Source organism: Apteryx mantelli, chromosome 3 (genome assembly GCF_036417845.1).
Source record: "Apteryx mantelli isolate bAptMan1 chromosome 3, bAptMan1.hap1, whole genome shotgun sequence".
Lineage (NCBI taxonomy): Eukaryota > Metazoa > Chordata > Aves > Apterygiformes > Apterygidae > Apteryx > Apteryx mantelli.
In genome coordinates this window covers 99,817,842-99,889,930 of record NC_089980.1, presented here as the reverse complement: position 1 = coordinate 99,889,930, position 72,089 = coordinate 99,817,842, and the positions used below count along the sequence as shown (strand labels likewise).

Here is a 72,089-nt window from a genome sequence, read left to right as displayed (position 1 = left end):
GGCCCCAGCAGCTAAGTGCGCTGCCTGCCATTCACGGGCCCGAAAAGCAGATCACAAATCATGCCAGTTGTTCACAGAGGCATCAGCAAATGTCAGCATGCTTCAAGTGCAACAGCCTGAGGTCCTGCTGAAGCTAGCACATAGCTGCAGTGGCAGAAAGCCTATGTCATAACCTTCTTCTGAACAGGATTTTTTTCTTTTTTGCTTATTTATTGGGTGGGAAGTGGAAGAGTCAACTGATCCTCAGAGTTATGGAGGACCACCAAACCAAGCAGACACCATCTAGGAGCATGTTCATGCCACTATTGTCTCACATTTGGGGACAAACCTATTACATATTATTGCCTGATGTTAATATGTGGCAAAAAAAGAGCTCTTCCAGAAGCCAGATGAGGTGCTTGCAAATAGTATATCAGATGCTATCTGGAGGGGGGAAAAAAGAAAAGAAAAAAAAAGATGCTTGTATCTTGCCAAGTCCAGCCTATCAGACAGGATATTGTGTTTTCTCTGATAGGTGAGGATCAGACTAGAAGCATTAACAGCTGAAGATATAAGAGTGCGCTTCAGGAGTGGAATTATTAGTGGAATAACAAAAAGCCTTTATGGCTAACAAGCTCAGGCTTGTTATTAATCCCATCCTGTCTCCCTGGTTATCTTATGGATATTCTGCAAGAAGGAGGATCAGAGCTCCAATTTCTTGTGACTTCAGGAAGTTCATCATTCCAGTTCTATCATGCTGATCTCTGGTTCTGCACAGAAGGTTGCCCTTGTCGTGAGGTCTGAAAAAGGGATGTCAGGCATTGTCAGAGTGGGCTGTTCTACCGGAACAGAAAAGGATCAGTATCAAGCCAGATATCCCTATTTTTAACCAGGCCCATTTGAAACTTAGGACTATTCAAGCCACCGCCACTGGCTTTTGAAAGTGTGGGCTTCAGAATGTTGTTGGCACTGCCTGAGAACCCTGAGCTCTCTAAGGTCCCTTCCCCAAGAGCCCATTTGATAGCTGAGTCTGCCAGGCAGGGTGCCAGTTCCCAGCCATGAGTGTCACTCGCTTCAGGTGCTCTACTTTTCTCTAGCTATAAAAGGATCACATTGCTTTTCAGGCCTTCTGTGACATAGGACCTTTCTGAATTAATTCCTGTTTCAAGTTCAAGGGCTTTCATTGAATCAAATGCATATTCTAAGGAAATACCTAACCCTGGTTTAAAACTTCCTGGGAAGGAAACTTTTACCCCATCAGTTATTTCAGTGGTTGGTTACCAGGTTTTTGTCTTTCAGTTTATTTATCTTGAGCTTCCAGTTGTTGGAGTATGCTGTATCTTTGTCTGTCTCCCCTTGATGACAGTGAAATTAGAAGCAGTGGAGCTTCATAACCTAGTGTTTACTGACAATTTTTTAAGAGTGTTTCTGTGATTGACAGCACAGTTAGCATAAACATGAAGCATTAGAAATGCCAGGAACAGATTTTGCTGCAGCAGGCAACTTAGGCTAGGAAAAGTGCAAGTGCAGACTTCACAGTGGCACAAGATTGTGTGTGTTACTTTTCAGAATTTCCTTCTCTGATGCTGGTTTCTGCCACATGATTTCTGTCTTTCACTCCTGTTTCTCATCACACTCTTCCTTTGCAGCCAGTTTGGCTCTGAGGCATCCCCAGACTTAAAGATGTTCTGCAGGGATGCTTTTTGTCTGCCTGCCAGCTGAGAACTCCTTATCATCACAGCCTGTCAAAAATCCCCTTGTGTCTAGCAACAGTTGCTCTTGCTGTTCTTCTTTCTGGTTGGTAGCATTGTTATCTCCTCTACAAGAGCAGTGTTCATGTCTGTCATTTCAACGACTCGGAATTTCTTATTTTTGTCAGGATTGATGGCCTTGCTGCTATTCCTGCTTATTGTACACACTCCAGGACTGACTCATTCCTGTGTGCTCTATGATTGCTAGGTCAAGTTCTTTTAATATAGGGGAGAGGCTTGTAGAAAGATTGGAGAGGGAATATTGCCTAACTAATGTCTTGATGTAACTTTCTGTGATGTGTCTAAGCAGTGTCTCAAACCACTTTGACATATAAGGCCATTTTATTTTCATAAAAAAACAGCAAAGAGAAAGAAACAAACTTTTTTATAGTGACCAGTGGAAGTATTCTTGTGATTTTCTCAGGAGCAGAATTAAAGATATTGAGGTGATTTTATGCAGAAGAGAAACATTAAGGTGAGTTCATTGAGCTTGGAAGTAGTGATTCATACTAGTTCTCTTCTTGTTTTTCCATGTGTAATTCAAATACTCAAAGAAATGTTTGTGACCATCAAAATATTTTCTGGTGATAAATCATTATTCAGCTAAACTCATACCAGAAATTTCTTTTCTCTTCTCTTCTCTTCTCTTCTCTTCTCTTCTCTTCTCTTCTCTTCTCTTCTCTTCAAGCTAAGACAGATGGTGAATTCAAGAATATAAATGTAGTCCTACTGGGCCACACTGAAGGTCCATCTAGCTGAGCATCCTGTCTCCAAGAGTGTCAGTAGCAGATGTTTATCAAAGGCAGTAAGAACAGGGAAAGTCTGCAGCACTGTTTCCCCAGAATACAATCTCAGTCCCCAGCTATTTGTAGTTCAGGGACTATCCTGTCCAGAACTGTTGTATTTACAGGCCCTCAATGTTTTTTTTTTTTAATTTCTTTGTCCAATAGCTTTTTGAACACAAGTAACTTTTAGCATCCAGATTATGCAGTCACAAGGTGTTCCATAGTTTACCAGTGATTTATGGGAGGAAGTTTCTCCTTTGTTTCTTTCAAACTTGCCACCTGTTAGTTTTATATGAGGTCTCATTCTTCCATTTTGCCTGGCTTTGTTTTGGAAGAGACAGTGGATATCTATTTCCTCTTTGCTTTCTATATGACAAGCATGGTTTTATAGACCAGTACCATATCCCTCATCCCTTGTCTCTCTCCTGGGCTGAGGATCCTGCTCCACTCAGTCACTCCTCACATAGAAGCTGTGCCCTGCTTTGGCCATCTTGCTGCCCTTCGCTAGGCCCTCCAGCTCTGTTACATCCTTGTGGAGACAGAGTGGCCAGAACCACACGCAGTTTTCAAGACTGACTGGGTCACCACAGATCGTGTGGTGGCATAATCACGCGTGTTTTTTGGTCTCTGTGTCCTACCAGTGCCTAACATCATCTGATTCATTTTCTTCACAGCTTCTGAGCATTGAGATGGTGTCTCCATGGAAGTGCATTGTAACCCCAAAATCTCTTTTGTGAAAAAGCAGTGAGCTCAGGGCTCACCACTGTATAGGTAATGTTAGATTTTTTTCTTATATGCATTATTTTACATTTACCTACACCAAATATCATCTGTCATTCACCCAGGTACTTTAATCTTATCAGGTCCTTCTTTGACCATGAAGAGGCACCATTGGCCCTTGTCCTTACCAGCCTAAATAACTTACTATCGTCAGTGTACCTTAGCACCTCATTATTCATCCCTTTTTCTGTATCACCTATGAACATGTTGAACAGCACAGACTACAGCACAGATCCTGCAGGATTTCACTTGTGACTTCCCTCCACTATGAACGCTGACCTTTTATTCCAAAGCTTTTCTTTCCTAGCTTTTAATCAGTTATTTAGTTATGTCAGAGTTTTGTTTCTCATCCCATGGCAGCTTAGCCTCCTGAAGAGGCATTGGTGAAGGAACCTTGTTGAAAGGTTTTTGGATATTGAAGTAGGACATAGCAGCTGAATCTCCCTCATCCATGTGCTTCAAAGAACTAATATGAAGGCACATGTCTGTAATCACTGAATATATTAAACAAAATATTGAGGCTTTTTTTTTTAAATAGAGTTCAGTTCACACATGATTCTCTTTCAAGCAATCAGCTCTGCTGTGCCAATTCAGCTGACAGAAGACAATAATACATATTAGGACTTGGCAATATCCTTTCTGCAAACCCGAACAGCATCATGAGGTTGCCTATTGTATTAGGCCTGACTTTTTTCACTCCAGAGCTTGATTTTGTGTAAGACAATTGACAGCACAACTGATTCAAGGCCAAGAAGTATGTGGTTTGGTTATTTGAATGATACCTCCTGGCAAATAGTCTTCTTTTCTGCTTGTTATTTTGGCCATAAAACACACCCTGCATAAAAATTCTCATTGAAGTCTGCTTTGAAAAATACATACCATTTTATAAACATGTACGAGGCTAAAACATTGTTGAAATGTATATCCACTTAGAAAGTTATTAAGTGAGATTCAGCCTGATATTATTTGAAATGAGGGAAACACTGATGTATGGATATCGGGAGTTTTAATCAAAATCTCATTGGGACTTCAATTTGGGATTGAAGCTGTACAAAATATTTGCATCTGAAGCAAAATTCACAAATATTTGGATTTTCATCAGTTCTGCTTGGATGCAAAACTGTCCAACACTGCAGTTTTGGCAATCAAAAATTGCTTTTCCTAAATGTTAACTGTGTTTCCCACCCATTGGAAAAATTGCAGAAGACCCAGGAGGCTTCTAGCTCATATAAAGTCAAGTGCCAAAGAAAAGAACTTCTCCAGGGGTTCCTTGTTTCTTCTCCAGGGTAGTCTGTCACCTCCAAACCTATGTTTCATTTTCTCAGAGGATTAATTCCTTCTGGCAGCTTTCCATGATCTTGCCTTGGAACAGGGATGTAAACTGCAATTCCCAGCAGCCACGGATGCTGCAGTCTTATAACTTTGTTTAAACAACTGCTTAGATTAAATATATATATATATATAAAAGTACAATATGAGGCACGATTGTCTTTCCATAAAAGGACTTTAAAATGTCTCTGCTCACAAAGCATTGTTTTCCCCAGAACACAGGGAAGGAACTGATGGCAGGCGTAAAATTTCAGTACATATATTTATTTTTCCAAAATCTTTGTGAGGAAAATGTCACAGATTTGACCATACTGTGTAATATTTCAAGAGATGCAAGAATCTAATTCCTAATATTGAATGTTTTGAATCCTAATTGCACGACAGATACTTACTCATTCTCCCCTCTTAACTTTTCTCACATGTAAGGTCTGTCAGCAAAGTCATCAACTTTTATGTAGTTTTATTAAGATATCTTTTTAAATAAAAACAAATTGTTTGTATGACACCAGTGAAGAGCACTAAGCTATTAGCAGGGGAAAAACTATTAATTTTTCCTCTTTCTTTTTTTCTTCTTTCTAAGACCTAGTTTATTTATACTTACTTTATGTTCCTAGATATCTATAAAGTGCAGTTTATAAATTAATTTGTTATTCAGAGCTGATCCCTTCAGCAAATGACCACATATATCAGTCATGAGATTTCCTCAAATTAACTGCGTGCTATGACTACTGTTACAAAACTTTTTACTCTTCATTCACACTTTGTGCCATGTGACTGACTAAAATACGAAGCATTCCTGTCTCCTCTCTGAGGAGATGATTCCTGAAACTACAAACTTATTTCCAAGATGCTTATTCAGGAACCTTGTGTAACTGTGTGTGTATTAACACCACTTCCTTTTCTGAAAAGCCTTCTCATTGGCACAAATGCACTCACATGAGAAAAGAGGAAGGGAGCCGAACCTAACAACACTGACACTTTTATTTAAAAAGTATTCCTGGCTCCTGTGTGTATGAACTATCTCAGTCCCACCTCTCCCCCACAATGATGCTGAAAGAATAAAGTGGTCAGACTGGGGAGCAGAGGAAACAACATGAAGACACAGACATAAAGATCCTTCCCATATACTGCAGATCAAGGCAAATCAGAAGTTGTTACACTGAATTTAGCCAGCTTACATTCTTGCCAATAAAAGGAAATTATTTCTTTTTTCTTTTTCATATTTCTGAGGAGTTACTAGAGTAATGTGAAGTATCTATAATGGAAATCAAACCTTACTCCCACAGCCTTGTGTTTTAACTATGGGACCATCATTCCTGCTAAAAATAAATTGACCCTGGCTTGAGCAAAGTATTGGACTGAGTTTTGTGTTAGTAATGAAATCTTATAGCCAGTCAGGTTTTAAGTTTCATTTTGAACCCTTCATTCTGTTCTAACTTCATAATTCTTTGAAAGCCTAATGCTGAAATATTTTTCCTTATCAGTTTATGTGTCCATGTACATATGTGTGTGTATATATATGTGTGCACATATAAAATAATAAAAAGTTATATGTGTAAACATAATATATATAATAGGAATTCAAGATTGTGTGGATATTGGTATGAAATAGAAATGACTACATTACTCATGACTGATAAAACCATGAATGCTTTTCTTGAATGAGTGCAAACATAACATTTCAGCCAAGTAAAGTTTGAATGAGATTAAGAACTTTATAATTAGATGTAAAAGTGGGAGTTGCAACTGGAAGTTTCCTTTCAGTCCTAACTATAACAGACACAACTGCTATAATGTGTTTACTTCAGTATAGATATGTAAATATATGGACAAAGCTCTTTTACTGTGAGTGAATTACATCAAGTGAGATTGCAACTTTACACTTTAACTACCATAATGTTGACAACACACAATTTTGTGTCAGTAGAGAGGGTGCATAGCTCAAAAAAAAAAAAAAAAGCAAGAAAGAGAGGGAGAGACTGATGCACCTAATTCTCAGTTATACTATGGCTCTTTGAGGTCTCTGACAAAGAAGGAGACCTTAACTTGGCTGAAATTATGGCCCTCTTCTGCTCTCAGGTCTGTGAAAAGCCTGAGTACCAGCAAGAGTCAAGGCCAGTTTTTAAGAACTAAAATAGTTAAATCATTTATCAGTATTATTTTCCATTGACATGCCTGAAGAATTAGTTCTCAGATGATGTACAAGAAACTAAGGTTTGAAATTTCTGAACAGACAGTAACGCAGGTCGAACATCAAGAGTGAAATCTTTCAGAGCGTCACTTCAGGAAGAGAAGCAGAAAGGGCTCATGTTCAGTTCAGCCAGGTGTAGAGGACCTGTTGTTCCAGGCACAGGTATAAATGTCACTCTATCTAATGGATACTACCTTGCAAAGCAGTGATAGAGAAGCACTTCTTATTATGAAGGAACCACCTGAGGGCTGAAAAGAGCAAAACTTGGAAAAATGATAAGTTGTTACAGTGAGCAAGTGCTCCCATGTGTAGAACGTGATGCTTATGCATATCCAAAGAGGTCCATAGGAAGTCAGAACAATTAGCACAGTGATTTTAGGTAAGATTCATCTCACCCAATTACAGGCTTCTACATGTTACATCTGAGCTAGGTCTCCTAGACTCCCTTTGTATTTCTTGGAGAGTTAGAGGTATCTGTAGAAAGTAATTCATCTGACCTAGTTTACATACCTTCTTTGAGACAAAATGAGGAATGGAAACCTAGAAGTTCCCATTTCCTGCCATGGAAAACTAATATAAAGCAATAACTAGGCAACAAGTTCATTTGTAGGCATCTATAAAGAACATGTATAAAGTTTGTGTATGGGCACAGATCCCAGCCTTTAACAAATGGAGGCTCTTCTATTCATGGTTCCCAGGCTGCCTTCTTGGTAGAAGTTCTGTCGGGCAAAATGACACGGCCCTGGCAGCTCCTGCAGCATGATAAATTCACATTTCACTCTGCCTTGACTTTGCTCCATTCCCATGTCTACCTCCCCCACCTGGCTTCTGCACTCAGGTACCCGAGGAGGTACCTGATACCACCACTACACTGGTAACAACACTGATGCAGCTGAGCCTTCACGTCAGTTGTTCAGAGGATCACTTTCCTGTGTCATTCCTATCACCAGTCTAGGGATCTCAGTTAACCAGAATGGGCATGAACAGGAGCAAAAGTGTTTTCTGCTTGAGTTTTACAGGAGAAAAATGTACTCTTCTACCTCTAACTACTTTTCACTCATGCTTGCCTTTTACTTTGATTCTTAATTACACATGGGATCCTGGATAAATGTTTTTGAATTTTGTATCTGAACCTTTTGCAAGTATCATGATAGACAATTACATCCTTATGAAAACTGCAACATGGGTCCAATTGATTTTTTATAAACATTATTATCTTGAGGTTTCAAATTATTTTCCTTTAGCAATGTTAATCTTCAAAATAAAAAATCTCTATGTTCACTGAAGCCTAATTGTTTGCAAATATTGTAAATCATCACTAGTTAGAAATCTTTCAGTAGTTTTAAAAAGTCTTTTGTTTCCTTTTTTGCCACTTTTTATTTGTGGGAGAAGGTGTATGGAAGTAATGAACAGCATTAAAAAAATAAAGCAGCAAGTCTGACAGTTTTTTGGGCAAGTTTCAGCTCAATAGTATTTCAAGTGGCCAAGATTTAGAAACCCTCCCAAATCATGGCTGACAGGGGAGAGTCAAAACAGTCAGTATCTGCTGAAATGCATTCATTTTCCCAAGACCTAAATGTTTCACATTGCAAAAGATTGCAAAGTGCAGAGCTATGCAAAAATTTTCCATTTCACCTCACTAGGTTAAGACAGCACTGCTGCCAGCTAGTTCGACTTTAATAATATACCACATCAAATATACTTTTTTAATATGAAACTCCTTTAACACAACTTGGTCTTAACACCTGATGCATAGAAACAGCAAAGCCGAGAACAACAAGATCTTAAGAACATGTGGACAAAATCTGCTCACGTGCTGGCATTTTAATTATGTTTGCCCTGACCCTTTTCCCATGTTCTATAAAACAGACCAACAGTATAGAGGGAAAAAAAAAAACCTCAGTAGCACCACCTTAGCTAAACCAGATGAGTGCAGTGCTCAGGATATTATTACCAAATAATAATAATAATAATAAAAATATATATATATACACACAAGAAATTAATAAGGAAGCTGAAGCTGATACTTATAATAATAGTGTAAAGAGCTGCCACATAGTTCCTCTTAATAGCTTCAAGGACACCTTCCTCTGGCTTTTAAGCTGAGTCACAGGCAGTGTTATGTGCTTTTATGGAGTTAGAACTTTTCTCATCCCATCCTCCATGGAGGAGGCGAGCGAGATGAAATGGATTACAGGGATTATAGATGCTTGTGATCGAACCCACCACTAAACTGGGAAAAGCAGCCTCTGAGGTGATGAATTCCAGCCCCAAAATTCAGAACTGAAAACAACCTGGGTGGAATTATTCCATGTAGAGCTTGAATAAGAAAGTGAACATCAGGCGTAGCCAGAGCCCTGCGGACCGCCAGGGCACCTCCCCTGGCATGAGCACTATGCTGGGAACCCTGCTAGCAACATGCCAAGGAGTGGTTGGCGTCACTTTTTTTTTAATGGGGAGCTTGCACTGCAGGCGAAATGGTATCGCATTGCAAATTCTCAGAGGGGCCAGCTGAAGTTGCCAAAATGAAGGTAGCTATTGCTTTTCCTTAGCGCTCTAGTACTTTAATTGTTAAAACTTAATGTTTTGATACCCATGCTGTCTTCTGTTGGCAATATTTATTTTCAAAAACTCATTAAGACAAGCGGTAGCAAGTCATGTGGACATACTATTCTCTCTCTTGTCCTATCATTTGACAGCTGAACAAGATTATACAGAGTGCATCTAGGAATATGAAAATCAATAACCAAGCAAACAGAAGAGGCACGGGGAAGGCTTATTTTCTGTGCTGCTAACACTTGAACTGGTCAGAATGAGATGCTTGATGGGTGATGGATTACCTGCTCTGAGCCTCCAAACAGCAAGCAAGGAAGAAGGTCAGCTGCGTGCCTGTGCTGGGACCCCCCTGACCCAGGACAAAATTGTCTGTAACACCTGGTTCCCACTGCTGGGAGGCAGTTTGGGGTTGGCTGTAGGCTACCCAGGGACAGCCTCAGCCTCTTCCACAATGACAGGCTATTGCAGACCACTGTAATGACAACTGGCTCCTGGACAGATTCTACTAAAATATCCAGGCTATCTCTGTTCCCTACCCTATGTCAGCAGAAGCAGGGCAACACCTCATGGCCCTGATTCTTCCGGACAGTGATTACCTACCGTTATCACTTCACTCACTCAGAGCGTGAATCACAGCTGCTCCATAATTAACATAAAAAACATAAGCCTGGGCGGAGGAAGGAAGCTGAAGTGGCAGGGACTATGACAGATGTTGCGAAATGTCGACTTATTCATAACAGAAAGGGCAAATCTTTTGAAAGCTTTTTTTCTTTTCTTTCCCCCCTCCCTCCCTTTTTTTTTAATGTGCAGACTTCAAAGCAATGAATTGTGGCATCTGTAACAGCTACCAAACTGTGCCAGTGGAAGCCAGTGGAGCACAGTCTACAGTGATAGAATGCAAGTCATGCAATTATTCGAGTTTGCAGTTCTGGTTTTTGAAACAACATATGGTCTGCAGCAAGGAAGCCAGGATATTTTAAAAGAGCTCCTACAGGGTTTCAAACTTTGATTTTACAGAGGTGTGGGAAAAGAAGCAGACTCCATTCAGGCTCTGATATTTAAATACATGTGTTGTCATTTTGCTTATTGAAGAGAGGTGTGCTGTGCTTTTACATATGTAGAGTGCATTCTGGGTTTCTAAACAGCAGACGGTAACATATAGATATTTTACACACTTCCTGCTTTTTGTTGACATTTGGGGGAAACAGTGCAGTACTGGACTCTTAGTGAAAGGAAAGTGGTCTGAACAGCTTTAAAAAAAGTCTAATGTATAAAGGTGAGAAAATTGCTGTTAATTTTAGCAATGAAACTGTTTAGCATCGTATTTTCAGTTACTGATTTTTTTATCCTGAAGTGCTGTTGTTAATGTAAAGTGAGGATCTGCCCATCAGGACCTATGGGCATAGAGCCCTCTGACAAAATGGTATGAAATACTGTGCTTGAAACATCTGCCTATCAGGTCAAAATGGGAGTCAAGGACCTGGGCTGTGTCCTTATCTGTGCACTCTACGCCGAGGGCTGCCAGACAAAGATGACACACAAGCCTAGCACAGTTGTGATACTGTGAGCTCTGATGTATGTGTACCCATGTAGCATACATGCAGATATCCCTTCAGTCTACTCATTCCCTCTTGACAGTGAAGGCTTCGTGTTCAGAGCAAACTCCATCTTTTAAAAGATCCAGGCCTCCAAATCAGTCTTTGGTGTCAGTGCCTGTCTCCAGGCCAACTGTCCTTCTCAAGTTTGACAGATATGGTCCCTTTAATGAAAATATATATACTAGCTGCTCCATTCCTTTTTCTTACAGCTAGCTACCTACATCCCTTCAAAATCCCTTATCGCTGTTGGATGTTGAAAAGCTAAACCTGAACATTTAGCAAGAGTTACAGAAAGCACAAAAAATCAGCTCCAGGCACAACTGCAGCCATGGTATAGGATGTTTATGGTTTCAGATGATTATTGGATGAAATTTGGTTTCCAATGTCATTTTTTATTGGCCATTTTTTAAATCTGTTTTCTTCAAGATATACCTCCTAGGGCTAAGCTCCCAGGAAGTGTGGGACATCTTCCCTAGCTTTCAGCACCAGAAAGCATCCCTGTCACAGCTGGTTTGAACCTACACCTGACACAAATCAGAGCTCTGACCAGTAATTCCTGCAGCAAGTCCAGATTATTTGGTTGAGCTGCGGCTGTAGTAAAGCCCTTTGACCTCAAATACAACAAAATATATTAAACCTATTCTGAAAAATTGAGTGGTTTAGCCTTGAAGTGCGAAATCATAAGTATATATTCTTCATGAAGAGAAAAGAAACATCAGTCAGTTCAGAATACTGGTTTTGTTCCCATCAACAACCATATGCTGATGCTTTATGGAACTGCCCATGCTCTTTATCCCAAGCTTGTGTAGGCTTTCACCAAATATCCCTACTTGCTACTCTACAGTCTCCAGGAGGAGACAGACCGTCTCCTGCTACAGGTGTCTAAACCCTCCCTTAAACACTTTCCAATTTAGCCAGAGTCATCTTCTATGAAGTGTCAGCAATCCTCTCCTCCATGCCCACGCTTTGAGTAACCCAGAAACAGAGCCACGCAGCTGTGGATGAGCAAGCAGAGCAGTTTTCTCCATAGCCCTTCTTTCGAGAGGCTGAGAGGGCCTGACCACTTTGCATTGTCATGTCCTCACTCAGAGATGTGGACATAGCCACAACTTTCCTTCTGGGCTCCCTGCAATCTTCCCACATGGGAAGGTTCAAGGAATTAAATGCACTTGACTTGGTTACAAGATTACTATGATAATGCTTTATAATATCAGAAGTATGTAAAATTCTAGGAAAAAGTGGAATTTTTAGGCTCATAGAAAATGTGTAACTAGCAATAATGGAATGGGAAATACCTAAGTACACAATGCAGGAGTGATTCCCAATGTGAAGATCTGCAGCTGGTGAAATCATCCCTAAAAGGAAAGTTCTCAGCAGTAAGGTCTCATCTGTAAAGTAGACAGAGCATGTTATTAGCTACATAGAAATGAGTTCAATTTAATTCTGCTTAGGCATCAAGGAACCTCTAATGCACACAAGGTTTGTACAGAATTGACAGGCATTTGCAAGGTCAATCTCCTATTCACACTGAATCACTGCATTTTAAATTGTGCCCCCATTCTAACTTCATATCTGCTTCTGCAATATTGAAGTCTTAACTCATACTCCTATGTAAGACGCCTTCTTACCTAAAACACTGGTATGTTAGATGTATTTGATACATCTCATTCTCTGCAAACTGCTGTAGAGAAGAAATGGAACATTACGCACTCAAAAGCTGTTTGAGTTAAAGTAAGTTTTAAACCATATATGACAACTGAATATGGTCTGAAGGCTGCTCTACTCATGCTTGTAGAATAGGAAATAAAGATTTCAATTTTTCAGCCCATGAGAAGATCTGCAGAGGATTAATTTATGATTGATTTGTTTTTATGCAGCTGACAGTGGTCAGAGTGGAACTTGCTTCACCAGTCATGATGTGCTTAAGGATTTTCATCTCACAGGAGCAGGATGTCACTTGAATAAGATGGCTCAATGAATGTTTTTAAAGGCATGTATGCAATGTTTAATGCATGATTTTTGCATAATGGAAATGAGCTATTTGCTCATGCATGCTCATGCAATCTATGTGTAGCAGATCTTTTGCTTATACACACTTGCAAGTAGTAAAAAAGCCAACAACTACAGCAAGAAAAAACAACTAAAACACAGTCCTTCCAGATGCAAATTTGGTGTGCAGAAGCACACATGTAGTAGTGGAAATCAACCCCTCATGGCTGCTTTCAACTTCCTTTGAAGTCAGTAGCAAAATTCCCATTGAATTCAATAAGAGCAAGAGGAGGCCCTTGATCTAGTAAAAAGTCCTTATGAGGTTTTATTAGCTCTTTATACAAAACTTTATGCCATTTGTTTATGAAATATATTCTGACTCTATACCCACCCACAAGACTTTGTAACTGATTGAGAATAATGTGACAACTCCACTCTGCCCAGCCAATTACTGTCATTCAAAGCACTGGTTATACAGACAGAGGAGGATTCCAGGATACTGGAATACGTTTTGTATGCTGCTTTTTCAAAGAGTCACTGAAGAGAGGATGACAGCTCAAGTAAGTTGCATCCAGCTATTCAGGAGCAGGTTAGGTCAAGGCCATTTCTGGTCCCTGATCCATCATCCCTCGTGACAATGGACAGGTGCCAAATGTCTCTGCTAATTCTGCTCAGTCTTGTGGTAGCCTTGGACACAGCTGATCACAAGGGATTAATACCAAGACTGGAGAACCTGGCATGAGGCGGTGGAATTGCATTAGAGCAGTTTTGTTTCACTCCTTTCTGTTCAAGGCCAGAGTGATGGGCAGCTATTCCCTCTGCTTGAGAGCGCTCAGCTGTGAATTCCCCAAGGGACTGCTCATGTTGCTTCAGCTGTTCTACATTTATATGAAGTCTCTGGAAATTTGTGAGACAATTTGGGAAAATTATTACACTCAGTACTTTGTCTCCTTTCCAACTGACTCACACACCATGGTCACTGAGCTTAACCAGTACTGACAGGAGTCATGTTTTAAGCAAGAGCCAGCTGGCTGAAAGTCTACCTAGAAAAATAGGGAAGATGGTGATCAGCAAATATAAAAAATGGCAGACCTGGCAGCGGCAGGAACTCTTCTATCTGCTGAGGCCATATGATAGACTGATGCCAAGGTGGCCCAGAACCATAGGAACTTACAGTACAAACCATTTGTTCAGATTGTATCTCAAGCCGGAAGAACCATTCAGCCATGACTAGCAGAGAAGCTATCTTCCTTTTCCTCAGATCTCAAGATGGTGATTTACATCTTTGTTATGTCTCAGCTTTATGGCATCCAGATCACACTTTGGGCCAATTAAGAGAAACTCCAAAACTTCCAGGCAGTTCCATAAAACTGCTGTTCACACCCTGGATAGCCTACCCTAGAGGAAGCATCCCTATTCTGCATAAGTACCAGGGGACTGAAAGATGCAATCCCAAATCAAGTCAATTCAGTCTGGTCTATGCAACCTGCACCTCAGACCTAAAAAACCCTAAAAGGGTTGATAATGATTCTTTAAAGTGAAACCACAGATCAAAGTTCATAGCTGCCAAAATATACAACTTTCAAAACAACCCTAAAAAGCCCTAAAACCCACTCTTATCCACAGTTCCTATTCACAGAATCACAGAATGACAGAACCGTTGAGGTTGGAAGGGACCTTTAGAGTTCATCTAGTCCAACTGCCCTGCTAAAGCAGGGTCATCTAGAGCAGGTTGCCCAGGACCCTATCCAGATGGCTTGTGAATATCTCCAAGGATGGGGACTCCACAACTTCTCTCGGCAACCTGTTCCATATTCTAGGCTTGAAAATATGAGCTTTATCCACCTGATGGGAATCTTGCCACGCAATGTACAGCAGGATAGAGACCAGTAAGGAATGTCTGGTTTAGGGTTGATTCAAGTACACAAAGTTGGATGTTTCATGGTTTAAAATATTTATAGGAAGACCAATTTTCTTGGATCTTTGAAAACCTTCCCATTAAATTGTACCCAAATACTGAACAATCTATTACTAGAACACAGATAATGTCTTGTTAGACATTGAAATCTTTTGACTATCTGGAACAAAGGCAAACTTTTTGTGGAAACTACACATTAGTAGGCTGGATTCATTAAATGCTAGTAATTTTAGCTCAGGTTAAAACATCTACACCCTTAATGGGATCAAGGGCACAGTATTAATCAACAAAGAAAGTTTCTAATCGAGTTTGGCCTTGGGAAATATATATATTCTTTCTGGGTGATGTTATTGTTTTTAGGAAGCTTATCTGCTATCTCGCTGGGAACAACTATCCACTTTATTAAAGTGCCTAAAATATTGTAATAAACACACAGTCTATATCAATAGCATCATATTTCCCCACATAGTATTTGTGTGTGGTTTAATTAGATGGAAGGATTACAGGAAAAGTTTGTGTCATAATGATTCTTTAAAGTGAAACCACAGATCAAAGTTCATAGCTGCCAAATATACAACTTTCAGAACAAGCTCAAGTGCTGCTATTAATCATGGCTGTTGGGGGATTTGATGACAAAGATTAAACTGCTGTAAAGGATACTGCTGTGCATCAGATTCTTGCAACTGTCATCAAATACTCTGCCAACTATTAACAGGTCAGAAGACTTGTCCAGCATTTACCATGGGTGGCTGTCACTGCAGTTGGTGAAGCAGTGTGCACCATGGTGACAACCAATGACACTCTCCCAGATAGACATTTGTGGGCTGTTATTTTTTACAGCATGGCTGAAATCTTAAGGTCTGTCTGCAGAATAAACAAGAGAGGGAAACTGCAGGACTCAGCCTCATGGCACTGTATCCTCCCAGGAATATCCGTTGTGCAAACTAGTTCACTCTGTTTGCAACATGGAGTACCTTCCCTCTTGCTTACTGCATGTTAAGAGTGCCCACCTGTGGAGCTGAGGTGTTGTAAATTCACTTCCTAGTTTATTTCACAGCAACCACTCTATATAGGTAAGCCCTCAGAGAGTGCCTCAAGGACCTGAGTTCATCCCATTTGCAGTTACACCAACTCTCTCTTCTTCTACACAGGATCATGTAATACCCCTGTGGGAAGCCTCAGCAATCACTTACAGAGAAACATAATATGAAGGAAGTATTTAAAGCACGTTTTGCAGCACCGGCGCCAACAACCTGTGACCCACCAGCCAGTGCTCTGTGGTGGGTCACCAATGGCCCTCAGATGCCGTGTAGAGAATTGTTAACCTGGAGACCTGCAATATGCTGCTGTCGCTGCTCATATGGAACAGTGTGCTTGAGAAACAGCCTTTCCGAGATTCAACTTTGTGGACTCTGAAACTGGTATCAGAGTTTTGCACTGAGCTGTCCGTGAAACAGATGTGAATGACAGTGTGATGCAACAAGCAACTGGAAATTCAAAACCACAGATTTGGCTATAGTCTTCAAAGTTTAGGGGAGTTACAGATCTGTATCCAAACTTCACAGCTGTGGCCAGCTATAAAACAAACTTATCTATATAACGGGTTGAAACCAAACTATATCTGAATATTCATCTCTGGGAAAGTTTGGAGACACATTTGGCTGGGAATTTTTGAGCATCATCTGATCTTTACTAATAGTATCTTTCAAAAAAAAAAAAAAAACCACAAAGAACAGAATGTTAAAGGCTTAAAAATGACACACTTTCAGCCCTGGATTATTGTAAGTAGTTCAGCCTTTTAACTTACCAAGCCAAGGCTTTCCTTCTATCCAACATGTCATAAGTTAAAGTTATCTACATGGTATACTTCTTAATGTTGTAATTCTGTTCTCTGCTGAATGCAAGGATGTGACACCAGATAGACCATTTTTTAGACATTTGTGGTGATATATTGTCAAGCCTAAAGCTTCTTTGTTTATACATCAACTTTTTTTTCAAGGGCTCCCCTCTTCCCACAAAATTAATTCCTACGGGGCTGAAAAATTGAATATTAAAGCTCACAGACATTCATTCCTCTTCCCTTCCTGAAATGCTTAGGAAATTAATGTATCCTTTTCAGTTACAGCAAAATGAAATGAAGGCTTGCTTAGATTAATCACTTTTATGTTCATTGTAAGATGTTACTTAATTACCACCAAAAGGATCACTGGATTGCACAGGCTTAACATAGCTTTGAGGTCTGTTTAACACTTGTGAAGCTACACTTGTGCTGTTATTAGGGCCACATAAATGGCATGTGCTCACACATCTTTGTGTGGCACTGACAATGCAGGTAATTCACACTATACATTGTTTAAACAAGCTGTTTATCATACACACCCACACACGCATGCACAAACCTACCAAATAGTTATCTACTTGATGATGTATCAAAGGGTTTTTGCAGATGTCTCTAGAAACATTTGTGTCTACATTGTACTTCAAAGAATACAAAGACTTTTGGGGAGCATTTCCATGAATTGGGACCCATTGTTCTGGCTTTCTGGTTTCTGCCGTCTTATATATAGAAGTGGCATCTGGTTTTCTACTTACTGAGAACTATATACTAAGCAGAGTAACCAGGAAAGGGTGGGGAGGTGTTTTCCTTTGGGTTAGTGAAAAATATTGCCCAAGGAATGGAAACACTGCTTTGATTGTGATATAGCCTCTATTTTTATTACTTTTCTCTGTAAAATACAATAAAAACATTGTGGGAAATATATAGTCAATTATCTGCAATAGAAATGAATGCACCATCCATCGGCAATGCTTTTGGCAGGGAGAGAGCCCTGAGTTCCATGTTTGTCTTACCTTTCCTGTGAGACAGCCTGTGGCTCAAAAACTGCAAGAGCACAAATTCAAAAACAAAATACGAGCATGTGAAATGCATAAAGCCTGTTATCCACCTGAAAAACACCTCAAAGGGCCAGAAGAATTTTCCTGCTGAAAACAGTATGACTACAGCTGTTGTGTGAGTAAAGCACTTAGCAACAGAAAGTGGGATAGCTTAGGGTTTGAAAATGTGGTACCCATAAAGCATAATGGGTGAAATCTCTCACAGGTCAGTGGCAACATGACCACTGGCCACTGTGGAGACCAGATTTCCTCCAACATGCTCTAAATTTACTATTGGCCCTATATTATAGCATTCAAATAAAACCCTGTGGTGTACAAATGAACATCAGGGCACAGCAAATTCAAATAGCTGTAGTGTTGACATATACTTAAGTTTGTGCTGTGGCTGCACTTAACGTTTGCTGCAATATCTTTATCCTTCTTGACCAGCCTTTTCTGTCAGTTCTTATTCTAGGCTTTGGATTCCTGTGAGAGGTGCAGTGAGATATATTTGGACTGACTTCTACACTGTGGGTGTTGTCACAGTACATGTCTTCCTTACATTAGAGGTAATATATTTTGAAAGCCTATGGTAAAACTGTAGGGTGCGTCTGTGCTACCCCCATTTTAGCTGCTATTCTCTGCTGCAAAACTGGAGCCCAGGTGCTTGCCTTGTAATCTGTGCATTATCTCCAACATTTAGAAATGCCAACAAAGGAGAAATTTGGTGAAGTGTTGAGCTCTTGGAGGTTCTGTGTTCATTCTGGTACAGTGGAGAATGTGAAGTATTAACTACTTATGGTCCTAAACTGCTCATCAGAAGGTGACAGGCAAATAAATTTTATGAGAATGTTTCTATTTGTAGAGTATTTACTGATATGAGTACCAATTTACTTTCCTCCTTAAAATGTGAGTGCTTATTTTCTGGACTTCAAATTCTAAAATTTAGACAAATTTACAGAACTGTAATCCTTCAAGTATTCTAAAAACATTGGCAGTTTGCTCACAGACTATTGCTTAGTTTCCTCAAGTACTGCTAGTGTTTGAAGCCAGACCATCATGGTTGACATTTAGTAAATTGCTTGCTTCACTGTTGGCCATGAGTCCTTACTGTAAAAGTACAATTTGGGGTAATAACTAATAAGTGGCGCAAGTATGGACGTCTTCACCTACAAACTTGATCTCATGCTTCTGCAAGCAGAGAGAGCCTAATGGAGGGGAGCGCCTGGAACAGGGACTACATTTAAAATAAGGACAGGCTTTTGGCCAGCCTGCAGCGGGTTGTGTTTGGCAAAGAAAGACCTAGAAAAAATCCTGCACAAAGCTTAGATGTCAGCTTTTTTAGATCAAGAGAGTTCAGTTTTAATATAAACAATGGACAGAAAATATCACTCACTCAGGTCCATGTATTTCTCCAAGCAGGTTCAGAAGATTCAATTTCTCATTTATTAGAGCCCATCTCTTTTGGGGTCTAGGGCACCAAAGTATCTGAGATGGTTTTATGGACAATTCAATACTGCTGTGCAAGAACAAGAGATGACTGCATAGGACTTTTCCCTTTTTGGTTAGCAAACACCTTTTTAGTGCATGAATATAACATTGATTAAAAGCCTTTAAAGCAAGTTGAGTCCTGTAGAGATTTTATTCCCTAATGAAGCATGACACTACATGTTAAAAGAGCATGTCATCTTGGCATGACAGTGTTTTGAATTAGCTGAGTAACCAAAGAATATGGTGGAAAATAAAGCAGAATATGAATGTTACTGTAGTTTGGCATAAATTAAATTCACATATCAACAACTTTGTGTTAAGCACAAAGAGAAATGTTGTGTCTGAGGATCACATTAACAAAGCACTCTGTAGACAAGTCAATATATTTGGTCAGTTGATGTGGACAGACAGCCTACAAACATCAGCAATTACCTCTTTATGATAAATTGTGGTTACTGATATTAAAAGTTGGACTTCAGAGTAAACTTGAACAATCATGCCATGAGAGTTTGAGAGCTTATTCAGAGGAATGCAGCAAAATAATAATTTCATATGTGAAGTTGGTACATAAGTCTCTAAAAGTAGCTACTCTGCAGCCTTTTTAAACACACTTCTGTATGGACTAATTAGGTCTACTATCTTAATACGAAAAATATGACCACAGAACCTGTGGGGTACTTCTCATGATGACTTAAGTTTCCATTGTTGAACTGCTCACAGTATAGACTTGCTAGCATTAATGCCAACACTGTCTGTGATCTTGAAGTTGCTCCTGTTCCTCTGTTCAAGCAGGGAATTTGACTTCTCAAGAGTCTGATTGTCCCATTACAAAAAAGAGGCTCTTCTCTTATTAAAACCAGTTTTCATTCTCTCTAGAGCAGAATCCAGCCTGATATTTAGGATCAAACATTTCATGCCCACTTCTCTTGTCCTAATTCTGGTCATTTGCAACAATGTTGGTGTTAAGTGACTATGAAACACTATTATTCTAAAGTAATCATATTTTCAGGCTCTGTGCCCGACATCACATGGAATCATTTATTTCAGTACAACGGGAAATAAGGCCACTATGGATAACAGTATTTCTGAGGGAAGAAATGTTGCTCATTGCTGAATGGAAGCATAGTATACCCAGCTGATTATATACTGTAAATTACTTCTTGAAAATCAATGGATTTTAGCATTTAGAATAAAAAGACCAGAGAGTGAATGAGCGAAGTAAGAGCACAGAGAGAAAATATGAAGGATATTGAAGCTTTTGCTGGAGCACCTGATCACATGTGAGTGTTAATTTCTCAGATCTGGCTAATGATGGACAGCTGAATTTGTCTTGCTCGCTGGGATGAGCTCAGGTAGGAAGCACCAGCAAGGCTTCATCAGTAGCTGGTCAGTCTTGCAAGCTCCTCGGTCCCTTCTTCCATAACAAATAAAACCCTCACAGCTCTGCTATCAGCCTCAGAATATCCTTGTGCTCAACATCTGTCATGGCCTTCACATACAAATGACAGAGATGTTCAGCACCGTATACTTAAATGGAAACGTGTAGGAATTGTGGACGAGTTGGATCCTTGCAGCTTATTAAGTCTTTGAATTTCAGAGCTCACTTTAGAGTTATTTCTTTTGTTTTTGTGGAAGCTGTAGACAAAAAAAGGCCCAAGCCCCTTCATTTTCCAAATGTAGTAAAAAGTGTTTAGATACACACTTTAATATATTTTCTGTGGCATTTTTGTAAAATACAGATATATAATTATAGATATATTGCATATATAGCATTTACTATGTTGATAAAAAGCTAGTCTTTTCACAATGACACACCAGTAAGTATTTACAATATGATTCAAATTTTAAGGAACAAATGTTTCAAACAATATTGTGCGGTTATATGATAAGAATAATTTGAGGAAAAATAAGAGACCAGTACTAAAAAAATCCCAGATGACAAAATACCTACTATTACCAGGAGCACTTCCATGCATAAACTTTTGTTTTCCCTTGTAGGAATATGCATGATTTAGCTCTTCCATATTTCGACCCAGCCATAGCCCCTTAAGATGACATGGAGAATTATCTTGCTTACACTTTTTCAAGTACAGATTAATTGTACCACTCCCCCCATTCAAAGCTTTATCCAACAGCAACATTTCAAAGTTTTGGCTAGAGCAGAAATTACTATACACGTCTTGTTAATTAAATCAATGCAGCTATGACAGTTTACATAGCTGAAAATTTGCCCATCTTCTGCACATTTTAAAACCATTTTACAAATTATTAGTTTGTTTTTTTGAGCAAAGTTTTAGCATTGGAAGCCTTTGCTTGGAGATCTGACTCAAAGGAAACTGGAGCACCAAAACCAGCAACAGATCCAAGTATATAAATGCTTTGTTACCTTCATATATGAACACTGTCTGAACACACTTGCATCTTTAGCATATTGTCCCCATATCCTGTGAGGCACAGAAGTGCTATTCCATTTTACAGTTGAAAAAAATTCAGTTAGAGAGAGGCTAAGTGAACTGCCCAATGTCACTGGGGTTGTTTCTGACAGAGCAGAGAAACGAACCCACATCTTCTAAATTACAGACTCATCCTCTAGTCTTTCCAGCTCTGAATGATAACTTCATAAATCAGCATCTTCTTTGACATAAACATATATATAACTAATAGAAATAAAGCATTCTCTGGGCAAGAGCTTAATTAAATACTATTGTGGTTTCTTTTCTCTTTCCAAATAGCAAGAAGAGATAGAGAAGGGTGTGTTTCTCTTCCACTGTCTCTATCCCAATGAAAAAATATTAGTTGCAATAAGCATTTCGTAAAGTGGGAGCAGTTAAATCACTGTTTGACAGAAAACATATTGGAACTTTTGAGAAATATAACGATCTCCTTTTACTGAAATCTGACAGAGAAAAACATAAGCTTTGAAGGCCTTATTCTCCTTTCCACAGTGCTGGCCAGGGAAGCATTTTCAATTACATTTGCACCCACTTTAAGATGTCTTTAAACCTGCATAATACAAAGGAGGCTTACTGTAATGTGGAAGAACTATTTTCTCAAGCATTAAAATATGTTCCATAACCTCTGCATTTAATGCTCTGACAGGTGGGCAGCTGAACAGCAGCTTTCGCAGCAGGACTGACGTGTGCAGGGGCTGTGCAGGTGTAGAAAAGGGCAGAAGTCTCCCTGTGACATAAGTATCTCCCCAAGCCCTTGTCATTCTGGAGAAGCCTGGTCAGGAACAGGTTTTGATCTGCGTTTTTATAAATCCTGGTTAAAACCAGAGATGGGAAGGAAGTGAACTGCTTAAATTCCACGGCAAAGATTGTTTGAAAAACAGAGCAGTAGTAACCTCATGACAGAAGGGAACGAGAAAGGAAGACAGATGGCTCCCTGGAGGGAGGGAAATAGGCTGTAGGTGTCATGCTGTAGCATTCAGAGTAAACTATTATGGGAATTTGGCCTATTGTAATCCTGGTCCCAATCTGGCCAATTTACAGGGAGGCAGCTACCACAAAGTTCTGCTTCCAGCAACAGTTTGTGGGCAAATTGGGTTATCATCTGCCTAGTTGGTATAGGCAATTTGTTTAAGAGATTCTGAGGATGGAGAACATTTTGCCCTTATAAAAAAATACCCCAAAACACATTAATTTCTCATTCTGCTCGCTTTTTCTTTTTTTAATCAAACCTGCATTTTCCTTTAAAAAAGTAAAAATACAAAAACAAAGATACATTAGAATATCCTAATGTCCAGTAAATGTCATATAGGCAATATTTATGGTGAAAAAAATAAATGCATCGAGCCCTTCCTTTAACAAAATGAAGCACCCCGAAGTTCATTCTGTACCAAGGAATGCTGCTTCTTCTGCTGTTGGTTTAAATCACTCATATCACCACAGTTTGAATCTGCATTACTTTTCTTTAACTGTTGTCTTTAAACACCTAATCATAAATCTAGACTAACACTGAAAAAGATCCTAGTAAGAATGCCATGCTGCTGATAAGCTAGAAACAAATCTTTCCGTTCACTTTGTATAAATAATCCATTAGCTCAGCTTCTGTTTTAGGCTGGATTCTTGACGCCTAACACTTTAAGTCCAAATACCCTTCATACCCCTTATAACAGAAGAAACTTGTAAAATGTCTTTGGTGCATCAGCTTAGTGTTGTATGAATGTTTTAAAGAAACTCACTAGTACTATAGGAAATGTAAGTGGGCTTGTTTGTGTTGTTTAATACTCTAAGTGTCATTTCATTCTTTAAAGGGGTTAGAACAGAGGAGGGGGAAAAGGGGAGGAAGTCTTACTTAATTTGTTGCATATGTCCCGACGTGTTATACAACTAAGTGTATTATACCAGAAAACTAAAGCAGTCTGCGCCGCAACAAACTCTGTGTAACGCAAAATAGGAGAATAATCTGGCCACAAGCAAATCAAAAATTCAGTGAAACTTCCTCTCATATCATATATACATACACTTTACAAGCTACATTGAGTGTTCTTTCATATTCTAAAAGAAATACATTGTAGTCACCAAACATACTGTACTTTTACTTAAAGGCTTCATCAAACCATATGTGCAGACACTTGAGAAGATGAGAGTGTTAAGCTTCCTAGGGTCCTAGAGTCAAAGAAATTCTGCTGCCCCCCACTGCTAAGTAAGTGCACTCCTTCCACAGGGGGCAACATCTGCCGATCCGTCATGGTTCCACTTGGCGAGGACCCCAAGAAACTTCCTTGGGAAGAAACAATTTTCTCAGGACTGGCAGCCAGTTTAGGGGATGTGGAAAAGTTATATCCATACAGTGCACAGGGACTGTGCAGTCTAAACGTGTTGTAGGAGCCCTGGTGGGTTTGATTAGTGGTAAAGGCATTGCTGGATGGGGATGGCATGATGTACTGGAGCTGTGGAGACATCCCTGAAATCTGCATAGATATGCCAGTTTGTGGGCAGCTGAATGCATCCCCATCACTGCCACTCATGGACATATTCACAGTTGTGCTGCTCGACACACCAACATAAGAGGGAGTCCTTGGGGGCGCAAACGTCTCACTGGTTTGGTTTGTGAGCCTGTTGTAGGTTTCAGCCAAAGAAGTGCTGTATCTGTTCAGGGTCAAGCCTGAGCGGGCACAAGCTGTGTAGTCAGCTGGAGCAAGGCTACAGAGCTGGCTAGTGTTGGGACTGAGATGGAAGGCTGGCGATGAGCAAGGGGAACCCGGTAAAAGGTGAGGGTGGGTAGATGGCACTCCACTGCCAGATCCCTGGAGTAAAGTAGAGGAACCTGCATTTCCTGGAAGAGAATATTAAAGCGTGAGAAGCACGTTGAGAAAGGTTCATTTCCTAGATTGTGACAGATCAAGACCTTTATGTTTCGATAATAACCCTCTGACATGAAACATTTGACACAAAGAGATTCAAAAAATATTGTACATATGTGTGCAAATGTGTGTGTGCACATATGTACTTTTAAAGAAGCGACCTATTCAAGAATGAAACATAAGTTATGTTTCTGCAACCATCATTCAATACATTCAAACTTGCAGCTCCTGCCCATGAGGTTAACTACTTTTTATTTGATACTGGAAGCAAATTGCATGGTGATTAGGACATAGCGAGCACTACATCACAACAAGCCTTCTTCACAGCTATGGATTTTGTGCCATCTACGTTGTTGCTATAGCCTGGAGTGCATTTACAGCCCTTTGCTCTGTGCGACACGCACTTCCTTTGTGCCTATCATTATCAGCATGCCAGCTAAGGAAGCAGCTCTTTACCTCAAACGATAGGCTCCCATTGTTAAAACAACTTCAGGGAAGTCTAGGCTGAGTACTGTGCACGGCTGCTTCATTTTTTAAAGGGTAGATGGAGGTTTAGGCTCGTAGTGAACTGTTCACTTGCTGAAATCAGAACTTTTTACATGACAAATATGAGTGCTGAATGCTCTTAAAATGCACTGCTTGCTATAGGTGAAGCCTTTTCTCAAGATTCTGAAAACTTCCCAGCTGCAAGAAGAGCTTCCTTTTCTTAGAGATTATATTTCCCCAGAAAATGAATGTAGAAAAAACGGTTTTAGCCTTTCATAGCCTCCCAAAGACAACTAGCAGGAAGGACTCTCCTGTTTGTGAATAAACATTGCCATTAACATAAACATTAAACATTAACACTAAAACAGCTTTATGATACAAAGAGATACATAGACTGTCAATAAGTTAACAGAATTTCAGGATAGATGAGCTAGTAAAGAGAAAAATACATTATTATCAGTGAACTCTGCCTGTTCCTCTTGCTCTACTCACAGACCACAAAAGGCACAAAACACCACCAGACACCTCCACATACTAAAAATCCTAGTGTAAAGCATAGTTATTTTTCTCCCAATCCACGTCAATGTCTCCACTATCTGAAGATGGGCAATTCCAGAATTAACAGTCAGGATGATTTTCTAGAGGGGTCTTTCAGCAAGTCTCTTTGGCTAAGCTCTAAACCACACTACCAGCCAAGGTACATTAGATTAAAGATTTTGCAAGGATCTTAGTTCCCATTCTTTGAATGTAACAGTAACTTCAACAAACTCCTTAACTTCAGGCAACAGCAGGAAAGGAAGTGGGAAGGTCATGACTGTGACTCCCCTGCTTTCAAACAGTCCTGCTATATAAAAACAGGGGAAAACATTTGGTCTGTCTCTTGGACAGATAAACTTCACAAAGAGGAAGAATGAGTTGCCTTTAAGTCTTATGCACTCTTACAAGGTATTTCAGGTCTGATGCTGGCTTCTCATTATAGGCCTTTTTACAAGGACCATCTCCTCCCCCGCCAAAAACTTTGCCAACACTCACCCAACATATCTGTGACCTAGCACAAAACCTTCTTTTTAATTTCCCGCAAGCACTGATGATCAAGGTTTCTCAAGGGAGTGAGCAAAGGAGAAGTTAAGTGATTTCTGTGTATGCTATTGCTCTGAAGATTGCTTAACGACTCGGGAACATGTTATCAAGAAAGCAGGTGGGATGTTTTTAAGTTTGGTACAAGTAAATGTGAAAGTCAAGAGAAAGATGTCTGGTGCGCTTGGGAAAAGGCTGAGAGGTTTTCTACATGCATAGGGATGCCTCAGAAATAAAGGAATCCAGAAAACAGCACAGAGATGCCTCTCTCTGTCCAAGCAGGCAATTAAAATAGCCCTCTCTCCCCCCACAGCAGCATGTCTATGATAGGGGAAGTGGAAGGCAAGAGGCTGTAGACTGGGGAGCAGGAGAAAGCAAAATGGAGAAGTCCATTTTTTCAAGCTCTAGGATGCAGACAAAATTTGTAGGGACTTTTACTGAATAATTTTTAGTTTTTTAAGAATCAAGGAAGCTTCCCAAGGAGAAAACCTAAATAAGCTTGCTGCTATTTATTCAATACTTAGAGGACATTTCTTCTCTCCCTCTTTCTTTTTTTTTTAAACACACAAGTAATTCCTACATTAGTGTTTGGATGTATACAGCACAAGTCATCTATAGATGAACTCTGTCTTGTATAACTAGCCCAAGCATAACACTAAGGAAGAGATTACTCTGTCCTTGAATAACTCGCATCTTCCTCCACATGTGACCTAATTTACCTTTACAACCTCACATTTTTACTGCCACAGTGGTTACATTAGTATTAATTTTGTAACTTGGAATAATTCCAATTACAGGTGATGGCCTGTCCTGGGATTGGTTGGTTTGCTTTTTTCTGCAAGCGACACAGCCTAGATTTTTATAAGGAATGATGGGCAGAGTTTTATCTTCATGCATTTTCGTACTGAAAGAACACAAGGAAGACCGTTACCTTGTTTGGGTATCCCAGGTATATCTTCAAATGTAAGTGTCCTCAGTGAAGGTCTCCAGAAGGCATAAGACTCTACCAAAGCTTCCAGTCCCATTCTATTTAGAACAAAAGCACCATGGTGTCATAATAGAATGCTGTGTCTTGTCTCACATTTCCCTGGAAACTTTACTTCAGACACATATAAAAAGTAGTAACATTTCAGGATTACTTTGAGGGAGTTTGTTTTGCTTTTTAGAGAAGAGCCTTATGTCCTGATCCATGAGCTCTATAGTCACTGTGCCGGTAGCATGCAAAGAACTTCCTGATTCCACAAGTTTGGCTCTCTGTTTTGCTTTTTGCTTTGGCTATAATGACATTAAATATTTTCCTAGTATGACATTTCCTTAAGAGCAGCTGCTCTAATTGCCGGAGGGTAATTAGATCTCCTATTTCTGATTGGAAGAAAGGTGATCCACAGGCAACTTTTATTTAAACAGGATTCCCAGTCATTACCCATGAGTTAGAAAATCATGCTTCTGACATAAGCAAGGCATGGATGTACCACTTTTTTGCCACTAAGCGTATAAGCAATGCTGTGACTTGCTTATTATCTGGGGACAAATCGCCTTTAGTAACTAACTATCTTCAACTGTTTTCTTTCAACAGTTTGTCATGACAAAGAAATAACTGGCTAGACAACTGTTGTGACAGACAATATGTAGAAGAAACTCTGTTTATTGAAGGTAACGGGCCATTCATTTTCCAACATAATTTTCTAAATAATGCAGCTCAGAGGTGTAATTTTGCTGTTACTTTTGGCTGCTCAGTCCCAAAGGCCTGTTAAGTATCAACATCAGGCACATACCAAATACAAGTACTCACCTTTGAGCAGCAACACTCTGTAAACTGGAATTATGCAAATAGCCCAATTTGATGCTACCAACATGCTCTTCTAATACGGCTTCTTCCACATTGCATTTCCAGCAGGATCACAAATATATTTCAGGAAACAGTTATAAAGTATATATTAGCTAAACCTGGCCTAAAAAGATAGCCTTCATTTTCCTCAGTAACGGTGAATTTTCATTTCTAGTTAAAGTGGAGATAAAAGCCACCTCCTGGAGGAGTGTAGCCAAGGCGATAATTTATACAAGATGCCTTCGAACAATTTCCACATTTTATCACCACCCTAATTTACGCTATCAAATGGCCAAGTTTATTTAACAAAACAGTTATGTTTTTCCTGAAGTATTTAAAGAGAGAAATTCTGGTCCTTTCCTGAGTAAAAGTTTTTATAGGGTCAAACTTAAGGCCTAACTGAAGAATGAAACAATTCTCAGCACATAAATTCTGTTGCACTTTGCAAATGTACAGGGAATGCATTTAAAAGGTGAAGCTACTGATTTCTATAAAATAGCCTGTGGGACTGAAAGGGAATAACCTGAAAGGGAACATTTTTAATTAAGCATAATTATTGCATGAAGCAGTGCAGAATAAGATAGCTACAATAATTGAAAGAATACTGAAAAGTTGCAATTAGTGATACCACAGTACTTTTTTTTTAACATTGCTGTTGCAGAGTAAAATGTCTAGGTGATAAGCATAATAGAACATTGAAGATAACAGAATCTTAATATTTAATTTCTATGTTTGGCAACCAAGTAAATTAATAATCAGCTGAGTAAACTAGTAACTTAAATTAAAAAAGAAATCTTCCTACAGAATTAAAAATCTGAGCTACATTCACAAACATATTTATTCTGTACCTGAGAGCTTACCAAAGAAAACAGGAATACTGATTTTAGTAAACTGATGTTTATTTGCTGCAGATAAAAATATGCAGAATCACTTCTGTAACATCTGCATTTATTACATATTCTAAAGCCAATCCAGATACTTTTAGATAGAAGTCCTTTCTACAGGAATGACCTTTCAATCCACTTCTGTAAACTGTAACTGTCTTTCAATTCAAACATCATGCTCTTCTTTAATGCCCAAACCAAATTTACTCTTAGTAGCTAAATCAAAAAAAAATCTCTCTATAGCCTGATTCCTACAACCAGGTTTGCATGGTTGCAGATGCAGTAGTCTTACTGTATCTACCTAGTATTCAGATAAAATCAATGTGTTTAGCCATATAAATCTAGTTTAAGATTGATTTTGAAACAATTCTTTCCCCTCTATTTTTCAGAGCATCTTCTCTTGTTTTGTAGAACATTATGGATGAAACTCTAACCTCACTTGAAGTCAGAAATTTCAGTGGAGCCAGGATTTCACCTACACATTTCTTTGAAGGCTCTCTCAGTATTTATTTTATAGCTCTGCAACGAGCACGGATAGCAGAGACACTGTCTGCGGGGAGTTGTCAAATAGGGCATGTATGGCAATTTTTTTCTTCCCCAAGTGTACACAGCAGGTTTTGTTTTTTCAGTCTGGATTTATCTGGAAGTTAATGTTCACTTAGTTTCAAAATAGAAGGCTACAAAGGAGGACAAAACTCTTATTTATGCCTGTGGAAGGGGGTTTACTTCCAGGCCTAAGGACAGAACATGGCCAATTGTTTCTTGCTGGAAGACATAAATCTCAGAAAACAGCAAACGTGGAGTGCAAACTGAAAAGATGCCTTTAGTTGATGCCAGACAATCTTTAAAACCATCCCGCCCCTTCTGCAAACGTTCCTCTCCTACTCTTCCAATAGCTTGCATAAAAAAATATTCTAGTTTGCTGGGCAATCTTAGCCTTTTTGTAATTCAGGTGGAAACAAAATGGTTTTTAATGCGTTAGCCTCCACTAGAAGAAAAGCTCAGTGTACCAGCTAACAAAAGATACTCTCTGAACATTCCTACCGGTACACAGTTTGCTTCCTTCTCTGGAAGGTTAGGTCATAAATACAGCAGCCGTAGAAACCAAATGCAAAGTGGTCACTGGAACCGATGTATACTATGCACCACAATTAAATGCTGCTTTTTTTAGCTGAAATGGTTTAGCATACAATTCATAACAGGCTTAAGTATTTTGCATTAAACAATCTTTGGATAAAATACCTCATCAGTACTGGCAGCAGGGACTAGACCCAAGTCTCCACTTTGCAGTACTCAGATTCCCTATTGCTATTTTGAAAGATTCATGGACCAAGAGAGAACAAGCTATTAATCAGTCCAACTGCAACATAAGAGATGAAAAACAGGCCTGTTTCAAGGTCATCTATAGCCTAGTAGGAAGGGCACTCACCTAGGCATTGCATAGTGTGGATTTAACACTCTTTAGGCTAAAGAGACACTTGAACACAGGCCTCCCATCTCCTAGGCAAGTGTACTAAACATCCAGCTACTGCATGAGGGACCTAGCTTCTCCCCTTTTAAGAGAAAACGAGTCATTCATCTACCCTAAATGCCATTTAAGTGCAAGAGTCTGGGGCTGTAGTTTTATCCACAATTTGTGCCTCTGGCCAGGAGAGAGAGGAGATTTCAAGAGCAGCCTCTCATGCTGCTCAGTTGAATTGCTACTAACTTGTCTGTAAATACAAATATTCCCCTTTGTAGGAAGGATATCCACTGAAAGCCTTCAAAAACTGATTCTGCCAGCATTAAGAAGCCTATCTCCTTCCCCAGCACCTACCTGTTACGTCCTGAATCTCTAAATCCTTTGGCAAATGGATTTCTGTCGATCTTCAGACGAGTTATCTGTGAAGATGATTAAAGAGAGATGGTGAGAGTTCTGCAAATTCAGCTAAGTAACACAAAATATGACTCTCCTGACAGAACTAAGCCGACAGTGAAATTTTCTGTCTTCTTTCACTTATAGCAGAAACATCTTTCCATTTGCATCATTTAAGACAGTTTTCTTGAAACACAGCAAAATAAGGCCCAGCCTTGTGATCATTGTTTTCACAGATCCCCAGAGAAGCTAACAGGTATTTACACTACCAAAAGGCAGGTTGCAATTCTGGCAAATGTCATTCTTCACCTACGAGAGTACATTGCCTAACTGCGATAAAATTGAAATTAAATTTTATTTCTATACGGGTCAAGAAGGGGACATGGAAAGAAGACTACCTGCAGGCCATTATCCTCTATAAAAAACAGCAAAGGAACAAATATTTGCAGTTTATTTAAGTAAATGGGGTAGGTACCAAATAATTATATTTCATTATTTACATGCTCTCCAGCTCTGAATGTCTATTGCCTCATTAAATGTCTTCTCACTGTAAAGATAACAAGGCATATATACCTTCCCAAAATATGAAATAACATATGTGGAATTAATAAAATGTCACAACACTAAATATGGTGTCACCATTAGTGTTAATATTTACACAAGTGGTAAGTGAGAGCCAAACACTGGAGTCAGGCAACCTGCAGTTTATTTTTGACTCTGAAGCTGACTGCGTGGACCCAGATAAATTGCAGTTAATAATGAATAATGGATGCAGTTAATGAAAATGACTGCAACTTGCTCTGGGCCTCCGCCTCTCCTTTAAGATCTTGGGATATCTTTTTCAGGAAGAGTTTTGAAATTATTGGAATCAGGCCCAAATGTACTTTAAAAATCTATCTGGACATTTATCTACATTTGAAGGTACAAAAATACCTTTAAAAACTAGACCCCTCTTTGCCATGTGCTTCAGTGCTGCATTTGTAATGAAGGCACTATTAATGACGTTGTCTACTTAGACTGTGAGGTCTTCATGATAGGAATTACTTTTTATACACACCACGTAGTTCACACAGCCTGAAGTCTCAGCTATAGCCTCCAGGCACTGCTGCAATACTACTAGTGAAAGCTATTAAATATTAAAAGGGTTTAGTCAATGCATTTTTACTAAGTGCTGTAATAAAAGAATCTCCTTTTCTCCTATCTTATACTTCTCTGGCCTACGCTGAGAAGCCCGTAAACTTCCAAGTAGAAAGCCCATGTTACCTGTTGATTTTGGTATGCTGTGACAGTAGTGAAAACCGTCTCTGGAAAGGAGAACGCTTTGACCCCTTCTCCTGAAGGTATAGGCTTGACGGGGGACAGATCATCTCCACAGTCCTTACGGATGACGTGGACACGAGGCTGATATTTATGCATAGAGTGCAGGATAATCTACACAATCAAAACGAAAGGAAAAAGATAACATTTATTAGAAAGGACACCCTGCTGTTTCAGACTAATAGCTTTTTGGAACAGATTATGGCATGCGTTTACCACGCCATTTACTGGAAATGAAATGTTTTCTTTAAGCTCTGAAGGTTCTTATTACAGTAGTCTAATCCCTGTGCATTTACATTATTGCCAAGCCTGAGCATTTAAAAATTATGACTCGGGAGCTTCAAATTCAGGAGACTGGCTTAACGAAATCAGGGGTGAAGTCCTGGTCCCATTGCAATTAGGAAAGTTTTGTTGCTTTTTTCACTTGAGTCTGGATTTGATCTACTGAGATTAACAACAGCAGCATTTGCCTTTTGTTTTCAGAATCTTCAGGATATGCTTGAAGCATTTTTTCCCCTGATATCCTGAAGGCTGGAAACATACTTCGTTTTGAGCACAAGTTGAGACTATCACACTCTGAAGGAGCAGAAACTTTGAGTAAAATAACACCAAAATCCCAAAACTCCAAAATGTTAATAACCCTAAGTTTATAATATGCATACAGACACAAAGAATATCAATACACAATCTCCTCACAACATACAAAAGCCAAGTATAAAGGATAAACCTACAGGAACTGTATGAACTCACAGTGCCTAAAGTTAAACACAAAAATGTTTTCTGGTATTGCTCCCAAATTTTAGAGGGGAATTAAAATGCAAAATTTTCCCTCTATTTTACTTCAGTTAAACACTACTAAAATAGAAAATTTCAAGAAAATAAAATAATTGGAAGCTCAGCTATTATTTTTGGAAGGTCTAATAAATTAGTAACTCAATAAATAAATAGGCTATTGGCCTGTGGCCTGTGGAAACGCTAATCAAAATTCAGGGGAAGTTTTTTAATTTCCTGCTCCTCAAGCAGCCACAGAATGTGTATGTGCGCAGGCACTTCACAGAGCCCTCATGCCTGAACACCAGATACCATGCAAGCTCATTCATCCAAATGACATAGAGGACATTACATTCATTTGGATAAACTACAGTTTGGACAGTTTAACATGCTTGGTTCTGGCCAGATGACATGACTCCATTTTGGAAAAGCCAAGTTTCTGGATAATCAGGGTTTTTATTAGCCTGTTAGTGGGGTTTTGACAATGACATCACAGGCTCCAATAAATTTGCTCAAGGCATGCCCTACGGATGTTCTTATATGAGGCCTTTTCTCAGTTTCTGAAATCTTGCAGAGAGCAAGACTTTTTTACGTGCAAATGTGTATTCTCTTTTACACAATCCTTTCAGTTTTCTGTTGGCAAAGATCTAGAAAAGGACAAATGCAGAGAGGACAGCACATTCCTGAGTCTGCTTTCCTGTAAAAACCCAGTGATACAAGGGGAGGCACCGGCGCAACAGAAAAATGATCACAGAAGTCTCTAAGCCATGGTTCATATTGCTGTCACTACACCGTGCCTTGTCGCTTGCCTCGGCACAACAGAGCACAGCACGCTCTGCTGCCACTTGGGATTAGTTTCCCCCACCAGTTTTGAGGTGCAAGCGAGTCTTTGGCTGCACTGCAGACCTGACTGTAGACACTGATAAACCAGGTAGCTCTGAACAACTTTGCTCATGTAGGAGAAGCAGTGAAATCACAGCAGCATGGAGATGTGCGCTGCCCACTCCCCACCTGGGTGGCTATCAGAGCTAACCTGACCCTAGTTATGGAAGGAGCCTGGCTTGGCTCTGTGCCACTTCGAAATTTCCCAGTGTTGACACATTGTTAGACCATTAGTGATCTGTAGCAGGGAATATTTTTTTCTTTTGTATGGTGCCTTGTACAATGGGATCTTTTGTTAATGGCTGGGATTCTGAACTCCAGCTATATAATACATAATTGCAGAGCCCTAGAGAAGTGAAGAGCAATACTATGTAAACAGCATATAAAATGACAGGGAGATGCAACACCCTCCCTGGACATTTTTTACCTCTATTATTATAAGCATCACCTGAAATTACCCTCATGGAAAGGCTAAGGAAAAGGAGATCCCTGCTTTTCATTTTGTTTTGCTTGCGCATTTAACAGCACAAACAGCATTTAACAGTTTATCTGCAGAAGCAGCAACTTGCCCTTTGTACCCTTAAAGAACAACAGCAAAAAAACCCAGCCAGTGCAGGCACCACCAAATGCCAAGCAGGGGCTGGCATTACTTTTGACCCCCTTTAAGCACCTTGCTTTTTCTAAAAAATCCCTCATGCCGTATAACTGGACCTCACATATGCCTCCCACAGCTCCATGGAAACTCACACACAGAGCCAGCTACCAGCAGCACTCCACCTTGGTTACAACGCTAAAAAACAGAGTGTTTTGGTGGCAGTCTCCTCAGTCCAATGTGACCTGCTCCTAGCAAAATCACCCATCTCAAATGTTACCTTCACTACAACGTTATAAAACAACCAGTCTATCTAAAATCTACTTAATTCAAACTTTCCTTTCGCTTTTCAGCATGCGCTACCCACCGGGCTTGAGGCACCACACCGTCACGTTCGAGTGCTCTGCCTTCTCCCTGTGGTGTGCGAGCAAACAGCACAGCGGTACCGATGAAGAAAGAAACGGGACGGTGCCCATCAGCACCACCTCACCTCTTTGTGGGGGGATATATATCTCTCCCAAAATGCAAAATACCAGAGTTACTACATTTTGAGCACAACAGCTGTCACGACACCATTACTGACCAGAAAGCACCGCAGTACAGAGCCTGGGGTAAGCAGGACAAGGCAGCAGCTCTTAAGAGCAAAGACTGCATCCAAGGAAGAGGCTCCTGAGCAACTGCTGGAGCTGCACAAGGGTGTGCCAGGGCTGGGAAAAGGGAGCCCAAGACAGTGACAATGTAGGATATGGACCAAAGCATCTGCAAACACACAAAGCTCTTTCTGGCAAGAATTATCTTCGTAATATGTGCTGCGTAAGGCTGCCATGGTGAGGCCTCCATCCTGACAGTGACCTTAAGTACTGCCGTGATACATGTCTCATGGCCAGCACAAAAGACATCCCAATTCTCCTGCCCTGCAGCTGAGTGGCACGTACATTACGCAGCCACTTCCCCACCAGTGGCAAGGTCCTCACCTTGCTGTTTTCCCCCAAAATCTCCCTTTACCCTCTCCGCAGAGCCCATGTATTCAGGCTTTCTGCAGGGAGAGAAGTGCCAGGAGCCAGGGAGCATGAATTCTCTCTTCACAAAGACCAAAACTGCAAGTGCAAATGCTGATGTTTTCCAGCTTTTCATTGTGACAAGAACATATAACCCACTGACTGGAAGCAGAGCTTACTGCTTTGAGCCAAGTCTGGGCAGCATAACAGCCTGCCTCTGCTTCCAGCCTAACCCCACTTTCAAATGGGAAAACACCCCCCCCCCCCCAAGAAACAATTAAGACAATAACCATCTCATTTTCACTAAAAGTTAAAAAGATGTTTGTTTGCATCAAAAAATACCTAGTTGAAAAGCACAGAAAATAGCATAAAAATAGACTTTTCCCCTCTATTGAAATTCAGATATAAAACAGCATCAAAATCAAAAAATCAAACAGCTCTAATCAGACCGAGAGAATGATTTTACAATGCAGCGCTGATTCCATAAACGGAAGATGAGAGGCATTAACATATGAAACAAAGAATGTCAAGAGCACGTACTTCTCAGTGTCAACTGCAAAATACAGATTTACCTTTCTTTATCATAGCAACTCATAGCAACTCAGATGAAAGACACAAATGCCACAGTATAAGTCTTAAAGTTGTCATCAAGCCTTAACGTCTCTGTAGACACCCTAACTCTCCAAAGTAGGCAATTCACTCTGGGACTTCCTTTTGAGAACAAAAATACACAGGGAAAATATATCCTTACTAATTTTGCTTGATCTTCTCAGTCTCAGAACCCATGTAGCAGAGCATCCTACGTGCAGATGAACTGCAAAACCTCTCCAAAGAACAGCACCATACTCTCATGTAGTCACAAACTCCCACTCCAAATGTTGATGAAAATAGCAGCAGGCAAAAGCAAGAAGTCCAGAAAGCGTTTGAGAGGCAAAGCAAGTTGTCCTAGAGATGGCTGGTTTCCTTTAACAAGAAGCTGCCCCAGGCCAGCGCTGCCATTTACCGCAGGGCCCAAAGCAATGCAATGGGAGCTGGCTGCCATTAATTACTGCCATAATATAACTACTACACAGAAATACTGCCTTATCCTCTGTTTGCAAATGTAGTCCCCATTCCCACAAACATGAGCCGCTTCTGTCAATGACTCTGAGAGTCAATACTCTGGGACTGATAAAAGGGCTCTGGATCTATCTCATTCTAACTCCCTAATACTCAATGAAAATCACACGTGCAAGAACAAAGCCTAGCCCTCAAATTTTAGCATGAAAACTCTGCAAAAGCTGTCACCTCTGAGGAGAACTGAAAGAACAAAGAAGCAATTGCAATAAAGGTTACAGGCCCTGAATCAGACACAGCATGGAAAGTATACCCAAAGAAAAACAGCTAAACCCCAACTTTGATTAAACTATCGGAGGAATGAAGGCAGAGCATACAGACCTCATGGAGTTTTCTCTGAGCCATTCTGCCCAAGCAGGGGGAAAAAAAAAAGAAAAAAAGCTTTCTAATAACCTAAAATATACCCCATCTCCATAAAAATAAATATTCTAAGGATGGTATGGCCTTGACCCCTAGATCTTCTAATCTGCTATCCCTCCCCTGGTACCCTCTTGAGAAAAATGGTTCCTTCCTGCTTATGAGAAACAATTGTTTTTTATATTCATCACAAAATATGATTATTCGTTTTCCATTATTGCTGGAGGCATTCAGAGGCTACATAGCTTTTTCAATACAGCATTCCACACTACCATAGCTTTAAAAGAAAAAATGTACCCATTGGAAGAGACACTTTTCTGCTTTCTGCTTTTGCCTTTTCTGGTAATTATGAATGACATGTTTGCAATTTCCCAGATTTGAGAAATATGAAATTATTTTACAGTCATCCTTCTTTTGTCCTTTTATTTTAATACTTAAATTTCCATTTTGGGGAGGAAGGGCACTGCTGTAGCTCTGAATCAGTTCAATGTGTCTCACATCACTGCACTAGAACTTTACTTCACTAGTTTCCAAATCGAAACACTTAACTAAAGACCAGAAAATTTATATTCCCCGACATTATGAATAATGGTGTGCCGTGTACACTACACAGGTTTCAGTTCAGAATAAAAACAAAGCTAAGATCTGGGATGGAAAAATAGAGTAATACAGTTCTCTACATATCCAAGATTTTATCACAGGGCAGGCTGTGACTGCAAGTGCCTGGGTGGACCACTGTATCCACACATCGCCCCTCTGAAATGACTGAGTACAAAAACCAGCTGGCATGCTCTCCGTTGCAGAAGCAGCGTTTTACCCAGTCACATCTGCTTCACTTGTTAAAGCCTTTACGATAAACTCAGGACTCAGCGGATGCAACTCCCGCTCGACAAACGTCACAAACACACAAGTATTGGGGAAACTACGGGAACTACCTGTGCTAATATTTTCTCAAATGAACCTTGTCAAATCAGATCCCCAAACTGTCATTCTGGAGATAAACAATGTAAAGTGCCTCTTTTTTAACAATCCTAAACAGGAGCATTGCTAATTCAAAAGACGTAAATACCCACAAGTTCTTTTTCAGGAAGAATGTGATAAAATTATGAACAGTATTAAATGAAAGGGAGCCGCTTCATCCTGGTTATCGCATTCACTAGCTCAGTCCAGCCCATCTCCTGTATCCTATGTCTGTAACATAAATGTCTTAACTCCTGCACAATTTGACTATAGTCTTGAGTTAATCTCCTTTGCAAGCACACAGGAAAAAAAAAACTCTTATGCTGATACTTGGAATAAGTTTTGACAAAATACCTGGCTTAATGTCACAGAGTTACAACTACACTGAAGGATACACCTAGTGTCTTTGTACTGTGCGGCAGGAACATTTTCTTGCATTTCTTTCAGTGAAAGAGAAAGTATCCTGCTTAATAAATTGGGCTATGTTAAGGTCAATGGAATCTACATCCTGTCTCAAAACTCGCCTCTTACATCTTAAAACTCCACCACTTGGAATTCAACGTTCCCTTTGAAAGAAAGCCAACACTGGCTATTTATTACTGGATTTTACAAAATTAAAGACTTCACCCTGACTAAAAGCAATTCTCATTTTTTAATTATTTCCTAAGGTGTCAAGTAAAACTATTCTAAGGATTGCTGGAAAGATACTGGCTTATATCTGTCATGTTTCAACAGTTTTGAAGAGAAAAGGAAATACTAACGTAACACGTTTTGTCACATTAGATAATGTCATAACTAAACAATTTAGAACTTGCAAACAGAACACTCATATTGCATACGTCTTCGCCAGTTTTTTCAGAAGTAATGAGCCTCAGCTGTGAAAGGGTCTTGCTTCATAAGGTATGTAATAAATCATTATCGGAGCAAACCCAGCTCCCATGTTGTTTATTTTTGACTGCAATTATTAACACCTCATGGGATTTCACACAACTGTTTAGGTTAAGAAAATAGTTAAGGGTATTTTTATTCACATGAAGTTATTACACACTATTAATGTTTCTCCTAGCCACTTGTGAGTTTAAACATACTTTTGATTAGAGCAGAAGTTGTGAGTAGCACACTTGGTGGGAAAACACGAGAGCAATTCTGTCCCTTCGTATTAGGCAATTTAGCCTTGTAAAGTATTACTTTGCAGGATTTTGAGGGGGGAGTAAAACAGCATGCTCTAATAAGCAGTTAATTATCAGGCTAGAAAGTAAGAAGATTTCAGATCTGGACAGTAAAGTTCCAAAACAGCTTTGAAAAGTCAAGCCGATTTCTGGCGCCCCGCGGCCGTATGTCAGTCCCCCAGGGCTGAGCCCTAAGCCTGCGCTGCGCGCAGCACCGTAGAGGAGGGAGTACTCACATGCCCTTGATCATCGAGCTCATTGTTGGTGAGCTTCAGTTTGTCGAAGCTGATCACTTGCCTCATCCACGTCTCCCCAGAGGCGGGGGAGTCGGGGTGAATATACACGCGAGGTGGTACCGGAGAGTCCGCGTTACCGGCCACCATCCACTTGGAGCTATGATAAACGTACCTGTAAAAAGAAAACCAGTGTCTATAACAACAAAACTGGAAATAATTTATCTGGCCAATTCAGTATTAATATATTAGGGCCTATCCATATAGCAAGAACCCATCTGTTAACAAACACGAAAAGACAATAAATAAAAGTTATTCAGTTTCAAAACTTCAGTTCTGGTAACTAAAAAAGGCACACTAAAAACCACACTCCCATCTGACCATGCTCTTGTTAAAATCAGTAACAGTCTTTACACCTATCTGCTCACTGAGCTTTAAGCTGGTTTAAGTTCACTGAGTGCTGCAGCTCTGCTCTAAACAGGCATTAGCACACAGGCAGATCTGCTTCTTAATTTATCACATCAAGTAATAACTCCGTATGTGGAAGATTCAACATGCTGAGTCTAAAATAAGAGTCTATGAATAACACTATTGAAGGGAAAGCATCGATTACGATTGTGAGAAATAATGAAACTATGTCGAACTATGTTCTTGCTATTTCTGCAAGACCATATTAATTTTCTTGAATAGTATTGCAGAAAGGCTTAAAAATGAAAAAAAACACAGCCCATATTTCATTTGATAGGCCAATGCTGACAAAGCCATTTTCTAATAAAAGTAGCGCCTACTTCAGTAGGAAACTTATTCTTAAGGTAGATACTTCATGGGACAATTTAAAAAAGACTAATTAAAAATGTCAAGGTATTTTTTCTTTCAAGTACAGTAAAATTCCTGAAAATCAGCTGTATTTTTTTATAAAAACATGAAAGACTATCAAATCATATGCTTGTACAATTCAGTTCCTTAAGAGAAAATTAGAAAATGACAAACAATCAGAAATGAAAACAAAATGATCCAAAACATGCATAGCTTCGTGCAATTCATACCAAGCTGTAAAACTAAAATCTAGAACTGTGGTGAAGTTTTTTCCTGGAGACAAGTTCTCACCCCCAACTCATAGAGCCAACTGTTTTAATATTTTTCATTTATTTTATATTTCTTGTTTTATATGAAATATGTCCTTCTCCTACCAAAGTAAACAATGTCCTAAATATTGATAATGTGTTTCAAACAGAAGCTTAAGCTTCCATAAATTTACAGGAAGGTCTAATTTTGCTAGAAATCTAGATCTAGATGTAATTTTCTTCATTTCCATTTAGTTTTGGTATCTGCTACGGCAGCAAAAGATTAGGCCCAATATATGACTTCTGTTGTATCTTTCAAATATAAAGATTCTGCAGGACAGTCAGTTTGTAAAGCCACATGAAAAGTACATTTAAGTAACAGTAATAAAAGAATGCAGAGACTGCAGTACAAGCAATGAAAAGAGAAATCAAGTAAAACATCAACATCTAGCAGGAAGATAAAGGAAAGGTACTAATATATGATTACGTCAATTTAAGTTTGCCAACTAAGAAAATAGTGCCCTTCGTACAACTTTTGTTAAGTTACTTCAGTTACTTGGGGATCGCAATATAACACTGGGCAGACAGCACAGATCAATATGCGTGTATTTATTTTAAATGAAACACTGTTTAAAAACTCACACTAAATATTACTGTCATTTTTAATATTAACATTTTTGTTCAGTTTGGAACATTTACCTTGCTTTTTGCATGAATTAAGAAATAGTTTAGACATTCTAGGAACATGCTTAGACTGCTAAGTAAATGCACACTTGCAACACAAAGCAACACAAGGACTTTCCATTTTACTGAACTGCACAGGTTCAAAAAAAAAAACCCATCTTTTCCCTCGGGCACAGACCAAAAAAAAGCCTCCCCTCAGCATTTATATCTTCACCTTGTTGAAAAATAAAAAAAATTACAATGGTCATAAAAAATGTCTTATGTACTGCATTAGAAAAGGACAAAATTACAGTCAATGAAGTAAGGACACGCAAAAGACATAGGGCAGTGTTTGTCTAGGAAACATGGAAGCATTCCTGAAGAACCAAACTTTTAGTCTTCGTCTGAAATGTTCCTATTTCTACAATTAAATCTGCAGTGGTTTTCCCTAAATTATACTAAGTATAGGGTTGAAATAATCAAAACAGCAACTGGTAAAGACCCAATCCTGTCTGCATTGAACTACTTGGCAAAGGTCCTCCTGGCTTCTATGGAGAATGGGATCACATTTGCAAAGCAAGAGCTACAAAATGTGGACAACTCATAACAATAATTTCCGTGGGCCCACTCCTGCAAAAATTTCCACAGGACAGCAGTTTCAACAGCATCCAGCTAGCCCCCTAGAAATAGGACTGTCCTTGCAATAAGAGTTTAAGCACATACTTCCTAATTTCAAATGTTCAAAGAACATGTAGTTTTCCTTCCTCACATGATTCTTCAGAAAATGCCATTACTTCATTAAAAATAAGTAAATAGAAATACTATTCCATCTGAATCTAAGCAACCAGCTAGTGAATATATGAATGATAAACAGCTACTAAAATAAATTAAATAATTAGTCTGAAGCATGACCAAGAATGTTTGTATGGATTATATTCTAATGCCTTTTATTTAGACATTAATGCTAATAATGCTACTAATGTTATCAAAGTTAAGGTTAATACCATTTAGCACTAGAAAAAATGTGTATTTTCATATTTTTTTGTTAATAGGAAATAATTCCCACTGACATGAAGTAGATTTAAGCCACTGATGAGGAATGAAATCTAATAACAACATCTCTTTGATTACACTAAAACTGCTGTCTGTGAAAGCAAAAGACTCTGAATATTTGCCTTCAGTATATATACAACATCAGCCAAATGTATAAAGAACTTCAATAAAACTGCAGTTGTTTTATGCATACTTGGCAAAATGTTCTTTTTTTTTTTTTTAACTGTGCTGGGATAAAAATAGGAATCTGAAGGAGAGTTAAATGCTACCTTCTGCTAATTTATATACTGTTAATATTTTCTTCCAATAGCCAAGATCCCTATGGCTTGCATCATAAGTTTTGTGCCTTAAAGTCACCATACCTGTATCTTTTGTTATCCACTGGCACAATATCCATAGCAATATAATACTGCTGATGTGGGTCTAAACCTGAGATCTTCACTCTCATTGCGGGAAACATCCGCCTGAACATAGAAAGAGAGAGGTCATTTTTAATATGAAACAGACTTGGGAATGATTGTATAGGCAAAGTAACCAGTTTGTGGGCTTTTTCTTGCTCTTCCTTTTTGCCTATAGAGTCCTTTCTGATGATTACAGTTACATAGCTATGAAATGGTCCTCTCGATATGTCAAAACAGATTTTTAAAGTGCATTTACTTGAACAATGCTTCATATGTTTTGAGATACACTTTGGGAGTACAACTATTACCACATCATTTCAACTTTATTGTTAGACAGTAAATCATTTTGTTTTGAGACTTTATTTTAGCAGTACATGCATTTAAAGCCTGTTAGAGATATTAACTAGAAATATACTTCTGGAGATGTGCAAATGCCATCCCTTATCCAGGAAGACCAATATCGACAGAAATGTAAATTGTCAGTTAGGTTTTAACAGACAGCAGCAAATGGTGTGCCATTTATATATCAGCAAATTATAAAGTTAAATCCATGGTGATACAATTATAACACTACAAGGATGGAGTTATAAAACCCAATGTGCTATGCTATAACCAAACAATATGGTCTTTATTGAGACGGGACTTCCTGTCTGCAACTTACTAAGGTGAAGTGCAAGAGTTACTCTGTATTTGAAAGGTATAGTAAAACTTCTTTATTGAAAGCAGAAACGAATGTACAAAGTAATTTCTAAAAAAATAAAAAATAAAAAAATTCACGATTAAGATCATTCTGTGGGGAAAATGGAATAATAAACTGATGCATAGATTTTAACATAAAAACACATTTTGTAATTCACTGTACATTTGGCATGCCTTTTATCCAGAAAGTTCATTCTTGTGGCCAAAAAGAAACACCATAACAATGAGTTTACTGCAAGGTAATGAACGGTGTATTTCTTTACATCATAAACCTGAAAGCCATTCCAGTTTATGCAGTATTTGCTGCTGTTTAAAAAAAAAAGATTAATTAAAACTCATTACTGGGAAGAAAAAAAGCTATTTCTATTATTTCTGAATAAACAGGAGGGTAAGCCTCACTGCAGTTTACTAGTTTTTGCTGTTATTTCAGTGCACCTGTAAGATAAAAAAGAAAATCTCTGACTGGACTCTCTTAAGACAAATGTTGCTTTGTGCTGTTTAAGACTGCATTTCAATCATTAATAAAGCCTCTCTGAAAACGCAGAAGGTAGCATATGGATTCAATAAAATATGTTTTTGTAATTTCTAATAAGTTCAGATACTTTTATACTCTCCATGTTTTTACCATGTGTATCCACTGGAAAGGGGGAAAAGTTTCCCTTCAGAGGCACACGGCGCTCGCAGACTTCACCCTAACGAACAGGAAACCCAACACGCCACATGCTCCCGTGCCCATCTAAAATTATCGCCATCTACCTGGCTCGTAAATCAATGTGCTCTGCCCGCTTTGATGTGCGGGCGCGCGCGGGGCCGTGCGTGCCGCTCCCGCCGCGCTCCCCGCGCAGCCCGGCGGGCCCCGACGGCCGCCCGCGCGGGACACGCCCGCGCGTGGGGCCGCCCGCGGCGCCGTTACCTTCCCGCCTTGGTGATGATCATCTCGGTGCCAATCTCGTGGAAGCGCTTCCAGAGCTCGGCGCCCTGCAGGTCCACGCGCGGCGCCTGCGGCGCGGGCAGCGGCGACCCGGCCCTCGAGCCCTTCGCGGAGCCGCCGGGCGACGCGGGCGGGGACCCCCCGAGGAAGCCGTCCTCGCAGCCGCCTGCGGAGAGAGCAGAGGCGAGAGGCAGCCAAAGGCGCTCCGCGGACGCGCGCCCGGGCCCCGGCAGCCGCCGCCCCGTCGGGCGGCCCCGTCGGGCCGGGAGGCCGCGGCCCGGCAGAGCTCCCTGCGGGCTAGCCGGCCCCGCGGCCACCCACGGCAGCGCTGCGGGGTGAGGGCGGCCGCGCCAGGCCCGGGCAGGGCCGCGGCCTTGCGCGCTGCGCCGCGCACCGGCCCCCCCGGCGGCGGCCCGCGCCCACGCGGGACCCGAGCCGCGCCGGGATCCCAGCGCGGGGCCGGGCCGGGCGTGCGGCGTCGCGGGCCGCGCCGGGCGAAGGCGCTGGGCGCGGGTCCGTCATGCGAGGCCGGCGGCACATTTCGTTTGGGCACGTTTTAACTTGACCTCCGCCGACTGTGGCCTTCTCCCGCCTCAATCTGACAGCAACCTCGGAAATACAGTCGCCTATATACAGTGTGCAAATACATGTGCACTGTATGCATTCGCGTATATATACGATTTCATATATATGTATATTTATATGTGTCTATATTATAGGCATATATATATAAAAAAAAGTTTTGTGTGTGTGTATATATATATAAAGTTTTTTTCCCCCTCCTCGGAACAAATCCCCGTCGCGGCTCCCCCGCGCCGCGGCTCGGAGGCCGGCGCACACTCGCCGCCCGCGGCCGCCCGCTGCGGAGTGGCTGCGCGGCGAGGCGGGTGCCTGCGCCGGGGGCACGGCGCTGCAGGCGGCGCGCAGCGAACCGCGGTCCCCTCTCCGAAAACGAGTTTTAGCCGCCGCATCGCTTGGCACGCATTGGGGGGGGGATTTTTTTTCTCCCCCAGTGTTAAAAAGAATTACGGGGGGAAACAAGAAAAAGAGTTGGCTCATGGGGCCAGAGCGGGTTGGGAAGAGCGAGAAAGGGGAAGCGGGAGTCCCGTCGGGGGGCCAGGCCTCCTGCAAAAACTGGTAGGAAGGGAAGCGATCGGCGCGGGCGCGGGGCTGGCACTCACCGGCGGCTCCGCGGGCGGCGCAGCCCAGCTCCATGTCGCCGCAGGTCCTGGCGGCGGCGGCGGCGGGGGAGCCCTTGGCGCGGCAGCCGCTGCCCCCTTCGTCCTCGGCCGCCTCGTCCTCGCCGCCCAGCTTCCGCCGCTTGGGCTGCCGCGGCGGCGGCGGCGGCTGCTGCTGCTGCTGCTGCTGCTTCTCGGCCCCGATGAGCGCCTCCACGGAGAAGGCGTGAGCCTTGAGGCTCATGGTGCTGCAGGGCGAGGACCGCCGCTTGTCGGCCATGCCCGCCCCCCTACAGCCCGCGCATCCAGGAGCGCTGCGGCCGCCGGCACCCGCGCCCGGCCCGCCGAGCTGGCCGCCCTCCCGTCCTCCCGACCGCGCAGGCAAGGGGCTGGGGCTTTTCCTCGCCTTTCTTTTTAAATCCAAGTTATCAGCCAAGTTTTTTTTTTTTTAAAGAGGAAAAAAAAAATCTATTCCTTTTTGCAGATGCGCTCTTTCTCTCCCCCTCCTCCTCCTCCTCCTCCTCCTCCTCCTCCACGTTCTGCCTCGTCTGATGGGCCAAACAGGACTGACATGGGTAACAAACGCTCTGCGGACACAAATTAGGGCTTGTAATTGAAATTTGTTGCCTTGATCTGTCAGCACTTCCAGGCAGGAGACCGGTGGGAAGAACTCGCTCATTAGTGCCGCTGCGGCGGCGGGGGCAGGGCGGAGCCGCGGGGCGGGGGCTGCGCCGGCCCCGCCGCCCCCGGCCCAATCAGCACCGCGCCGCTATCGCCGGCCAGGGCCCCCCGCCCCGCGCGGGGCCCCGCGGCGGCGCCCGCCCGGACGGGGAGGGCCCCGCCGCCGCCGCCGCCGCCGCCGCCAGGGGCCCCGCAGCGCCCCGCGCCGCCGCCGCACCAAAATAACCCCCCCCGCACACACACACACCATAAGCACTAACGGCACCCCCTGTCCTCTGTTCCGCTGCTCACCCGCGGAGAGCCGGGCCGCGGGGCCGCCCCCGGCGGGGGGGACCCGGCCGCCGCGGCCGGCCTGGGGGCAGCGTCCCTCTCCCCTCCGAAACGGAGGGCGAGGGCTGAGCCCTCGGGGAGCGCTGCCCCTGGGATTTCGTTTTGCTCGGAAAAAAATCTTACGAAAAATTACACTGTGCGCCGCATTAGTGCTGTTATTAATAATTACGGCTATTACTCAGCTATTGCACTTACACATTCTTTACACTGTTTGTTAAACACTGGCGGCAGAGGGTTTCCGCGCAACATTCAAAACCCCCTTTAAACCAAACCTATTAGACAATGAAGCTGCAATAAAGAGAGAATTAAACTCAACCTTGTATGAACATCTATGCATCCAGCCGCAATGACTTTAATAATAATCACATTCAGGTGCATACAATAGTTAGGGGAAAAATCCTTTCGTATCTTTCGTATCTTTCCAGTAAGTAAAACCATTAAAAGCTACAGATCTGGAGCCAGATACTCTGTTCTTTGCTTTCCCAGGGAAATGAAAACGTTATTGACTTAGAGAATTTTGTTGCGATTTTCCTTTCTTTTCTTGTTGGGAGAGTTTGCGTTTGTTTTTTTATGCAGAACTAAACGAAGAGGTGGCGATAATGGTGGCATGCTCCGTTGAAGGAGGCAGGACAGAAATCCGTCCCCTGTAAAAAAGTCATGGGGCAAATCTGATGGTTTCATGGAATAGTATCTTGGGCTTACTTTGCTGTTTTGGGCTGCAGAGAGAGGGATTAATTCATAGTTTGCTTCGTGGGTGTTACAATGTGGAGCTCTTGTTCGGACAGTCGAGTGGCACAGCTGACAGAAATGGAAGATTTCTGATTGTAATCTAAAAAGGAAATAACTGCCATTTAACGACGTTAACGTTCCCACTGTACATTTTTACCTATCCCTAAAATGCCAGTTTATCAGTAATTTCAGTAGTGACTGGGCTACTTCGCCAGAGAATCTGAGGAAGGGCTGACTAACAAATATACCCTAGAGGTAAATTATCCCTTCAAATAACGTTATCAGCGTTTCAGTTGCAGTAGTGTTTTCGAGACACGAAATTATAGGTACGTGACAAATAGATAATTGATTAAAAAAACCGAAACCGGCACAGAAGCACCAACTCTCCCTTCATTGGAAGGGATGGTAATTTGTCTTGGAAAAATTCAGCACTACGAAAATAATCCCTCTACAGTTTCTGTCGCTTTGAATCGATAGGATACCATAAATTGCCTACTGCCTGTCACCGACGAACAGTACTGTGGAGTTAGTTTATCTTTACATTAAATCTGGGACATATTAACTGTTCCCTGATCTAAAGTCTGCCTGCTCTGCCTGCTCCAGCCGTGATCGAATCTGAAGGAAATCAGATGTGCAAGAGTGGTCGAAACGCGCTAAGCTAGCGGATCTTGCAAGAGTTTAAACGCCATCGCGATGGGAAGGAGATCGATAGGGAGAGGCAGGAAGGAAATGGATGTTATCAGTGCGAGGGCGCTCCGGGAGGCTCCCCGCTCGCCCATCACCGACGGCGCCTTCCGCGGCCCGGCTCCGCGGCCCCGCCGCCCGCGGCGGCCCCGGCGCGACGGCCCCGGCCGGGCCCCGCAGGTACCGACCGCCGCGGCAGCCCCGGCGGCGCGCGAGCCGCGCGCACCCCCGCCGCGGGGCGCGGAGGAGCGCGGGAGGCGGCGGTGCTCCGCGGCGGCGGCTCGCCGCTGGCGGCGGCGCGGGGGCTTTCGGCCGAGGTGGCGCCGGGACCGGCAACCCGCCCGCGGCCGACCCGCGGGGCCGCCTGCCCGCAGCCCCCGCGGGGGCCCCGCGGCTCCGCGGCTCTCCCAACGGCCGGCGCGCAGCGGCCGCGGAGCGCCGCGCCGGCGCACACGCGCAGGTCGGACCCGGAGGAGGCTCTGGGCACGGAGGCGGCTGGTCCTGCCCAGTTTGGGCCCCCCCCCCCCCCCAGCGCTGACTGGTGCGCTTCCCCGCGGAGCGGCGCTTGACCTCCTGCTCCGCACCGCACCGGCCAGCCCGTGCTACGGCGGAAGGGACAAATTGCCTTTTCTTTTCTTTTCTTTTTTCTTTTCTTTTCTTTTCTTTTCTTTTCTTTTCTTTTCTTTTCTTTTCTTTTCTTTTCTTTTCTTTTCTTTTCTTTTCTTTTCTTTTCTTTTCTGTCTTGTCTTGTCCAGGGAGGGTGGGCGCTTGTTGTTGTTGTGGATTTTTTTTCTTTTCCTCACAGATTTCTGTAGTTTGATATGTGGCATGTTATTTTCATTTCTTGACTTTTTAAAATAGCTCGATGGATTTAAAGTTATTGAACAACCTGTGATCCATATATCTGTCCGATTATCTTTTTTATGGGATGATGAAAGAGAGAAGAATCTCTCTATATAGTGTTCTGCTAATGGAATAATATATATATATTTAAAACACCTTTCTGGGGTTACTTTTATTTCCGCACTTTAAAATGCAGACAGGGTTTTTAGGCAGCTGGGTGAGGTGCTACTCATTTGATGTAGGAGAATTGCGTATTTAGACTTCCTGAAAAAAATGTTTAAACTTCTTTCCACCAGAAAGCTGTTTTCCTGCGCTCTGTTCGAAAATCTCGGATGACATTTAGAGGAGTCTTCTGGCCGTTTATTGCCGGTCACAGCGCGATTTCTGCAAACCTTTTGCGAACATTAAACTCGGGTGCCTTGAAAGGATAGAAGAATATCCATAGAGTCCTTTCCTCTGTAAAGACACGATTTTCCATAACTTCCCGGCAGGAGCGGTCACTAAGGAAAACCTATTCATATTATTATCCATTTTTCCCCCCCTAGTGAGCCTAACCGCTTCCCCCTAAGGAGACGTGGCATATAAAACTGAGAGCAGGTAGCTGATTGGCGCCGGGCAGCCAAACCTTACGAACTGAAGAGAAAATACATAGATCGATGAGAAATTCTCATGTAAGCCCCGTCACTGTCAGTCCCAGGCGCACCTTCGCCCTCGGCTTTCCGACTTGCTCTCCGCGGCCGCGGAGGTTAGACGCGCCGGAGAGCGGCTTAGCGCTTTGCAGAGGGCTCAGCTCGGAGTCAGACCCAGCGCGACCCTCCCGGAGACACCTTCAAAACCAGGCTGGAGATAAGGTTAAGCGCAGCCCGCGGTGCCCCGGCCGCCGGGGGAGGTGGCATGAATGTCACCGCGGCCTGCTCCGCCGTGCCCGCCCTCACGGCCCGCTCCGCGTCCAGGCGGCCCCGGGGCCCTTTCTAAAACCGCGGGGATTTAAAACAAACAAACAAACACCCCCCCCCCCCCAAACTAAAACCCTTGCTGCCCTGCTGCGGAGTAGGAATAAGATGAGGGCACGGAAATAAACGCGCGGCCAACCGCCCCACTCTCCAGGCGGGTGCAAACGCTGAGGAATTGCATTAAGGAATTGAAAGCACCGTTTAAAGGCACCCGTGTTAAAATTTTAAATATTCTGTTGATTGCATTTTATAGCGCTGAAATTACTACCTTAATTTGGAATTACGCAGCCACGAGTATGAATCATTTTAAAGGAAATCTCCAGTCTTTAATATGACGCTCCCACTTACATTTATTGTTCGTTTCAGACAAACGGTTTTTAAAAATAGCCTTTTCATGACTCCAGTCACAAAATAAACGTTTGCAAACGCTAAATGAGGGTTGAAGAAACCCCTGGCTTAACTTTTTTATTGCTTTCCTATAAATTTAACTCATATTTTCACTATTGTCTCAGGAAAAATATGAAAACATGTATGGAATTAAATTAAATTAAATTAGGTAGCCTTAAATCACAGTAGTTTAGGGTACAGTCACTAATTGGAAATATTTATGTTTGTGAGGCTGAGATTTCAGCAGTAAAAAGATACAGTATATCCCCTTTTTATCATAACGTGGGTCTACGGGAACGTTTATATCGTTCCATTGTAAGAAATGATGTGTAGTTAAACAACATTTTTTAACTAAGGCTTGTGTCTTTTTATGGTAACTCTCGGTCTTTAGTCAGGGCTAGTTCTCATATTACATAAAATGTACTTTAAGAAGTAGTACCTGCTCCAGCTGTCCAGGAAAAACTGAATTATGGAACTAGGAAACATATGGCAGTTGCATATTGCACGAGTAAGGTACATATGAAAGTTATAAATTTCTTTTTTAAGTAACCATTGTAAACGCATTTTTATAGGTTTCACAGTATGTATTACATCTGTAATTTTAATTTTTGCAATATACCTTTTTAAAGATACCTATGTTTTCTGTACCCCAGAGAAGGAAATGCAAAGAGACATTTATGCGTAAAAAAAAAAAAGCTGCGCGCAAAACAAACAAGCAAGGTAAATAAAGCGGGAACTGGAACTTCCGCACAATGGAAAGGACACTATGCCATCTATTGGCAATGCAGTTATTTACAAAGCCAAGGGTACCCAAACGAGTATTTTCCATTCTTTGAATACTGTGCAGTCATAGTTTTGGTATATTACAAACAAATGAATAAAGACATTTCCATGGAGGTCCATGAAAAAAAAAGAAAAAAAAAGAAAAGAAGAAAGCAAAGACAGCTAGTGAATTTATACCTCACAAATTAGGTCATTAACTCACAGGGGGATTTTGCAGCTAATTACAAACTCCCTTCTTGGAGCATTCGAATGGGAGAGGTTTAGTTTTTTTCGATTGTTTTATTACTGAACCATGTCAAAGAAGACTTCTTTTTTCTTTCTTTCTTTTCTTTTTTTCCTTTTTTTTTTTTTTTTTTTAATGCAAGGTAACTTAAGGACTTTATGGCCACAAAACAACCCAGTAGGCTGCTTTAGAAGCTGACTTTACAGTCGCTGTTTGGAAGACTTCCTTTGAATGGTGCGCGAATGTAACTGTAGAATCGGGCCTCCTTTTCCCTCGCATATATTGCACGCCTCGAAGAGCTCCCCTGAAATATGACACTGCTCTGAGATGCCGTAAAAAAGAACAGGCTTTATTGGAAAGATATAGGCGAGAGGGGCAGAAAACTCGGCAGCCTCCGTCGGCGGGGGCCAAGCGATGGGATTAGCTGACTAAGAAGCACTCGGGCTCGCAAGCGACGCGCGATGCTCCGCATTAAGCTGATACCAGCCACTCCGGATTTTTACAAACAGCGTTTCTTCTGAGCCACAGAAAAGCTGATCCTCTAGGCGAAAGCTATTAATGCTTTTCTCGTTTCCAGGGAGGGGTATTTCACCATCAGCTATAAATAAACCGAAATAATTGTACAGATGTAAAAAGAAAAGTCAATTTTTCCTGTTCCAAATGCAGATCAATTTCTCAACGAAAGTCACTGCTTCTCCGCCTTGATCTGGCTTTCTTCCTGTTTCTCTCACTTGCTAAGGACTTGGCTTTTTCGCTGCTGTAGCTAGCCCGATACTGCTCAGTGGGAAATACGAGAGCCCTTTGTTTTAGCGTTCAACTTTGTAATCTCTCTTTAACTGTCCCGCTGAACGCAGCGGCGATCCGGCTCCTGACAAATTTGTGTGTTGGGGGTTGGGAGTCCAGGGAGCACCTGTATTCCTCAGCTTGAAAGGTTAATCTTTCCCCACATAGAAAAGAAAAAAAATCCCTAGAATAGAAAAAAATCCCTAAAGTAAAAAAAATACAATTCCCTCCATCTGAAACCAGACCCCAGAGGACAGGAAAATATAAAATCCAGACCCTGCACTCATACCCTTTTACTACTCTTCTCAGTGTGAACGTGTGAGTAGATGGTGTTTTACAAAGTTGTCTGAATTTCTTGAAAGGCCGTTCCTGTGTTTATATGCGAGGGGAATTGAAATGTCTCGCTGACTAAAACGCACCTTCGCTAACTGCTTTTTAAGCGCGCATCTGAAGCGGGACTTGGAGCCGAAAGTCGCGGCTGCGCCTCGCTGCGGGGCCCCGCGGGCGGATTTTCGGATGAGCCCCGCGCGTCCCGCCTCGCCGTGGGAACCCCCGCACAGCCCGCCTGAGGGTGCACAGACTCGCTGTTGCTTTCTCTCTCTTCCCCCCCCCCCCCAAAACGCCCCAAAGCCCAGGCGCGCGCCCGCAGCGCCCGGGTCCCGCAGCGCCCGCCGCGCTGCCCGCGGCCCCGCGGGCGGGGGCGTCTCGTGTGGGAACGGGGCCGCGCCGCCTGGGCAGCGGGAGCAAGAGGCAAGCGGGCAGGATTTCGGGGTGGGAGCACATGCGTCGAGGCGATAGCGAGCTCCGTCTGGGCAGCAATGTCCCCGAAGCGCCGGGCAGACCCGCTGCAGGGCGGCGCGGGCACACGGCTCCCCGCGCCGCCCCCCGCGCTCGCCCGCCGCCGCGAGGGTGCCGGCCGAGTCCGAGAGCGCAGCCTGATGCCACATATCACCTGAAAGAAGGGATTTGGCTCGTCAAAATTAAATTCCTCTACAATCAGCCAGACCAAAATACTTTCGGAGTAACATCCAGGAGATCATTTCCCCCGAGCTCCCTATCAAGTGCTGCATACATAATATATCTTTTAAATGTATTGCTCTTTCGATGTGCTGAAAGGGAGACAGTTATTAAAAACTGTGCGAGCATTCTGCTTGTAATTACCCGGGGAGCAGGGCGAGGGCGAGGCGCGCAGAGGCTCCAGCTACGTGTCGCGCACCAGGGCTTTAAAGAGAGTCTCCTTTAAGGTTTGCGTTTGTAAAGGCTCTTGGCGCCTTTTTACAAAAGAACAAATGTGTGTGTGTGTGTGTATACACACATATATAAATAAACATACACATCTGTATGTGTATATATATTCATGCATATATACAAACATACGCATATATACACACATATATGTATATCGATTAAACTCTTCCCATTAAATATAGGCACGCCTTGCAGTCGGGATTCTTTCGGCCGTTGATTTCCGTAAATAAATACGGTTCTTTCCTCTTTTTTTCCCCCCTCTCTCTTTTTTTTTCCCTTTCTTTCTCTTTCTCTCTCTTTTCTCAGTGGAAAGTGCACAGTAAGTGTGAAGTATACATCATCGCCCGAGGAATTTGTCTTGAAAAGTCCTCTCAGCCCCCTGGTGTTCAAAGACTGAAGGATGGTTATTGATTATTGCGCTAGATCAGAGCCTGCATTAAAAGCCCGGGTAGCGCCACGGCCCGCCCGGGCGCGGCTCCTGCGCGGCTGCCCGCGGCACGGCGCTGCCGGCTGCTCCGCGGGGCTCCGCGGCTCCCCCGGCGCAGCGCTGCGGGCCGCGGACCTCGGCCGCCCGGCGCGCAGAGCCGGGGCGGGGCGCAGCTGCGCGCCCGCGGGGCCCCGCGGAGCCCGGCGCAGGCGCGGTGGCCGCTGCAGCCCGCAGCCCTTTTCCCGGGTTTTTCCTTCCGCCCGGTGCGTCCCGCGCCGCACCGGCACAGGGCCTCCAGGCGCCAGCTGGGGACTCCCAGAGGAGGAGGGACTGCAGAATTACATATATGTGTGTGTACACATACAAACACACACACATGTACACACGCGCCCATGCAGGACATGGCAGCGTGGGAAGTGCTGGGGATAGCTGCGGCACGGGTTTGCTGCAGGGCACATCACCTCTCTTGACGCTCATCCATCCCTAACTCCCTTGCTCGACCCATGAGGACTGTCGCCTCCGAGGCCCTGAGAGGCGCTGAGGGGAGGGACGGGAGCTGGCAAACGCCCAGGGTGTTCGGGACCCTCAGTGCCATGTGGCGGAGCAGGCTGGGGCAAAGGCCAGGGTGAAGGCCTGCCGCCAGCACCCCGCTCCGAGGGACGCGAGGGCGTACGCAGCGTCCCTGCCGGCCTGCACCCATGACTCCCCGGGTACCCATGGGTCTCCTGGGGGATACATGCATCCCAGCCTTCACCACCAAAGTCAGTGACCTTATATGGCCACAAACTTTCTTTTCTAGGAACAGATTGCCTGGGGAAGTGCGGGCATTAGTTGGTGACCTCCAGATCTCTGGATCCACTACTCCTTTGGCCAGTGCAAAGCAGAGAGCTGCTTCTGCTCTTGCACACTTGACTGGCAGTGAGAGAGGGTGATGCTGAACTTGCTCCCTTCTGCTGGGAATGATGGTGCTGTTTTGTGGGGCTAAATAAAAGAGGAACACTGGAAGGCCCTGTGACCTCAGGCTTCAATTCACAATGTTTTTTATCTTGTAGATAAAGAAAAGATAAATTATAGATAACTTCAAAATGTATTTTAAATCTTATTCTTTTTCTCATCCTTTGAGCTGCGTACACTTGAATACATGATAACTGAGATATTTTGCTTTATGAATAAAAACATCCACTATCCTGTTGTGTCCTATCACAGTATCCTTGTATTTCTGCATCCTCTCTGAGGTCCACTTGTAGCTTGCAGACTTGGATGGTTTGAAGGAATGTGGTCTGGAAATTAGGTTTTGGACCACTTTATTTCCATTTTGCAAATGCAAAGATGCTACAGTGTAGCACACAGAGAGTTTTCTATTTTTTCCTCTCCATAGGCATGTTTAACTCCCATTGACAACCGGTGTGAGTTATGCACATGTCTAAAGAGGAGAAGGGAGTCTTAGATCTTTTTCTTATCGTTTACATGAGATCAAAGGAAATCAAATAGAGTTAATGAAGGGCCAGATGGTGCTTTATTTGTGCTCTGGAAGTCAGTACAAGAGAATGGGAAGGGATATGTGTAGTTTAACCTGGCAAAAAGGAGGAAAACTTACTATCCATTTAATGGGCACTGAAGCAAGTATGCCATATCTTCAGAAGTGGGAAAGGTTTGCTTGTTTTCCCTCTCTCAGTAGATTTTGGATGCAGGGCTAGAGTTGCTTTTGGAAAGCTTCGACTGAAAGGATTCCAGACTCTGAAATCATTCACATTTTGTCTTTTTTGGAAACACACATTTCTTTGGACCGTCAATTCTTCAGATTTTGCTTTTAAGCCATAGGACATGGGTGCTTCTTTAGTCCATGGAAAATGTGTAATCTAAGCTACTAAGAGGAGGCAGGGCTACAGAGGGAGGAGAGCCTTTGATTTGGATCCTCACTGTGAGCGGGAGCTTGGCAGGAGAGGCACAGGATGCTGCAGACATTACCGACTGCGCACGCAGAGCCACTCGCCTCCCCGAGGATGCAGGCAGGGTCAAGGCCATCCTGCTCTGTGCCTCCGTGCCAGCACTGACTCCTTTTCCTCTGGCACCATGGCTCTCCAACTGCCCCCAGGATCTTTTATAGTCTAGGCTACAGCTAAAGACAAATTACTTTTACCCTCACTGTTGGCAGGGTTATCTGAAAAGAGATGAGATGCTTGTTCCTCTCATCCTGATCTTGCCAGGCACTGTCTAATAAAGTGTACCCACAAGTGTACTACTTGGAAACTGGTAGCGAAAATGGGAGACATTTTTCCAGAGGTGTATGCCCACCAGTGCTGATCTTGCAGGAGTGAGTCTGCAGGGGCAGTAGAGGCCACCTTATTATTTTTCTTGTGTACATCCCATCATTGTTTTAATGCACGACACGCTTATTCAAGGATAATTTAGCACCAGGCCACAGATTTCCCAATAGCTTGATGTCATGTGTTGGCCTTGCATGATATTGCAACGCTAGTGGACAAAAAAGTCTCTTTAGTGATGTTCCCCAAGGCTCCTTTTGTTGACAAAGTATCTCTCTGGATTTGGAAGGGCTTGCAGTTGAGCTGAAGGCCTGAGGGCTTTCCTGTTTTAAAAGCAATGGGAAGAGATGCAATTAACATCTGTATGCTAGTTTAAGTATGCCAGAAATTGTTTGTGTTTATGATTTCTTTTACAGAAAACTATATCACAAATATTATAATGGCAGTATAGCACAATCTACTTTCTGCCCCCTGGTACAAACCTAACACTACAGCTCCAGCTGACGTTATTTCCACCTGCTTTAAATGTGTTCATGTGCCTCTAATCCTGTTTGCAGCTTCACATTTGTACCCATTTCCTGTATTTTATAGGCACATGTGGTATGTTGAGGTTTGGAAATGTAAGCCCTCATTTTGTGCTGCTTGTTTTTTAACATTCATTTTCCCTGGCAGTATTCCTTGTCTTAAAAAAATATATATCTTTTTTTCATAGTTAGGTTTAAGAAAAACCTTGAGAACTTCCTTTCTCTTTTATATATCTAGCGCTTTTATTGAGTGAATGTTCAGTAATTTGGCGGCTTTAATAAGTAACTTGACAGTTAATGGGATACATCTGCAATAGATTCCAAAATAACTGGCTGCTTAAAAATATGGAAAAGACTAGCATTCTGACTCCTTTTGCTTCTGAGAAATTCATATCTGCTTTAGCTCCACGGAAGTCAAGCCTGCAATCAAGATTCATATACTTTTAAGAGCCACTACCAACTATATTAAAACTCATTAGAGTTGACCCTTCCAAAGCTGCTATTATATTAAGAAATATTAAGGATTTTAATCTGAGGGATTTAAGAAGCTACATTAAAAACATGCACAAGCATACATACACCTGGAGCTACACAGTGGCTTTATGAGGTTTAAGAGCATAAAAGAAGCCTCAGCCACAGAAGAACTTCATTTTCTGCAGACAAATTGGCTGCTTCACGTTGGTGATCTATGCTTGTGTGCTTACTCTCTCATATGAAAAGGGAAGAGTAACAACATCAACAATCCTTCATGTGTTGGACCATGACCTAGAAGGGCTGGAAACCCTGTGGTGCTTGAGGATGCAGACTCAGTCAGCTGGGGTTGGAAATTTATAAGCGGAAAACCCAAACTAGCAATCGCATATCCCTGAGAAAATGTCTGCATTTCTTAGAGTGCTTTCTTTATGGCACCATCGTCAAGAGCTACTCACCCCTTTACATAAAATTTTTTTTTTTTTGGGATAGCCCCCACTAGAGGGAAGCTCCTGGTAGCACGAACCCACTGGAATGAACAGGATGGGGGAGGAAAAACAATGTCTATGCTGGAGATGCGGAGCCCGAGTGGATATTTCTAGTGTCCTGCGGTTCCTGAGGAAAAAAAAAAAAGGAACAAGATGAAAGAAATGGAGCAGAGCCTTCCTGTGCCTGAGCAACTTCCCATAGGAGGGGGCCAGTTGATCTAGTGCCTTTACTGCAGCCCAGTTAATTTTCACTTGCAAGATTATAGATGGCTTCAGATAGGTATTGTGTGTTAATGATGATAGACGTTTTTGGTAAACAGTTGATACGTCACATGACACTGATGTGTCTAGCCTTGCAATCCATGTGTCACTTTTCACTTGTCAGGATCAGAAAGTTTGTAGTGGGAAGACCTTCATCAAATTCTTTTTGCAGTCTGTGAACAAATTCCCAATACCTCCTTGCCAAGTGTTTCTTAAAGGCCTGATGTGTGTCTGTTTATTCATTAGAGTGAAAGGAGATCCAGAAACATAGTGCTAATGTTTATGTTCTAATTAAGGAATTCATTTATGTTGCCTCACTTAAAAATATTTTCTTCAGAGAAAATATGAGCTCAAAGCTGATTTATCAAGTTTAAATTTAAGAAAACTATATTGTCAGAATAACCACACATTCCTTTTTGCACCACTTTTGAAATCTGTTTCCTGTTACCATCTCTGCATCAGACAAATACAACCAAGTTATTTACAGGCTGTGAAAGATACTAAATCTTTTCAGGGTAATATTACATTGGATCACAAATTCTCACTTTTAATAATAATTGACAACAAACTAAAGCTAAGGATATTCACAATTAGTAACAACAACACATAATGCTCTCCCAGTGCCTTGTATCTTCAAGATTCTATGTACAGACATAAGCTGCTGAAGTCTCATTAACATTTACTTTGGAAGGATGTTAAATATTGTTATCTCCACTTTACAGATGGTGGGAGAGACTCAGTAGGATTGTGACTTGCCTAAAAGCCTCAGAACAGCTTAATTGCAGAAGCAAGACCAGAACTTGCAAGCTCTTGGCTCCTAGTTATGTGAGAGAGTGAAACACATTTTTAAAAGCATCCTGTGACTTAGGAATCCAAGTTGCAGTGAACATCAGTGCTTGAGCAGCACTGAGGTGGTGCAGCTCCTTGGGGGCATTTTGGGCTCCCAGCTCCCATTAACTTTGAGTGATTCTGGAGCTCTTGAAAACTCCTTTCACTCCTTCAAGGGAAATGCACAACACCTGTAATTCATAGAGATTGTGCACGTAGAGGTAAAGCAATGGCTCAGCGCTATAGCAAAGCCCTGGTGCAATGTAGCCACGATTCAGAAGCCCGTGGGTGGCATGGCGAGCTGGTCCTCCAGGGCTGGGAAGCCGGAGGCAGCCAGCGGTGCTGCCAGCTCTTCTTGCTGACATGATTTTCTCAGGAGCGGAGCCAGGAAAGATCTGAAGGCAGAACTCCAGTCCTCCTATAAATTTTGACTCTGCCTTTGGGAGGAAGACCTCCTTGCTGGGCCCCTTGTGCTGTTTCCCCCACCTCCCAGAGCAGGGAGAAGCTCGGGTGGCTGCGTTTCCTCGGGCCACCTGTCGCCCCATCGCCATGGCCTGTCATGTTACAGCAGCAGCCTAATTCTCCCCCAGGCTGAAGGATGTGCAGGTGTGAGGCATGCAGGTCCTGAATTAAGCAAAAGCTGAGGAGAACCTGTGAATGCCTTAATGCCTGGAGGTCGGCAACAGCTATTGCTGCCCAGGCCAAGCCTGGAGCAGCCTGGACACTCTCATGCATCCACACAGGGCCTTGCACTGCCATGGCCATCACAGCCTTTGAAGATGAGGAACGGAAAAAGACTTCAAAATCAAAGGAGGGACCAAAGACATCCCATCTACATGTATGTGCCTGGGGCCACATCTGAAGTACTGCATCCAGTTCTGGGCTCCCCAGCACAAGAGAGACATGGAGCTACTGGAGCAAGTCCAGTGAAAGGCTACTAAGATGATTAAGGGACTGGAGAATCTCTCACATGAAGAAAGGCTGAGAGAGCTGGGACTGTTCAGCCTGGAGAAGAGAAGGCTGAGGAGGGAGCTTATCAATGTGTATAAATATCTGAAAGGAGGGTGTAGAGTGGATGGGGCCAGACTCTTCTCAGTGGTGCCCAGTGACAGGACAAGAGGCCATGGGCACAAACTGAAACACAGGCAGTTCTGTCTGAACATGGGAAAAACTTCTTCACTGTGAGGGTGACAGAGCACTGGAACAGGTTGCCCAGAGAGGTTGTGGAGTCTCCTTCTCTGGAGATATTCAAAACCCGCCTGGACGCAATCCTGTGCAATGTGCTCTAGGTGACCCTGCTTGAGCAGGGGGGTTGGACTAGATGATCTCCAGAGGTCCCTTCCAACCTCAACCATTCTGTGATTCTGTGACATATATCTGTCTGTTGCCCAGCTCGTTATCTTTTCACTTTGGCAACACCTGTGTGCAACTGTGATCCTGGAATAAGAGTGGTTAGAGCTGAGGAGGCAAATCACTTCATCAGCAGGAGAGAGACTGGATATTCCACAGATTAGGACTGACTTCCCCAAACTACTGGTGAGAAGGGAAAACCTTGGATGGAAGAGGGTGCGGAGGCATGGGCAGAGAGCTGGGCAAGAGAGAGCCCCAGAGAAGCAAAAGTGTCCCTGCAGCCTCATCAGGGGTGCAGCAGCCCTTTGAGGACCAGGTGGCAAGCCCTGGTTTTCCTGTCAGTTTTAAATTTGATTCCTTGTCTATGAGTTTTGGTCTCAGATAATGCTCTAGGGGATGCAGAAACCATTTACAGCACACTCATAAATATTCGTGTCCAGGTTTAGAAATGGTAAGTAGCTTCATCACATTAAAACATTTGGGAGGAGGGGTGTATGGCTAAACGAGTGCTTACTGCTAAGAAGATCTTGAGGTAATTCTGAATTATGAAGAATGAGAAAGGCCTCCATTGTGTGAAAGAAACTACCAGAGGACCAGCCTTCTAGACCAAAACCTATTAAATCCAAGAGAAAAACAACTTTTAGATGGCCTTGTGCTTACAGTTAGAAATTTAATTGAATTTGGAGTAGGCTTTATAGACCAAGGGACTCACAGCATGAGATTATTCATTGCAATGATGGCAAACACAAGAAGTAACCTGACCAGTTGGTCCTATCCAGGGTGTAAAAATATCTAATCAAGGCAGTCAGGATAAATCAGGTAAAATCTCTGGATGGTGGAATGTCACTCCAGGGGCCAGGTTGGGGAAAGGTTAAGGGTCTCTGGAAAAAACGTTGCTTTTTAGTGTTCTTCTTGCTTGAACACGCTGATGTCCCAAAGGCCTGGTCTTTACATAATTCTGTTTGCATAAGATGAAGGGGGTACCAGAGCTTTGCCAGCTTCATGTAATTCATTGCAAAATCCTTCAATATACTGTTTAAAAATATTTATGCAACAAAAAGTTATTTCATGCATTTCTAGTCAGCAGCCAGCTTTTAAAATAAACCAATCTGTCCTCAGAAATAAAAAGAAGAAGAAATAAAGATCCAAATTCTCAGTTGGTGTAAATTACCAGACTTCCACTGAAGTCAACGTAGGGTTGCCAATCTAAACTAACAGAGAATCCAGTCCAGAAACTGTGAACGTCATTTTAGAAGTCTTTGAAATTGGGACTGTGAAACATTATATGCCTGTAGAGTACCTGCACAATGGTGAAATTCAGGGGGAGCCTCCAGGTACCTCAGGATAGACAGCAAACAGCAGCACCATGACTGAAATTTTACTTGAGAAATGTTATATCAGTTAAAATCAACTGTTTAGAGAGTACCAATAAATGACATGTACCAATCAGTAACTGCTTCTCTGCTAAACCAAGTTAAATGGCACAGTAACTAGAGTTTTCTCATTCTAAAACAGTTAAATATTTAAGCTTTATGTTAAAGCTAATGGAATACATACATTTTAAAATTTTGACGTGAAGAAATAAACAAACTATGGAGTCCTGTGTCTCTCCAGCATTATATATCAAAAGCATAGAAAACTTCCTTCAGACAGGCTCAGTTTGGTAGCATCTCCTTTGTCACTCTCTTGCTGGCAGGGCACGCTTTAACCTTTAAAGGCATGTCCGAGGACCAGAGGCTTGGAGCAGGTAATTTCTAGCTCCCTTTTGGATTTGAAAGGGCAATCTTAGCACCCAGGAGGGACTCTAAGACAGCGGTTATTCTAAGCTATTAAAAGCCTCTCTGATGGGCCGATTCACGACTGGAATATTTCTCTTGAAAAACAAACCAATAAAACCTGTGGGCAGATCAGATATTTACTTATTTCTGTGAGGGTCATGGTGACCTTCCTATCTTACCCCCTGCCTTATGCTGCATCCTATAAGTTTTTTTTTTGCTAGTAGATTTCTTTAGATTATGAAAAGAAGGGTGGAAATCCACTCTCAGGACATGAAAGGGTGGATATTCAAAGCCAGAAACGGCTGGTACACACCTCCCTCACAGCAGCTGGGGTCTCCTCCTGCTTGATAATTTAAGTTCTACTGCATCTGTGTGGCAATAATTTCTGTTACAGCAGGGCTGAAGCCTGGCCTGCTAAATCCTTGGACAAGGCCCATGACTATGTTTGTTCAGCGTATAACTTGATGAGACCTAGTCCCAGGCCTCTGGGTACCACTATAATATTAGCATTACCGTACCATTATAATAAGAGTACATATTTTATGAGAACTCTGTTCTCAGTGCTGGAAAAAGCAGCCAGCATTGGAAGGAAAAGTGAAGTCTTTGGCTGAAAATCACCTGGTGAACTTCAAGAAAGGCTACTGAGACCAGGGGCCAGGTCCTCAGGAGACATAGGATGGCATAACTCTGCCTCGATCAACTGGGCCACACTGGCTCACACTGGCTGAAGACTGGTCTCCAGATGTATAAGGAAAAAACAAGAAGTGACCATGCCAATGACTTAGTTTTTTTTTTTTTTTTAAACTATAGTGATCTCTTCCATGCAGCCAAGAGAAGCTTGCATTAAAACACTTGGAGTCTCAACATGCAAAATCTGAAACATGGGAAAATCGGTGGACTTTGCTTTCTGCCAAGGAGCACTGTCTTGGCTGGAAGTGTGTACCCCGAGGGGCGCCTGGCATCACCAGAAGTGGGAACAGAAACATATCCTCTGACTCCTGTCAAAGCTAAATTTAAAACTGTGGCAGCTTAAAGGAAGCTGTGCAAGGAAAAAGTGATGGGTTGGAAAGGGAATGAGAAAAAAAGGCAGGGAGGAACAGCTACAGAGCTTTGACATGGCAAAAGTGGAGAAAATCAGAGATGTTTGCAGGCAGCTGTACAGGATATAACCCCGAGGGAAAACAAAAGCCATGTGCCCTTGCTTACCGCTAAGGGACACCTCAGTTTGTTTTGGGGAGGAACATGCCCTAGATAGCGCCAGCCCCTGGACCTCACACCAGTAACATCCGGAGAGCTCCCAGCCCTGGCTGAGGAGCAAGCGACCTTTTCAAGACTGCAAACTCTTTAGGGCAGGAACAACTTTGTTATTGTAGGTGGGCAAAGTGCCTGGAAGAACTAGGCCCCGATCACTCAAACAGACTGCTAAGCACCACACTGAGAAGGCAGTTAGTATTGAGTGGCCCGTTTCCAAAGCGCATGGTCTAATGTGGCTAGTTGTGCTGGTGGATAGCAAATGAGCACTTTCCTATTTCTTCAAACGGACGGCTGAGGAGCATAAGGCTCGCTGCTATGCATTGTAGGAAAAAATCCACCAGGCAAGTTTACCTGTTCGCTGTGAAAAAAAGAAACATCCTCTCCTGCATCAGATAAACTTTGGATATTAAATGGTTGAATGCTCTGTGTTACAGAAGTAAATGTTCCCCCTGTGGAAGAAGAGTGCAAATGTTTATATTATTTATATGTCATCCAACTATCTGGCTACATATGTGTGGTATATTTAATGCATGCTTGTTGCATACTGTTGTATAAGTTCATCAATAGAAAAGTGATTTGACAGGCATAATATAAAACTCAGATTTCTAATTTGCCATCATTGTTTTATCTTGTTATAACTAATAATTATAAGAAACATCTGTGTCACAACTGCACTCGAAGTGTTATATGAAACAGATCTTCACATTTTAAAAAGCTGTCCTGATAACTTTTTTCTTTCACAGGAAAAAAGAAAAAAGGAAAAAAGGACAGCTATTCTGCCAAAGTAAATCAATTAGCTCATGGATTAAATGTGTCTTCAGAAACTGGTAAAGATGACGAGTAATATTCTCCCTTTCTTTGGAGAAAGTTTTAGGAAGCAAATTTTGTTTCTTGAAGCCTATTTTTTCTTTGGCAGCAGTCCTTTCAAAAATGTTGCTGGCACTCTTTGAATGTGGATGGGTAGATTCAGACTTTAACAGACTTTAACAGGAACTATACTATGTTATTTCCTATTATTCACAAATTAAAGTATTACAGAAAATGTAATTAAGGCTACATAATTGTTTCTCTCTTTCTTCACTGACCTCATATCTGCTCCATCTAGGACCACATAGCAGAAGAGGAAAATAAATATGAAGCTAGTCATGAAGACCATTCAAAGGAAACTTTATTAAAATATAGAAAACAAAGATGGAACACATTATACAAAAATTCAACATATGAACAGTATGGTAGGATACTTAAAATTTGCTTGCTGCTTTTATTTTAGATATATTTTAAATTATAAAATACCTTGATAGTAAGCTCCCATTAAAAGTTTGTTTTCTGATTTGATTTCGTTTATCATCTTATTGCCATTATTATTTTCAGATAGATGTAATACTTGTTCTTAAGATTTACCAGTTATTATTAGTGTTATGTGTATATTTCTGTTGTTTTACAATTTTGACTGAATTGTTCTAAGGCTCATTAAATTTATTGATATATGGAAGAAGTGTTACATTTGTTTCAGGATTTAAATGCTATTAATTTAGGGGATTTCAATGCCCTCCCTCCTTCCCCTGCATGAAATCAGTAGTGTTAAGCAGTTCCAGAATTTTTTCCTGATAACTTCTTGCAGTCATTGGTCTGAGTAACAAAACAAAACAAAAAAAAGACTTTGATAAGACACAATGAGATGAATCTTGCAAAGCAAAAGGAATGAGTTTTGCTGATTTTGGTGGAGATATCACAAATGTCATCATGATTGAATGAATCTTATAACAGGAACCAGCTGATTTTATAGACATAAATCCTGATCCTTACTTTGATAAATCTCTTCTTATCTGAATCAAGATTGCAGTATTAGACCCACATGGAACTTGGCCACAGGCCAACAACGGGAAAGGGAACAGAATTTTTTGTTCCCATGCAAAGTGCTGAGAATGGAGACATTAGTTTGTGATTAGAAACCTGACTCCACTGTTGTGCAGATTTGCTCCAGCTATCATCATATAAGAGAGGAAAAAGGCAAGTGAGATAAAAACCTCTTTCCCTTAATAAGGGTTACCTTCCACCTGTAATCACAAGATCCTTATGTGCTGGTTTACTCTCTAGCTCTCCAGCGACCTGTCATATGCGAGTGGCTGTACTCCTACATTTGTGCAAAGGTGGTAGCGATGCTAACACATCTGGAGGTTCACATTGCACTCATGTAAACTTCTTGGAATCTGGCTCAGATGCAGCGATCAAGATATGTTTGTGTATGGCAGTTTGCTGTGGGTACTCCAAACATATCCTGGTTCTCTCTGCTCAGCTGGAGCTTGCTGGGACCTCCATTCCTGGACCTCGAAAGGTCCCTCTCAGACATGGGCTGACTTTCTTCTGCCTTTGCCAGGATGCTGGGTCAAACCTGAAGATGAAAATATGTAATCAGCTGTTCTCCTGAGACTTATGTGCCAAATATCCAACATTGTGCAAGAGTGTCAGACCACAAGCACTTTCTGCTGCACAAAGATCTAGGAGAAATAGCTCAGCTCAAGACGTTTCTGAGAAAATGGGAATTTTTCCGTTCTTGGTCTCCCATGAAACCAAAACTAGGAGCAGATTCTACTCTGTGTCCATTCCTGAAATTCAGCATTCTGGTTTAGCTTTTGATCTGTGTTGTGGCAATTCCTGTTGACTAAAACCCATCGGATATGTGTACTCTGTGACCTTACAGGAATCATAGTCATTATGCATACTGGAATGTTAGTCATACAGAAGTCATATACACATAGAAATATCACCAGATAGCTTTACTGACTATACTGTCCCATGAAGACTGCAAATACGCATTTTGTTAGTTTGTCAAAGTCTATTAGTATGGCAGGATTATTGCTGAACTCCATTCAAATCACCAGATACATTCTTTGGACTTTGGAAAGCATGCTGCACTCATTAGCAGGCAAATAATTACTAGTGGTGGCGAGTTTGAGGAAAAGCTGCTGATGTTTAATAACCCTTTTCTCTCTGGCTTTTCTGCTGTCGTTATGTATTAGCAGAAGCCCTATATATCAGGTTCAGGCAGCAGTGTATTATACATATTTCTTATTAAATGGCTACTGTTGAAATGGAATCTATTAAGCAACAGCACACCTGTGCTTCAACGTCCTTTTGTAGGATTAGCATTTGCCAGTGTGTTTTCAGATGTATACTGTAAAGAAATGTATCTTCTGGTACTTATAAGATCCAAAAGGGGAAAATGAGCTACATTTTGTGGAGCAGCTAGAATGGAGATCGCATTTAACAATATCCAACAGAAAAGCCAATTTGGTCAAACTACTTTACTGCTTGTAGTAGGCAGCTGAGTGACCCGTTGTACTTTTGTCACATCTCTTCTCCCTCCCCACCCCCAAAGCTGTAGCACAGCTTCAGCTGATTTGTTTCTACAAAATGATGCTTCATTATAAACAAATGATTAGAAGCATTCCACCTCCCCATTCTGAAGAACATGGGATGCACCTACACCAGGTGGTAGATTTAGCTTTCTATGGGTAAGAAAGCTGTCCGCAGGGAAGGAAAAATGCACAAATGAACATATGCAGACACCCTGGGAAGCAGGAAGGAAAACTTTAAGTCTTTATTCCTTACCTGCCTGTTACCTAGACTCAGGGGAAGTTGCCAAGAATTTAGCTTATAATTTTAAGTATTTATTTCTGCTACTTACCTACAATCTAAATTTTAGGTTGTTTCTTCAACCATATTTATTTAATAAGGAAGCTTTTGGCAATGATATTATTGTTATCATTTAATTCTTTTGCAGAATGAAGAAAGTTTAAATATGCAACATAATTTGTAGACTAGAAATGTTATCAAATCATAGAGTTGTTGGCTGGTTAAATTATTCTGTTTTTCAAGCTGCCTTCATATAATTGCTTGACCCTCTACATATTTATAGATATTTTCATGACAATGGCATCTAGCTTTCTGCAGATCAACACACAAAGCCAGGAAGTTCATTTTGCCCTCGTTATTTGGTGCGGATCCTTCTTCCCCTTCAATTTTGGCTCTGTTTAACACTATAAGAGAGCTAAAACTTTTCCTGATATCACTGTTCAAGCTAAACAATAGCTGTACTTCCAACAAAATTATTATGGGCAGATAAAAGAGGTGGAAGGTGGCAGCTGTGAATAGCAATAAAGACCTGGTAGAAAATCTTTGTACCAAAAGGTGATCTGCATTATCAAAGTCTCTATGAACTCCACTTTATGGTTTAATATATTTAACAAAGTTTACATATATATATATATATATATATATTCCTGGCTTTTGTTAGTCTCTATACAGCCTTAACAGTAATAGAGTTTTATGTTTTAATTTCCTTAAAGGAAAGTCTTCTCTGGAACCCATGGATGTTTCAGTATTTTGGAAATATCTAAATAGCTGTTAAATATCTATTGAGACCTATGATATTTTGCTTCATCCACTCAGCAATCATTTCATGCATTATTCTGAGAAAAGGGACTATTGTTACTATAAATAGTACAGCCAAAGTATATGTCTATATATTATCTGATAAGCTGAAATGGTTCTGTCTATTGGTTAATTATCCAAATATTAAAGAAAAGTTAGGCTAATCATTTCCAGACAGTTGTTATGCCATATCATGCTAAAGCAGCTGTTAACCATATGCACTACTGTAGTTCTGCTTATATTAACCATAATGAAATTTTCCTTGGGGAAAAAAGGCTCACATGCTTGCAGAAAACCTCTCTGCCCTCTTTTTAAATGAAATAAGTTGGTTATTCTTAGAGCATGGCAAATAATTTGTAACAAATCACTTGGTGATTTTCTCTTGCTTGTGAATAGAGACTATGTTTTTCCAAAGCCGTCATGTACCATAGGAACCGAAGTCTCACAAGTAGTTTGGGATGTGTCTGTAGCACACAATGGAGAAGAGGTCTGTAAAGGAGCTCTGGGAGAGCTGTCTCCAAAACTGAAGGTAGTATGACCGCCCAGTACAGTGCCGAGCTCTCATGGCTCCTGGGCCATGAGACTCAAGCTGGCACCTCTTCCTGTGCTGCACTGTCCTGCACTGACGTGTCAGCTCATCAGAAGCTCACGGGGCAGTCACTGATACTGCTGCTTTGCACAGGGATATGTCCCCTGCAGCAGGATAGGATTTCATCTGACCTTTTTCTTTTCTTTTGAGAGTGATCTGTGAATTCCTAGAGGCTTATGGCAGCAAATATCATAGTGATAAACACCACAGAAACAAGGTTTATGGGCAGAGGGAGTATCTTTTACTAGGCTAACTGATATAGTTGGAAAAGACAGACAAGCCTTTGGGTCAAAACTGCTTTTTCAGGTCCTAGATAGAAGCACAGCTTGTGTGCTTGAGAGCTTGTTTGTTTTTTGCCAGTTATAGCAGCTACAGAATAAGAAGTATTGTGTTTTCTTTATAAACTTTGCCTCACTTTTCTTAGATGATCAAGACTACAACAAGCATGAGATACATCTATCATCAGCTTAATGAGTATCTACCATCATTTTTATCAAACGTGCAGAATAATTCCTTATCTTAGGTTGCCTTAAGAAAGAGTGTCTCTGTTAACTCAGAGGGAGAGTACACGTACAGGAATTTTAGGAATACTAATCTGAATTTGTTACATGTCTTTATGTCTTCCATTGCATTTACTTTCTGTGACTATTCAAAGAAATCTTCACAAAAACAAAGGAATTTTAAGATGAAAATGTTTTTATTGAATAATGGTCACATATATGTTTTCCTTAAAAAGAGTTTACCCTGGTTATTGTGTGAAAGATTCCCATTTCTTTTCTCTTCCTCCAAAACTCAGAGCTGTGAGAAAGGCAGTTGTTATGCTGGTATGTATACAAGAATATCTCCTGTGAGCCTTGTGATAATGTTCTTTCTATTCAGTAATATTCTTTCTATTCTTTCTATTCACTGAATGGAGTGCAACACCCAGGTCCCACCTAGGACATGGGTGTTGCACTCAAAAAGGTGTGGATGGAGACTAGAAGAGACCACTGACCATGGTCAAAGTAAGACTTGAGACTGTTTGGTCTGCGGAAGAGAGGAATAAAAAGAAACTGTGATAATAGTCTTCAGACACATGGAGGTAGCAGCAAGAAGAATGAAAAAAGTTTTCCTCTGCCCTTTGTGCATTAGAAGAGTAGTAATTTAAGCAAATAAAAATTATCTTAAGTATCAGAATAGTAGGAAAATTGTCACTACTGTAATAGATTAAGATAATAGATTGCCTAAAGAAACTGAGGAGCCCAGTCATCAAAGGTACCAAGGAACAGGTTAGAAAAACACATGCTAGGAGTAATGTACATACAGCTGTATGTCCTATTGTAGTGGTTGTCTCCAGCTCACTGAACAAATAGGACAGAAAACTTCTTAGTGACCCTTATACATAAGTTTTCTCTGATCTTATGATTGATGATTATGTGATGATGGCAAAAAAAAAAAAAAAAAACACAGAAAAGATGCACTTCAAAATCCTTCGGCTTTGTCTGGCCTGAATGCTTGCCAGTGAACCAACACAGGATTTTTTTTTCCCTAAAAATTTTAATGCTTTTCATCTGAGACTTGGCTCTCATGTTATAGTGATATTACACTAGCATAACTCAGCTGTCCTCACAATGGTCTGTAACTTAATTTCAAAAGTGTATTATTAGATTATAATATTAGGAGACTACTGAGCAGATTCAGCCCACTGACTTGATGCAGAGAAAGCTCCAGACAATATGAGCTTGCACTGTGTCCTAATAGAAATTTTGAGCCTAAACATCTCCCCTTAGCAGCCCAATCCCTTGCTGGGATGTCTGTTACTGCTTGTGACAGATCCGAAAAATCACATTTTGCAAAGAGAATGAATTTGCTCAGACAATGACAAATAATTTGAAAATAACTGGTCCGCCCGGGTGTCAGAATTGTTGACAGAAAGGAAATGTTCATGTGTGCAACAAGCATGAGAGATGAAAGCCTTTCCCTGGTGCACTTCTTCCACTGGAGCACTTACTCTGACCAGTGTCCTCACCAGACGACCTGTGAGCAGAAAACAGTGTATAAGAAAACAGTTGCTCCTAAGACTTCTTTTCTGAAGAAAAGTCTGCCACAGTTATATCTTTCATATTGCTTGTTATCTGTCTGAGAAGTAAGGTGGCGTGGAAAATGAGGTGATAGAGTTTTTTAAAAATAGGAAGATTACATATTTATATTTTATATTTATACATTTTCTCTTTATATATTCAGATCCACCCAGGCTGGGTTTAGACCCAGTCAGATCCCACCAACTGGGCTTAGACAGCTGTCTATAGCTCCACTACCCCTTCCCACGCCCCTTTTCTGGGATGCCTCCCCTTGAGTGGGTGCTCCCTGCCCACCCTGGAGGCAGGACACCACACCGGCCACACCTTGGGACTGGCCCCTTACAGCTCTTTTTGTATCCTTAGTGCCCCACAGATTACTGTGACTGAAAGGCCAAGGATTTTGCTTCTGACGCCTTAATTTTTTTTTGCTGGGTGTGAGCCTGGGGGAGCTTGACTCAGCTCCTGGTGTAAATTTTACCTGGCATATGAAATATTTAATACTTATAAAGGACTGAAAGGACATTGGGGCAGGCATTGCTTCTCGTTATGAGTATCTAGTGTTAAATACAATGAGACTGTTGGCTCGAGTTAGAGCCATCCCAAGTAAAAATAATTTCCAGGACTGTATCCACAAGCATGCTGGTCCATTAGTCCCCTTCTTCTCAAAAAGTAGGCAGAAAGTCTTATTCAGATATTTCCCATGGAATAAGAGCTTCTGCATAGCCAGATTATTTGGAGATACTGCTTTAAATGACCTTGATCTTGCAAAACTCTTTTTATCTTAGCTGTTGTGATACTTTTCTCATATTTTAATCCAAAAGAAAGCACATCCCAATCCTTTTTATCCTGTCCTCCAAACAAGTAACCAGTGGACTGGCCTAGTATGGCTTTAGCAAAATTCTGGCTGGAATAAGTTTTAATTAGCTGTCAATGATGTCATGGCCATGTCTGTGTTAAACGCATAGGTCTAAGTGTTCCTCTTTATTTAATGTACTGTAGAAATTCCATTTCAGGATAGCAATAAGACACTTCAGAGCCAATCTTGTATTTCTCCCGTAGTTAAGACACTTGGCCTTCAGCCTTCTGACTTCTGACACTACCACAGTTGTACTATAATCGTCCAGAAATACACTGCCTGTTGTGTTTTATTGCTTATGTGAAAACTGTCCAATTCCTTGTCGGTTGACAAGGGAGGAGCGTAGCACTGAAGGATTGCACAGCAATGTGTCTGGGAGTTACGTTATTTCATGCCACCAGCAACCTTTCAGTGTTTGCACTGTAGTCTAGTAGAGCGTTGGTGCTTTTGCCATACAGCAGAGAGCAAACCCTATTGTAGTCACTCTCTCTGCCAGAGAGACTAACTCATGTTGCCAAATATCTCCCCTCAACACATTTATTGAACATTAAAACAGCAGAATAGCATTGAATGAAGTCCAGTAATTTTATAGGATATATTTTAGTCACTAGGCTTTGAAGACTAGTCCAATGTTAATTATAAAGTTTCTGTGTCTGGATAACATATTGTTAACAGTTATTTTGTAAGTGCTAATGGCAAAATGGAAGATTTCCAATAGTTTTATTGAGGAAGTGGCAATTAAAATGTTGAGCACTGCAACATACATACAAAATAAAAATAATCCTGCATACACAGCACTTATGTTAAAAAAAAAGAAAACAGAAAAAACAGGGATGAATATTTCCCTTTGAAATAAATGCAAACATTTTATTTTTTAAAAGATTTGCTTTTGCAAAAAAACCCATCAATTTACTTGCCAACTTCAAATGTCACAAGTCTTGAACAAGTTTGACATTGTTTAAAAGCACATCATGAAACTATTAGAAAGTTAAGACAAGTTGCTATGTTATGTTTTTCCACACACAAAGAGCAACAATATGTTCTCAGTTTGAGTAACTTCTTTTAGATTAAAGGAAACAAAACAAGAAAGAGCAAAAGTAAAGTGTTCACAAGAATGTGTGGAAGTGTCCACACTGGGGAATTTTTGGTGCATGGGTGGGAAAACGTTCTCTGCTAGCACCACCACTAGGTCAGCTGGGCGCACTGTGGTTCTTGCCATGGTACCATGGGACGGGAATCAGTGTGTACCTGCATGTAATCAGTAAAAAGTGGACTATCTACAGCATCATATTATTCATCAATTAGTAGACTCAATATGGATCTTGCTTTGCAGTGAAAATGACTACCACCTGCTAAAAGGAGCCCTGGTGGGATCTATAATAGTCAGGAGTCCAGCAGTACGGGGGTTTGATTTTTAGCATGAAGTTAGTCAGCACAAAGCACATAATCTGTGCAAGCTGAGCAGGAGTCCAGGGGCTCCAACTGGTTGAGTGGGGTTGGTTTTGCCTGCAGCATACCTGCTTTAATCTAAACCTGCTGCAGTGGACAGGTTTTAAGGCCCTTCCTTAACACTTTTCCAGACAGCTCTGTTTCCAGACAGCTCTGCAAGGCTGGATTTCACATCCTCTTCTGGCCTTGTGGATATGAGCTCACGGCCCAAGGGAGCCAAAAGCTGCTCAAGTGCCCAGGGGCATGTCCCTGGCTCCCTTGGCAGCGCCAGAGCAAGTAACAACATTGGCAGCTGCAGGTGTCTGGGGAGAGTGAGGAGACACAATTCCTCATTTTCCAGGCCCTA

The 72,089-nt window shown here is 41.8% G+C and overlaps 1 protein-coding gene across 1 annotated transcript; it reads right to left on the bottom strand.

Moving 5' to 3' along the window:
- Window positions 1–23,444: 23,444 nt before the first annotated feature.
- On the bottom strand, window positions 23,445–45,745 carry TBX18 (T-box transcription factor 18). The gene is given in 8 exon segments (XM_067294816.1): window positions 23,445–24,524; window positions 27,047–27,141; window positions 30,644–30,708; window positions 31,946–32,113; window positions 39,081–39,252; window positions 42,220–42,321; window positions 43,871–44,054; window positions 45,070–45,745. Coding segments are annotated over 8 exon segments (2,187 nt in total). The 3' UTR covers window positions 23,445–23,799.
- Window positions 45,746–72,089: the final 26,344 nt, after the last annotated feature.